Here is a 72,089-nt window from a genome sequence, read left to right as displayed (position 1 = left end):
GTTCGAGTTCCAGGACTTCAGCGAGTCAGTCGGACTTGCAGCCAAGCAGCTAGCCAGCAGTACAGACAATATTAGTAGTATAATTAATTAATTATACAAATAAATATTTTATTTTTTAAAAATGTTCTTTTTTCTTTTTCACAGCTGGGGGGGGTGGGGCTGCAGTCCTGCAGTCTGATGGCATGAGCCACCCCTGTTCCTGAGCCATTAAAACAATAAAAACAACTGTGCCTGCAGGGTGTGCATTTCCACATCAGGGAATGTATCCCTCACACCCCTGTAAACTTAGTACATAATAACTATGAGAATACAAAACAGTGCAGGGAGGGATAAATCCCCCTTACATGAATAAACATGAGACATGACTGTTGCCAGCAGCAACAGTAACCTAGATGATAATGTGGGACAATAACTGAGCTGTAACCAAGACATCCATATCTGTATTGTTATTAATTACTTATTCATCCCAGCAACAGCTGACTGACTGACTTGTAACTTATTACAAACAAATCCCCAGTTTCCTTCCTTTAGGTATGCTCTTTTTATAGAAGTGTTGATGTGGGCCACTAAGCATTTCAGTCACGTGCATCTAAGTAGACTCTTAGACAACAATTTTGGAATTTTTTTTCTGATGAGTGGACTGTAAGTCTCTTGAAGTTTTTTTCCCTGTTTATACAATGTGGTTAACAAATGCGGCTTTGATTTTATTGTCTTGCTTTATTTGTGTGCTATCTTTCCTCCATACTTCTCAACCTCTTAGAGCAAGAAATCTGGATAAAGCCTGACATAATGGGGGGGGGGGGGGCAAAGGCCAGAATTGAGGACACAAATTGCTGTTATAAACTTTGAAGATTGTTAGAACAACAGTATTTGTGTTAGCATGCATTTTCTGAAAGATATGAAGTCTGAAACTCAAATGCATGTCATTACTTAGTAATTTTAATCCTTAAATCATCCCAATTATCCGTCAAAAAACAAAATTTTTAATAGGAATAGACCAAAAGTATAAGGCAAAAATCTGGACATTCTGTGAAAATCTGTACAGCTGAGAGGTATGTTTTGCTCACCCACATTAATGTGCGAGGTCCTTGTGTGCATGGTCAGCCTCTGTGATAACTGAGACGTCTAAATCCACATAAAAGGCACATAGTGCAGACTCCATGCATGAGACTGCATACTATGTGGGCCTTAAGTTAGTTTATAATGATAAGCTCATTCCTTCTAGTCATTACCATGGCTATTATGTTACTTTACATACTTGAAGGAGTCGCAGGAATCACTGTGTTACTAATGTGATCACAGCACAAGGTTTTAGAAACTCTCCTTTACTCAAAACAAATTAAAATAGATACACATCAAAAATTAAGTCAGCTAGCTGTTTAAATAAAGCAATAGAGCAGTAATGTATAATGCAAAAATGTTGATGGTAAAACTATGCAGCCAGAAGGATTACCTCAAAACAGAGTTTTTCATTATTTTTGCATGTGTTCTAGGCTAGAACATGGTATGCATTTCTAGATGATTTTCTTCATTAATCATTTTACTAAGTCTGAAATAAATGAACAATAAAGGTTCAAGTAAGTATTACTTAAGTTGAGTATGAAAATAGCCCAGATTGATAAGTGCTCTACCCTGCTGAACAAATACATAAATAGAGTAGATAAATAAAAATAAATGTTTTAGCAATAAAAGATAAAAAGCTTAAGAAGAAGTGAAACACTTTTGGAAAAGAGTCAGAAGCTTTAGAGCAACATGTCGATATTTGTTTTGTGACTTAAACTACGGTATTCCTATCAGATTCCCTCCTGGCATACGGATTTTAAACAGAATGGTTGCTTTATGATTCTGTCTGCAAAATCCCTTAATTCAAATTGACCACAGATTACGCAAATGGAGTCATAGGTATGTGGCTTACAACATACTGATATCACTGAACTTACTGAAATTTACACAAAGTCATTAGGTAACTGTATTCATGTGTGTGTGTGTGTGTGTGTGTGTGTGTATGTGTGTGTGTGTGTGTGTGTGTGTGTGTGTGTGTGTGTGTGTGTGTGTGTGTGTGTGTGTGTCTGTACACACTCACACTGAGTTTCATGTTTGGTTATCTAAAAGCAAAGGCTCTGAACTACCAGTAACATTTCCTTAGCATATCTTAGCATATCTGGCACCCTGCACACCAATAAGTCCCCTTGTAGTTTCATTTGAGATCCATTAAATAAATCTTTATTTTCCTAAGTGCTAACTATGCTATAATGTAATCATTACATATAATAAACAGTTAGAATAATGTAGCTTGCAGTGCAGAAGGCTTATTTTAAATGGCTCAGTTGCACAGAATATGTATATAAAACTAAAAGCCTCTATTTTGTGCTTTATTTAGTTAACCTTATGTGTTACCAATTATTTATTTTTTCTATGTAATGATCTTCTTATGCATTTTCAACCTGACTCTGTACCTAATTATGTTTACTTTCCGTTACTTCTTTGCAAAAGTCAAACACTGGAGCTTGTATAAGTTTTCTTTTAGCTTGCTTGTCATATGCTGTGCACCAACATATTTAATTTCCACCTGCTGACTGACATGTCCCATTTCAACTGCTTTGCATTTACCCTGGATGCTCTGTATAGCTGAAAAGTTCTGCTTGTTTCTGTGAGGCATGTCTCCCTGTTGTGCAATTCTTTGCCCCAGCATTGTACAAGGTGAAAAAAAAAAATAAGCAGTCATGCAAACTAAGTCCAAACTGAGGCATTGTATTTTATGAAGGTAAACAGAAATTCTACCTGTGGACTGTTGTACAAATCTGGAATAACATAACTACACTGCATACGTTTCCTAAGTCTGTCAAACCAAGTGCAATATTATCACTGGCTGTATCTTTACTCTATCAGCTCAAGGAATAATCAGTCATCAATTCTGTAATAAAATGTAAGGAACAAGTGTAAGGAAACACTGACATAAAATAAAAATAATTGTTAGTGATTAAATTCATTAAATATCCCTGTGACAAACTTTAACTTATTGTGTTAACCATATATGTGTGTATATAATGCACAAACTTGCAGTCATATATTTATTTATTTATATATATATATATATATATATATATATATATATATATATATATATATATATATATATATATCTATATGTGTATATATATATATATATATATATATATATATATATATATATATATATATATATATATATATATATATATATATATATATATATATATATATATATATATATATATATATATATATCTATATATATATGGGATTCATACTGTTGCTCAAAATCATGTTTATCCGCAAGGTAAACGTCTGAGCACACTTTTGTGAAAGTGCATTTCTACTGAAAATGCACTTTCACAAAAGAGAAGTAAAAAAAAACGTAAAAAAAACTGGCAACTGAGCAATGGGGGTTGTTGCTTAGATCGCGGTACAGTGGGGATAAGGGAATATTCCCCTTTCCCCACTGTTGTGCGATCTCGGAGTGAAAATGTAAAAGTAGGGGAGTGTGGGGGGCACAGCCAGGGGGGCTTGCCCCCCTGCATAAATGTGGTGACTGTTATTTTTTTTTTTGTTTCTCTTTCGTGAAAGTGCATTTTTGGGTAGAAATGCACTTTTGCAAAAGTGTTCTCGGCCATTTACATTTCGAGTGAATGTGATTTTGAGCAATAGTCCTAGATCCATATATTTATATATATATATATATATATATATATATATGGGTTCACTACATATGACCGAAAGTTCATATGACCAAAGCCCATTTGACTGAGACCAAATGACAGAAAGTTAATTTGACCAAAAACCCATATGACCGAAAACTCATCTGACCGAAAAACAGCACTGGCAGGTATATGTCCTGTTCCCCACTGTAGTGTGACTCTGGAGTTAGAATACATTGTTAGGGGGGTGTGGGGGGCACTAAACAATATCAAATCAAACCACAAAATATCTGATCAAACTGTGCCCCCCCCCAACAATATATTCTAACCTTCGGTCATATGTAGTGAACCCATATATAAATATATATATATATATATATATATATATATATACACACACACACACACACACACACACACACACACACACACACACACACACACACACACACACGCATGCATAGATAAATAGATAGATAGATAGATAGATAGATAGATAGATAGATAGATAGATAGATAGATATACAGATAGATAGATAGATAGATAGATAGATAGATAGATAGATAGATAGATAGATAGATAGATAGATAGATAGATATGGCTTGCTATCACTTGATCGAAATGCAGTTGATTGAAAGTCAAATGGCTACAATGTACGTATGGGGGGTATACAGTGCGTATCTATGCATATATCTGTTTGTTAGTCTGCCTGTGTGCCTTTTTTGGATTTGTACTGTAAGAAAGTAGCATTTATCCATGAAAGTTTCCTCCTAAAATTACCATTTATCATTCAGTAAGTACATGTAGATAAGAGATGAACAGACAGACAAACAGAGAAGCAGATATTAAAGCAATCAAAAGTCTTCATTACAAAACAGGAATTAATATGAACATTATATTTGTAGTACTTAGTTCAAATTTTTCAAATTGCATCACTGCCTGCCAACCAAATGTAAGGCTATATGACTGGAGGGGACACTTATCAATGCATGCCAACTATTAGCCATATGACATGGGTGTCACTTAATGCATGCCAAATAAATGTTTGCATGACATGGGTGGCGCCTTTTTGTAATCTGATATAGCCTAATGCCTTATTGCTTGAGGAACTGATTTCATTTATAGTATTTGTTAGAGACTATGTGCCTTGGTTATACAGTATAAAGCATCCCAAAATAGGACTGCAGTATGAAAATGTTCAAAAGTTATTTTTCATAATGTTTTGTGCACATATAGTGTCTCTATGTCAGTTTAAGGACTTTGAAAGTTGAGGCCACTTCGACATAACGTGGATGGGAAATGCTTTCACAAATGAATGCCCATGGGCAGTGCTTTACAGCACTGCACTGGGTCTGTGAATCAGCTGATTCATTCAGAAAAAAACAGTTCCTTATCTAAATAATTTAATCACTGTGAAGTAGTTACAGTTATTTAATCTTTTTTATCAGTTGTGAAGCCAGTCAGAGGTGTCTCTGACTACAGAGAAGATGGAGCAATTCACCAGGACTTTATATCTTAAGACTGATGCATCAAGACAGGCTTGCAGGCTGCCAGGTAACAAGGTTTTGAATGAGATAACTGATCAGTTAATAATCAAAAGAGTTAGAAGAGTTAGGTATGTTACATCTTTTTTAGTTATTACCAGTTTTGTATGAGTCCTGTTCGATCCTCAGCTAGAGCGTCGTCTGTGTGGAGACATGCGTGAATGGGCGTACCTTCGTTGAAGGTTGTGCATCAGGGCCGGCAACTCGGCACATAAAAGTCTACTGCCAATCATTAGCGGACCAGAGTTCTGCTGTGGCGACTCCTAACCGGGAAAAGCCGAAAGACACAACAACAACAACCAGTTTTGTATGAAGGGCTATGATGCCAGAAAGGATGCGTATTATATTCGGGGTCATTTTACTGAAATGTAAAGGGCACAAGCAGGACACCGCTGGTATTTTAAGATGGCGGAATGTGAATTTGAGTATTTCAAAAGAATTGTAAAGGGCTTTAAAGAGATTCCATTTTTGTCAGTAATACTGGATGGGAAGCAGTGTTTTAGAACTGGACACACTGACATGATGGGGTTCCATAGATGTTGGTGATTTCTTTAGAAGTAATTGGTTTTCTTGTTCATGGATAGTTCAGTGGAAGCACTCAGACATTATAAATGGCATTATATTTGTAGAGTTTATGAAAATTTGGGCAGCCACACTGGGTAGGGATTACAGGTAGCTAATAAACGGAATCCATTTTATTCTGATAATTAAACAGTAACCTATGCCATGAATAAATGGGCATCAGAATCTGATACAGTTCAATACTTACTTAAGTAAATAAGTTTAATGTGGCATTTCATGCAGCATATTTTCAGTGCACAATGAGTGATATAGCTGGCCAATTGCCTCAATTACAGGTATGCATGCTTCAGATACTGATATCAATGGTAGAGCTTCAGAAGACCACACACAGTTCTAGAAGAGCTCAGTGTGATTGGAAAGTAAAAACAGGTTGGCTAGTCAGAGATTCATGCAAACATGCATATAAAAAGCTTGCAATGAGACTTGTGTGCCATTTAGTGTTTTGTGGCAGCTGTTGGCAGCCATCACAGACATCATTCAAAAGAGTTGCTACTGAGTTATTTAGCATATAGATGGCAAGGAGGGGATGTATTCATGAGTGGCAGGGTACACAAAGCCAGGCAAGAGGGCCAGAGACAGGATTCACTACACTTATTCATGCATGGCATTCAATGCATTTGTGGTTGTGGGGATTACAAATCATATGCAGCACATTAAACATTTGTAGATTATCTGTATTATGGATCCTTTCTGATCAATGACTTTTAGACAGGCATGTGAGAGGCTTGTCACCCATTTTGTTGGATGATGCAGCAGTTTCTGAGCAGTAGATATAGCTCACAGGCTATCGGACTGTAAAACATATCAGTTTTGTATGAATCAGTAAGTTATTTGAGAAAACAATAAAATGTAGCTCATCCGTCTGGTGAAGAGGTTGAGCACATTACAGATACTACACAGGGATTCAGGGTTAACCAAACCACTGTCTGTATTCTTCAGGGCAGGTAATACAGGTAGACTATGATTAGACATTTCTTAAGAAGCAAGAAGCTATTACAATCTGCAGGCATTAATCCTTTACATCAAGGTGGGCTACTGACCTTGCAAGGAGCGAAGCATCTTCTCCACTAACTGTCTTGCTGCAAACATCATGTCAGTTGTGCTTCATCCTGATCTGAATATGGACTTCTCATCTCATCTTAATTTCTACTCCTCTGCTTATTTGTTTATCATTCACCTGTCTGGCACATTCATTCAGGACTTGGACACCTCTGCACTGCCTCACTTGTGAATGTTCCTTTGTTCTTGTACACAGGAACTAAAATGCTTATTCTACAGTCATCTGGGATATGCCTTTCTCTTCATACTGCTAGAAGTACCCCCAGGAGTGATTTCTCCCCTAAAACACCCAACGTATAGATCATATCTGCTGTGACTTTATCTAAGCCTGCTGTTTTCCCTGACTTCATTTTCCTTAGTGTTGTTCTTATATCAGGTTGTTTCTTCATTCAAAAGCTGTTGGAAGTATTCCCTCCAGCTACCTTTCATGTCCTGTGGATTGATGAGCAGGTTGTTGCTGTCATCCCTTATGAAGAATGCCTGACTATCTCCTTTATCTTTCTGTCATTTCCTTCCAACCTGATACAGTTTCTTTGTGCCATCTGCTGAGTTACATTCCAGAACCTGGCAGAGCTTCTCTGATGCCTTGCTGTTTGCTATTGTGATTGCCCTCTTTGCCTCTTTGCTAGCCAACCAGTACTCCTTTTTAGCCTTGGGTGTCTTTTCTATCCCCTGCTTTTTCCTGCATACCTTCCTTCTTTTGATACATTTCTGGACTTTAGAATTCCACCGCCAGCTTTCCTTATGTACTTTATTTCCATTACTGGCGTAGCCACATATCTGTGCTATAGTCCTCATACATCCTGTTTTTATATGCTGCCACTCTTTTTATTCTTGAGATGCTAGAGCCTTTAGTATTTCCTTGAACAACTGTGATTTCATTCCATTCAATTTTCATGTCTTCAACCTAGTTTCTGTTGACTTTCGAACCTTCTCTAACCACTCTCTGCAGCTATATTTTTTTCTCTCTCTTGGTGAACAATGTGTTGTCCATCATCAAGCCATTTGGAAGACACTGCTGTCTACATTGTTAGTCCTGTTGCCCCATCCCTGTGGACCCTGGCAATCCTTATACGCCATTCTGTCTCTCCCAATATGACTTTTGATAGAGACAATTTTAAAGTCCTTACTTCTGGATGGTCACTTATTGTTTGAGCTAAAGGCCTTGGTTGAGAGTTTCCTTGCCTCTTTTTTTAATTTCTTCAAATCTCTGAGAGTTTCCTTGCCTCCTGTAAAACCCTGAGCATGTCCTCAGAAAACAGGTGCCAGAAAGGGATCAAAACCCTATCACCCACAGTGTTGGTTAAATAGTGAACAAGTGAGGATAGATGAGAGACCCCTTGTCCTGTGTGAGGAGATCCAACTGGTGATGTAACTTGTGGTGATTGCCCCTGGCATTAAGAGGCAGAACCACTGCTGTCTTGGCCAAAGGGGAGTCACTAGCAAGATTTTTGGGGAGTCCAGCTAAATATTCCAAAGGACTCTTGGTCATAGTTGAAGAGGGGGGAACACATAAAGAAACATCCTCTTCCAATAAAAAGAAAGGGCATCTGTCTTCCATGCCAGATGGCATGGCACTCTGGAACAAAAGAGAGGAAGCTGCCTGTTCTGAGAGGAGGCAGAAAGATCTACCTGAGGAATACCAACTGATGAACAATGTCCAGAAACACATCTCTGTGAAGCGTCCATTTGTGAGCCTGTGTTTTGGACCTGCACAGACAGTCTGCCACTAGGTTGTGCTCTGAAGGAATGCATACTGCCTGAAGAGTTAATTGATAGATGACAGCCACATCCCAAGCCCGAAGAGCTGTCCTACAGTGGAGGTAGGATTTCATGCCTCCCTGCTTGTTGACATATCACAGCACTGTAGTTTTGTCTCTGTACACCTTCAAGGGACCTAGAGAGAACATGAGGTGTAAAGTTTGAGGACTATATCTCTCATCTCTTTGATGTTGATATGATCTGATTTCTGATGGGGATGCTAAAGACCCTGAACTTTCAGGTGACCGAAAGAAGTCCACCACCACATATCTGAGGCATTGATGAACAGTTCTTGAGAAGGGACTGGAGTATGAAAGAGCTGACCTGGGTTGAGTGCAAACTGTTGAATCCTCCACTCATATTCCTTGTTTAGACAGGCAAGGAGAGGCATACTAAAATCCACAAGGTGACAATGCTGCAACCAAACTGACTTGAGGTACCACTGAAGCTTCTGCATATGCAGTCTGGCAAGAGAAAGCAATGGAATAGAAGAGGCCATGAATCCCATGGCCTGAAAAAACTCTCTGGATTGCATAGCAGTCAGAAGAAGAAGAAGAGACTGCATGAATGCTGTCAATGACAATACTTTTGAAGGTAGACCAGCATTGGCACTGTCTGCATCCTGCATCCCAGATACACATGACCCTGAGAGGCAGTCAGGACAAACTTTTGGAAGTTGATAACAAACCCCAGATTTTGAAGAAGAGAGATGATGAACTCCAGATCCTGTAACAGGCTACTGGGAGAAGGTGCTTGAAACAACAAATCATCTAGATAAAGAACAATATGAATGCCTTGGAGCCTGCAGAAAGCGATCACAGGAGCTAGGCATGTTGTGAATATCCATGCGATAGTAGAGAGGCCCAAGGGCAAAGCAGAGAACTGAAAATGAAAGGAAGACACAGATAAAAAGAAAACATCCTAAATAGAAGGTGGATAAGAATATGAAGATAAGCATATTTCAGATCCAAAAACACCAGAAAAGTATGGTGCAATAAAAAAGGAAATGGGGTTTGAAGAATAAGTATCCAAAAAGAAGGGACACTGAGAAAAGTGTTGAGCCAAGAGAGATCCAGAATAGGTCTCCAAGTGCCTTTCTTTTGAGGTACCAGGAACTTGGGAAGGGGGGACAGGTTAAATGGTTCCTTGATTCAACAGGGACCTTAGCACCTCCAAGAAATGAGGAAGTTGCACTAGGGGATGCTAAGGAATCCCTGAAAAAGGAGGGAGAGACTTCCACACCATGAAGTAACCCTGATAGATGATAGAAAAAACCCAAGAGTCTGAAGTGATGAGATGCCAATTTGGAAGATAAACGGAAAGGTGAAGGGACAAAGGAACATGATCTAAAAGAAGGGGGGGATTGTCAACGAGAACCAAGCTTATCAGATAAAGGAAGCTTCTGGGCCACAGAAATCTGAGAAACCTTAGCAAGGGGGACTGGCTACCACCCTTCCTACCCTTGGAGGCCTGGTGGGGTTGTCTATAAACAAAAGCAAATCTAGAATGATAATTCCTCTGGAACTTAGGGATAGGAGAGACAAAAATATGTTTAAGGTCCTGTAAGGCCTTGCATTTCTCTTAAAGGGACTTAAAATTGTTAGCAGCAGCAGTTCCAAAAATATGTTTATTATCCAAAGAAACGTCCAACCAATTTGCCTTAATATTCTCAGGCAGAGACTGGAAACACAGCCAATAATAATGTCTCATGACAAACCCAAAAGCCATAGCCCTAGAAGAGGAAACAGCGACATCATAGCTACACCTAATAAAGTGGTCAGCCACTTGAGAAGCAGAACCTAAAACAGATAAGGAAGAGGATTTCCCTTTAGAATCCGGGAGGTCAGAAATAACCATACAAGCCTGAGCAATCAAGGCCAGAGCAGAAGCAGTGTAAACTTTGTTACCAATACTCTCCATTGCCCTACTAGCCTTATCAGAAGGCAAAAGCTTAGAAGATTTGTCAGAATAGACTGACACCACAGCAGGATCAGCAGAAGGATAGAAGAACATTTAAATAAAAATTGACAATCCTCAGGAAACTTATAGAACCAATCAGGTTTCTTAGGAGAAGGAGGATGAGAATCAGGAGACTTGGAAGCAGCAATGAAAGTATCTACAAGGCAGCCGACATAGGAAGAGCTGCCAATGGTTTAGGAATATCCACCTGAAGCAACACATAATATCTCCTCTGAATACCAGACACTTGAGAAGAATCTGACTTAAAGTATTCCATCATCCTAGTAATTGTGTCCCCAAGGACAGTTTCACAAAAGGAGACTCAAGGCTAACAGACTCTTTATCATCAGAACCATAAGCAAAAGTTGAAGGCATCTGTGAAGAATAGGACAAAACTCCTCATCAGACACTGAATCCTCATCAGAGGAATCTGGTTCCCTAAGCCATTTAGAAGGAGTAGAGGTTCAAGGAGAAGCAGGCACCAAAACCCCTTGAGGAAGCTTTAGGGCAATCAAGGCAGAAAACAAGTCCTGAATAAACTCTTGTCATTATCTTTGAGGATCCTTAGGATGGACCAAAACATGCTTCAGTTTTTGACTTTTCTTGGAAGGGACATCAGCTGTAACAAATACAGAGATTCTGACCCTTGGTGAAATTTGATAAGAGAATCCGAAACCTCCTTCCTGATCAATATCTGCAGAATCCCTCTAGGACCTTCCAAGATATTCAACTGATATTCACCCTTGATGTTTGGAGCAGATGCCTGCAAAGTCACACATGATGTGTGAAAAATGGATCCATGCTTGCCTCCGACAGGGTTGCAGCAGAAGAATCCAATGTAGACACCAAACAACCTTCAGAGCTATTAACCACTACTAGAGGGACATCCAGTGGAGGCTGGACAGCTAAAGAATCTGGCTGAGATTTCTTAACCTTCTTCTTACCTAGCAGGAGTGTCTCAAGACTAAAGGATTCTGCCATGACACCCTGGGCTAACTGTTTAAGCCACTGGTTTTCAAGATAAATGGCCAGGGAAGACAACAGCTTCTGAGTGTCTTAGACACAAATGCCTTACAGATATTATAAGAGGTATGCTCATGGAAGCACCCAAACAAGAAAAAACACTGTTTGTGACAATCCTTATGGGAAATCTGCATTCCACACTGACATCTTCCCTTCTTGAATGACATGAACTCTAGGTATTAAAAACAAAACAAAACACAAGACCAAGAAAAGTGAAAAAAAAAACCCTCAATAAGACACTTATCTGGTGGCTAATTATTCAGTACAGCAACAAGGCATTCAGATTACTAGCAATAATGGCATTCAAACTGGCACCAAAGAAGTTCTGGGTAGCTGCATTCATACATCCCATTTATTCCCTACATTCTGTGCGAGGAGCATAAGTGTGACATATGAAAAATACAAGATCATTAAGCTTTTGTTTACAGCTGAGAGTTGGGCTGTCCTGGGCAGGAAATCCCTTCTGTTTTGGATACTGCAAGAGAGATATAGAAGGGCATCTACCCATTTGATTTAAGCTGCCTGTTTTGTAAATGCTACATTGCTAATTTACAAAGAGCATTCTGGCCTGCATTTTGTCTAAAATTAAATAACAATATTGCTCTACTGCATTAAGATATTCTTATGAAATTTACAGGACTTTTTACTTCTGAGTACTTGGTGCACACTCATTTTGAACATCAGTTTTACCCTGCTTTTTCTTCAGTGGTCAAATAGTCCCCAGGTGGAAACCAAGAATAGTGACAGACTGTTAAAACAAAAATCCTCAGCCTTATGTGCAGAGGTCATATTGCCCCACGTGGAAAATGAACATTGTAACAAACTGACAAGTGCCCCTCTGAAATGCTGGACTTACAAACTGTATATTAAAGAAGCTATATGTTAGTTTCCGAAAGAAGTTCATAAAAATAGTAGAGGCTATGAATAGGATGTTTGGCTACAAAAACACACACCTACAATCCCAGTGGAATGTGTTCTTTCTGAATGAGTTCACTACCTCTGACTTTGAAGGAATCACATAAATAAAATGGCCACTTTCTCTTCAATAGATAGCATCACCTCAACAAACCATATCAATTCATCAGAAGTGATCCTGTAACTGTTGTTTGCTGTCATATGTCACCTACCCACATTATGTATACTTCTAAAATCTTACGGAGAAGAAAGTAAAAAGCATAACAGCCACAGCAATATATTTTAACTTGCTTTTGTAAGATGTACACAGCTCCCCACAACCAGCAGTGTAATTTATAACTGACAGTGTTCATTTAACAGCCCTTTTTTTTCATGTGCAGCATATCTTCTTACTTCTTACCACAAAAAGACATCTATGTTCTGTGGACACCTTTGATAGCTGATTGCAAAGAAAGTAAAAGGAACAATTACCACAGCTGCATTTGGAGTCATGCATATACCCACCCTGCAAATTAACAATGTCGATGAATGTTTTGCATGAATCATGACTATCTTTTCATAGATTGCAACCCCAACAGACAGCCACTTCTGGCAGTCACCTCTCATGTGTGATTGCTAAAAACGAATGAACAACCATAGGTAATATATTGCCACATGTTATAGGGTGCAACACTCCTCGACTGCTGTCAGAAAAATTAAGAAAAAATAAATACAACTGCATTGTACTGTGGGCAGTGTGTACTATTAACTTTGTTTCTACTGGTTATTTGCAGCAATGCAGAAAAAACTCTTTTGAAAACTTTGCCTATGAGAATGGACAGATTAGTTATGCCTGGTCATGGGAATTATTGCAAAAGCAGCACAAGTTTGTATGTGTTCCCTGTTATGTTCCCCTACAAAACATAACCTAACAGTTAAGTTCCTGTAACCCTAGAACTCAAACCCTAACTCTGAAATTGACCTAAGCACTAACCGTAAAACACTAACACTTAACCAAAAACCCAAACACTAAGCTAACCGTAATCATGACTGTAATTCTGAAACATAAAGTCACCTTTAATGTCTGTTTCCATGTCCAAATAGCACTGCAGTCAGAACAATTCAAACAACATAACCAGTAATTTCCCTGCTTACATAGAGTGTCCTATTGCTCACTACAAGTAAACACTGACCTACTACCCTCCTATCTATCTGGTATCAAACCATAAAAAGCTGGAAAGGCCGCAGAAATACCTCACTAAAAGAATCACAGGCCTAAAGCAGATGCCCTATGCTGACCGTCTAAAAAAACTCCAGCTATACTCTGTGGCATATCGTCTACTCAGAGATGATCTCTGCTTAACATACAAGGCCATGTCAAACCCTGAGCTGTTGGACATGCTCCACTTAAAGAAATCCCAATCCCTCAGAGCCACATACTCCAGGGATCTAAACCTTGTCATCACAATGAACAAAACATGCTAGAGCAATAGGTTTCTGACCCAGAGACTCCCCATACTCTGGAATAGACTGCCCATACACATCAAGCAGAGCGCCTCCTTGGCCCTCTTCAAGAGGAATCTTGACGATTGGATGGGAGATAGGAAATTCACCCCAGGGATCACGTCAGTCGCCCTGCTAGACAGGGGTCCAGGGAAATAAATATTGTGGGAAGAAATATCCGGGGAATTGTTTGGCTAGGCTTGTATAGGCCCTATGGCCAATAGTCTAGTACCAACCTATGAACCTATGAAACAACAAACAATTACAGAAATGTAACTGAATCTGGAGCTTTCAGACATTATGCGCTGTTCCATTACCCACAAAGCCATAACAACAATCAATTTATTATGACCACTTTGACTGCCCTTTGCTTTCATCCACCAATTACCTTTCCCAAACAGATAGCCACTTCTAGTGACCAAAACAGCCACAGTAATATATTTTAAGTTGCTTCTGCTTCAAGGCATCCCCAATGTTGATTTCAATAAACATGAATAAAAGTGAAAAAGGTGTATTATGTTGTGGGCAGTGTCTGCTATTACCTCTGTCCTCCCCATACAACTCTCAGTCTTTTGGTTTAAGAATCAGAAACAAAGCCAAAAAATAATGAGGAACAAAGGCCCAAAATCAGCGACACATTTTAAATATTGCTGTTTTATACTATGAGTTGTTAGAATAACAAGTCTAAAATTCAAATGCCTGCCATTTTTATATATCTTTTGAGGTTCAAACAAAAAAAAATTGCAAAAATCTGGGCATTCTGTGAAATTCTGATCATTTGAAAGGTATACCCCCATCCATCCTGCAATTAGAATCATTTCAGTGTAGACTTTACGCATCTGACTACAATAGAAATAACAACCTTATAATGAATTTCATCTTTGTTCCACAGAAATATTAGTCACTCAAAAGTATTCAAGTTGTATCACAAATCACATTAATCGTACAAAGTCAGAATAATGAGAAACAACAGTCATTTTCCTCTAAAGACAACACAGCAATTATAGCTAATTTGTGTAACCTGAGATGTCAGACTGTTACAAAATAAAACAAATAAAAAATAAGGCCCACACAGTAACACTGCTTTAAGGTATCTGATGAAGAATAGTAGATTATAGATTATTATACATTTTCCAAAAGATATGAAGTTTAAAACTCAAATATATTTCATTATTTAGTGACTACAACCTTCCGTATATACCAGAGAACCACAACACCTACAAAGAAACGACCAAAAGTATGAGCAGAAATCATCTATGACAGCTGAGAGGTATGAATATCCAGCAAACCTCTCATCAGCTCAAAAATTTTGACATTCTGTGAAAAAAAGTAATCCATTATCCACCACAAAGGCTCTCCAATGAAAGTATTGCCATCTTTCTTTTAAAACAAAAATTTTCCTGGCTGCTCACTTCCTGCAGCTCTCTGGTATGGCCCCTAATGCAGGTTTCTGCCAAATAGCTGATGTGACTGGACCTAACAGATAGCACTTACAGTCTGCACATCCTGTCTGTTCAGATACATAAAAAAAAAAAAAAAAAAAAAAAAAAAAAAAAAAAACAACTGCAGATCAACTCATTCATCCCTTGTTCATTTATTGAAACCACACCAAGCCAAACCAAGCATATACATAAAGATCGTTTTTGCAGCTGAGCTGTGAGATAAGGGCACAGTTGATGATCCTATGGTACTGGCATCCTTGTCAAAACATACCAGACTACAAGACTGGACGTTAATCGATAAAAGCATAGAAAAACGAAAACTGTATGTGCTGAACATTACCATCCATTAATTCCATATCAATATCTGATTCATCCACATCAGGGTCTTAGCAAGCCACAGCTTATTCCAGTAAGCAATAAGCATAATGTAAGACACAAGTCTGGATGGGACACTGATCCATCATATGAAAAAATGACACACACACACACTGCACACACACACACACACACACACACACACACACACACACACACACACACACACACACGCACACACACGCACACACACGCACACACACACGCACACTGCACACACTGCATACACACACACACACACACACACACACACACACACTGCACACACTGCACACACGCACACGCACACTGCACACACACACACACACACACACACACACACACACACACACACACTGCACACACTGCACATGCACACTGCACACACACGCACGCACACACACTACACACACTGCACACACACACACACACACACACACACACACACTGCTCACACTGCACACACTGCACACACACGCACACGTGCACACACACACACACACACACACACACACACACACCTAAAGCATTTCACCCATCCACATGTCTTATTGGTGTGGGAGGAACCCAAGTCCTCCAGTGGAAAACCAGGGCCATGAGATCTCCAGACAGACGGCACACCAACTTGAAGCACCAGCTTGAGGCAGAGCTGAAGAACTAAAGATTGTGAGGCAGTTAGATAGCTGCTAAACCATTCTGCTGCCCCAAAATGATGTGAAGCCCATAAAATGCTGAAACATAAGAAAACATAAAAAAAAACACAAGCACAAGCAATATAGTGTCAAATATTGCTGGTGGCAACCATCATATGATCACTCTCCACTACTTATATATTCTAACTCTAAGGGGTAGCTACCATGGAGAAAAGTGTATACTGTTTTCTTGCAAAAAAAATATTTCCCATTTTCTGTGCAAACTCTAAAGTAAAATAAGTATTGCACAGTATTTTAGTAGAGCTGGATGACACTCTGTCCCAGCCGGAGGAAATATGCATTTAATATGTGCAGACTGTGGTACTGCACACATACCAAACAATTTTATACGTTTTGGCATTTTCCTGTTCATACTTTCCATTTATGGGCAAGTCACTCATTATTTCTAAATCTTCTAAAATGGCTAACATGCAGCATGGTTTCATAAAGTTCCTTAAACAACCTTGGCCTAGTTGATGCTTGCAAGTAATTCCAAGCTGGCTCTGGGCTCCTAACTAATATAATTTGCATTGCTTTAAAAAATCAAAGCAGCATTCAGTCCTGTTTATCATAAGGATCTATACTGCAATCTAACCTCACTAAGCATATCGGGAGATGCTCTTTTCTGTTTCAGTAGTTTTTATTAAATTGTACACAAGCGAAGTGCACATTGACCTTATTTCTTCCTTGTAATCTTACTGCTGGCATCCAAAAAGGCCTCCTTCGTGACCTACTTCCTTTTTCCATATCTATAAAGATATAATTAGCAATCATTTCCTAGTACAATGAGAAACTTTATGTTGATGATGCTGTCTTTTATTGTCATCAAGAAAATTCAAAATCCTATAATTTCTTAATAAGGACTCTGCACCCCTCTGTGTCTCCTTACTACATCATTTATGTACTTAGCAGTTACATTTACCAAACCATATTTTAATTGAACACATTGTAAACGTCCATGAATCAGTTCACCTCAAGCTGGACTGCAGATATAAATTATCCCTGTCCCTTATAACAAAGGCATGACTGGTAGTGGAAGAGGTACTTTTCTCCCATTCCTTACCTAAAATTTCACTTTATGTGTTAATATATACCTTTTCACCTTTGAAATGAAACACCAGTTAAGCATCTGTCACTCTACATTCATACCACACAGATTTACCCTTTAGAGTAAAATTATATTCTACACTATGCAGACCACAATTGGATGGCCTTAGCCTTTTCACACTACTGTCATTCATTCAGTGACAACTCAAAATAGAATTATGCATTCATTGCAAACCCAAAATATCTTTCAGCTCACCTCCAACATATCACCCCATATAGTAACCTCAGGGCACTACGCTCATTGGACAAACTTTTAGTGCAAACATTCAAAACTAATAATGTAGCTGGTGACACTCTGTTTGCCAACTCTGTGGACAAAACATAGAATTCACTACCTAGTGATCTTACTTTAAAACTCTCACTAACCCAGTTCAAAAAAAGTCTGTCACAATACTTTAAAACACATTGGCTATGTCCTTGTGCCCATCCTGACTAACTCAATCCTACAACCATGTGCTAATAGAGGACTTCTTGCTCCACTTTGACTTCATCCATCTGTTTGCCAATAACCTACCAGCTTGTACTAATTTATGACAATAACCTTCCGGCTTGTATTAATATGTGACACTCTTTGTGACGAATGTCTACTTAGTGAATGAAATACTGTACTGAATTCATATAATGTAATTAGTATAAATATATAAAATAATTTTTGTATGTCATGACTGGAGCTTTTCACCCCGGGCCTCCACTAAAAATGGACATGTATCCAGTCGGACTATCCCGGTCAACAAATGTAAAATAAAAAATAAATAAATACCAAAATCATTTACATGTCTCATCACATTGCCCCAGATACAAATGGGGGCTCCAGGGTAGCTAGCTTTTGTACCTGTACTCTGGAATTATCCAGTCACGTCACTGTAATCAAACTTCCTCTACCACAGTTTATAAAGACTCCTAAAGCATCTAATGGATTTATGTCTGTGACTCACCATTCCAGTCTCTGATTCCTCTTCAGTCTTGATCTTTCTGACTTCACCTGACAGTCGTATCGACTATATGCAGGCTGTGCCTAAAGCTAAAATGCACTTCACTGGTGAGCAAAATGCATTTTATTGCACTATACATTTCTCCTCAGGCTGATGTGAGACAAATGTTCAAAGACTGAGATTGTTATGCATTGATCAAGCTCATAACATGTTAACTCTTATACTGGTGATTAGTTCGGTTAGTTCATTTTTATTTCTGTACTTAATATGACTATTAATACTGATTTTATGTAACAATAACACACTGTAAAATTGAACAAGGACAAATGGCAGCAATTTTCTGATGTGATCTTTTTCATACAAAAGGTTGTCTCCTTGGTTCTAATTTCATGATCACTACAGTTTATATGGTCTAATTTTAACTTTCTGATCTGTGTAACATCTACGGTAAAACTGTATTCGCCTAATACTGGTTCGATAAGTTTCACACTTGCAAATGGTATGTGCCGTGGCTGTTGTAAGGGAGTATTAAATTAACTAATCTATTTAGTTGTAGTGATGTGGTACATCTTATTTTGTATTCTGTGGGTTCTGCTTGCAAATGAGCAGATCTTCATTAGTGACATCTTATTACTAAATGAAATCAGCAATGCTACTTGGACTGAATATATATTGTCAATGAAAAATATTTTAAGCAAGGGATAGTCATTTATTCTTATTCTTAGATGAAGATAAAAATCTGAAGTAAAATAATAGTTATCTGATTTTTTTACTCAAACAATTACTTTACAAAATCTGATATTATGAGGTTATAAATAAACCTGCCAGAGACTAGCTTGAATCACAGAAAGTGGCAATCGTATTTCAATTAAATATACTGTTTGTCTACCACTGTGATAGTGGAGAATGTTCCACAGAAACATTTAAAGCTGACCCGATAATCAACACAATTGAATTTTTCTTTCAAAAAAATACAATACAAATCGGTAGATCTTCCAACAGTTAATAATCAAACAGGAAGACCTACAGTGCCAGCTGTAGGGAATGGCAGTTTGCTGCAGCTTTTCATAATAGTTGCAGTACCAAAAGTCAACTGATTGCCAACTGCTGACAAACTCATTGTGGGAAAGGGAGCTTGTTGTAAGACAACAGACTGGCAAACCAGTGAATTAAAAATGAGATAAGAAACCATTGAATCAACAGTATTTCCTGTGTGCAATTCTCAGCACTGTTTTTGTACTGTTGACTTCCTATTTTGATATGTAGCCCAGCAAAGTCACAACTTGTAATTCTCCTCTGTCCCGCCGTATGGCTTTGTTTACTCATGTTCCTAACAGGAAACAATTCAAAAAGGCCTGTACTAGTAGATCTCCCCCTTTTTGTAGTGTAGCCATGGTGCCATGATGAATTAGGTTCACATTATATGCAGTCTTGAACACATATAGTAAGGTACAAAACAAAAATAACACAGTTTTGCTTTTGGCTTCAAATACATTATTCCAACTAAATAAACAAAATATAATTGATTATGTTTATACCTGCAGTTGATATAACTGCTTTACCAGCTAACTCTGATTCTTTAATTACTTAAGAATATCATTACTTTGATTAAAAAATAATATGCTAAAATTAGCTATGAGGTGCACTTTGATTTCAGCAACTTTCCAGGGTATAAAAATTATTAATCATTATTAATTAGGTGAGACTCACTAAATATGTTGTTGCAAGCCTGCTCATTGGCTACCCTCATAAATGTTATGCTTTTGACAAAAATGGACCTATACGTGACCCTACAAGTCAAAATCTCATATCTTGGCTTGTTACCCATGTAATTAACAAGTTTCCTTGTACTGCCTATGTCGGGAACATGTATACTCTGTTACTGGTATGTACTAATTCCAAGACTATACTATCATAGGAAAGGGAAACAGTCCAGTCTCTGTATGGACAACTGCTCCAGCTACTGTCTGTTAATCCTCCAGTTACTGCCTGTTAATGCTTGATTAAATTCAGTCTAGTATTTAATTGATCAGTGGAGCACTAAGAGACAGCAGTCAAATAACTTACCTCTCATTGAATTACCCTTTGAAGAGGTAACTAGAAAGATAGATAGATAGATAGATAGATAGATAGATAGATAGATAGATAGAGAGCTAGAGAGATAAATAGAAACAAACATATATATGGCTCTATGGAATAATATTGAAGTAACATTTAACACACAAATGTTTGAATGCCAAAATATTAATCCCAAAATATTGAACATCAAAACATTGAAAACACAAAATAAACCTTAAACCCTCTTTTATGCAGGAGGACAAGCCCCCTGCATTCCCATACCCCCTGCTACTTATACTAACTCTGAGATCACACTAGAGCAGGGAAAAGGCAACTGCGCAATCCTGCTGAGACCACCCAAATGTAGATGACGCCACATACCTCTCAACTGTACAGAGTTTAGCAGAATACCTGGGCCTCCGCTGAAAAAGGACCTGTGTCCAGCTTCATAAAACTGCATGGCACAGTCAGTAATCACTAGAAAGAATGGGCAGCCATTACTGAGTTTCAGTAATAGTTCTACAGTATCCATGGCTATCTGCGTGAATGGGTTTCAGTAAAAGGCATCGGCATAATCAGACTGCTTCACCCTGGAGGTGGTACCATCTTATGATACTCTGAGCAAGGAGGTTCTAAAGTTTTTTTTAATCCATCAAACCAATGAAATCAAGATAAAATTCTAGCCATGGTTTTATCTCTCCCAAATATTCTCACAAAATAATGGCTATGTGTCAGTTTCATTACAAGTGTTCAAAGAGGATTTTTAAGTGCCACTTTGGTGCAGTATTTATGCTTTGTCTTTGTTTATAATATATATACCAATTTTTTCTTCACCTCAAAAGATTAGTGTCAGTGGGTCCAAGCTACTTATATCCTTCTACTTTTATTTTGACATTATTTTCTCTGAGCCTGCTTAATGTATAATTCTCCCACAGCATTTTCTTAAAATTTTCTTTGCTTATCGTCAAATTTGTCAAGTCAACAACACTTCCGCCTGTATACTGGCAGGAAGCAGTAGGTATAGCTACCTCATCTATGAATTCAGGTATAGGTATTTTTCTTAGTTATCTTCTGTTCTCTACAGAAGGCAGTCTATGCCACAGACTTAAAAGTAAGGTTAAAAGTATTAACATCTTTGCATGGGAATTTAGCCATATATAAGAACTATTTATATGTGCACCCAGAACAGGCACCAACCTGGCTAACAACAGGCAAAACAGTGCTCTTACTTAAGAGTGAACCTGCAAGATACCCTAAAAATTATAGACCAATAACTTGCCTTCTGACGACATATAAACTATACACAGGAATTGTTGCTGACAGGGTTTATAGTCATTTACAAGAAAACTCAATTATGGCAGTAGAACAAACGGGCAATAAAAGAAAGTCATATCGAGCAAAGGATCATTTGTTGTTAAATAAAGTCATACTGGAGAACTGTAAAAAGGGAAGAATTTGATAGTATCACACATTCATGAATAAAAGAGTGCTTAAAATGTATAAGATACACCCTACACTGAATGATTACATTACAGTGACCATGAAACAGTGACAGACCACTTTGCAATTAAGCTATGATAAAGGACAGATTATTATCCCAGGGATAAAAATTCAAAGGGGGATATTCCAGAGTTACTCTTGTTGGTATTCTGCCTTGCCATTAACCCATTAAGCTGTTTACAGCTTAGGCCATGGATACAATTTGGCTCCTAAAAAAACAACAAAGTGTAAAGACTTCTCATCTTCTCTTTGTCAATGATTTAAAACTGTGTAACTCATCAGATGAGAAACTGAAAGCACAGCTGCAGGTTGTCAAAACTTTTTCAGATGTTATAAGAATGTAATTTGGTCTTGATAAGTGTGCAAAAGCAACCTTTAAAGCAAGAAAACTGCAGCACCAGGAAAACATCAGTTTGGAACAAGAATGTGATATAAAAGAACTTGAGCAAGAGGAAGTGTATAAATATTTGGGAATTGATGATGGATTGACAACAAAACATGAACAAATGCAAATAAAACTTTGTAAGGAATACTTTAGAAGATTTAAATTAAATCTGAAAACAGCATTGACATTTAGGAACAGAATCCAAGCTATAAACCAATTTGCTCTTCCTGTCCTAACTCACAGTTTTGGAGTGACTAACTGTTCCCAAAACATGTTGGATAGATTAGATAGGAAAACAAGAAGGATGCTTCATGCTCACCAAATGATTTATAAAAATCAGTGTATACCAAGATTATATATTCCCCGTTCCGAAGGAGGGATGGTCCTCCTTGAAACTGATTACATGTATAGAGCTGCAATTGTGGGATTCCACACATATCTGCTGAACTCACAAGACCAAAATGTAGTGAAAGTTTTGAAACATGAGGAGAATAAATCTAAGATGACTTCTCTGCTTAATTTAGAAGAAGCATATCTGCGTCAAACAGGAATGGAAATCAAACCAGAAGTAGATAAAAATCAGGCAGCAACTGAATGTGCCAAAAAACAAAATAAAGAATATTAGGTGAAGGACCAGATGAGAAGGCAAGAAATGTGGAAAAAAGCATAAATATAGTTGCAAGTATAGAAAACTTCTGGAAGAACCTCATGTTGATCAGGAATGAATGAAGGAATGGTTAAGGAGAGGCAAATTCAAACCAAGAGATGAAAGGTTAATATTGGTGGCCCAAGATAGTGGGCTGTGCACACATTGGTTTACAAAGCCCATTGAACATGTGGGAGAAACAGACAAATGCAAGTTCTGTAAAACTGAATTGGAAACAGTCGCACACCTTGTTGCTGGTTGTGACATACTAATGGCAGAAGAACTGTTTGCTGAAAGGCATAATAATGTAGCAAGACTGTTGCATTGGGGATTGTGCAGACATTATGTTATTGAAGTGGCTGAAAAACACTAGAAACATGAGCCACAAAGCATCACAGAAAATGAAGAAGTCTACATCACATGGGATCACCCATTACCAACAGTTCAAAAGATAGATGCTAGAAAACCAGATATAGTGGTCCAAGAAAAGAAGACAAGAGTAGCATTGATCATTGAAATTGCTACACCCAGTGACTACAGTGACTTGCATACAGAGAGACACAAAGTCATAAAATATCAGGATCTGCAGGCAGGAATGAGAGCAATGTGGAAGAAAGATACCCAGACAGTTCCAATAGTAGTAGGAGCAACAGGTCTTATAAAAATAATTTGCAATCATATTTAGATATGTTATCGATCCATGTAACTCCATACGAATTGCAAAAGGTGTCATTACTGGGCACTGTGCAGGTGCTGCGAAGAGCATTTTTGGCTGACATCAAAGATTGAAACAATACTAATTTCATGAACTTTAATTGTACTTTGACTTAGGAATGAGGTCCATTCCCGTCATGGTATTAGAAACCCAAAAGACTTGGAGAAATTAAAAAAAAACAGACTTCTGCTTTTCGTTTTGGCAATTCCTTTACATTCACATCAGTAACTACTGTCTCTTTAAGTATCTATTGCAATCCTGTTCCTGACTATCCCTCTGTCTCAGCATTTCAGAGGGAAACCTATAACTCAGCTCAGATTCTTTTTTTTCTGCTAGTGAGCTTATCAGCAAGGGCCTCTCCCACGCTGTCTCCACACAGGTATCTTTCATTACATTGATAAATGAAATCTTTGGAAAGGTTCAATATCATGCACTGTGGGCTCTTTAGTTTCTGCACTGACTTCTATCACTTACTTTACAACCACGGTTTTATGGTAAGTCTCAAGTAACAGATTTTAATAACACACTGTTTTTTCTAGCCCTTCCAATCAAATGCAGATTTTGAGTTCCTTTTGAAATTTCTGTACCTATCATTTTCTGTTCAGCAGGACTGTTTATGTTCATCAGTGTGCCAGGCTGTTGTTGGACCAACTCCATTTTACTAAAGGAGCATTCAGGACTGCTTATTTTCAATAGTGCATTAGGCTGCTGATATTGCTCCTCTCCCCACATTTTTAGTAGCAGCATATTCAGGCTGCAGAAAACCTAGCTGTGCTTCCTCCCCCTTCAGTAATTTCCACACCACCTTGAAGTGAGGGGAAATCTTGACCAACTACAGCATCCTGTGTTAAACTAGGTATCAAAACTACAGGTTGTAGTACCTTTCACAAGAGTTATCTTTCTACATATGTTATAGGATATTCCTTCCTGTCTCTCTCAACATATTTTTAATTCTACCTTCCTCTTCTCATTTGTTTTACGTCTGCAGACATAAAACTCATTAATAAGAGTGACCATGCTTACTAGCCCCTTCAATTCTTTCCCATTCACCGATGGCATAGATTTGACTAATTCAGTAGTGGCACAGATACAATATCCTCTTTCTGTTATTCAAACAGTTATTTAACGCATTCCATTGGTACAATTTCATTATCAGCATGGTGGTTGGAAATCACGTTTTGATAGGAGCAGCATTTATATTTCCATTACCATCATGTTAGTTAACATTACATTTTCATTATATATAACCTTCATGTTATTAGTTAAACAGTGTTTAGCAATGTGTCCCCTCCTCCCACATTAAAATATACTATTTCAGCTGCTGACAGTTTTTGTGTTTTTACTGACTTCTGCACATTCTTAGTTACACGCTTAGGTTTCTCATTTTTAAGCAGCGCTTCATTATATATTAACCTTTCAATTAGTCCAACCAATCATTAGTACTGTTTGGGCTGCCCTGAAAAACCACTATACTCTGACAAGCACTTGTGTTAGTCTGCACCAGTGCTTCTAGGAGTTTCTCCATTTTGATTGGCAAAGTGTAACAGTTCACTCACTATAAACAGAGAGTTTCCTTTCTCTGTCTTGCTCTCTTTCTGGGAGGGGAACAGACAGAGAAACAAAACTACTTTCTCTTATCTAGTGGGGTAATTAACTCTATATGCTTAGTGTTTCAAGGCAGTAATGCAGAAACAAGACAGACAGTCTAATTTGGTATATATTGACTAAACTGTACCTGTGAAAACCACCATTACATCAAGTGTAATACTCTGGAGACAGTTTTGCTAGTTGAGCTTCAGTTTATTTGCAGTGAAAAATGTTTGCTCACAGTTCAGTTCTGTTCTGCGTTTGTTAGTTCACGTCTTTTAAAAAGCAAATGATTCCTTAAAATGTGCAGGCTTTGTATTGCAGCTCTGGTCAAGATGACTTGCAATCCTCAAATACAGCCACGGTTTTACTTCTAGTACCCCTTGAGTGAATCTATAGTTAGGCTTCAGGTATTCCTTGAGTAGATCTATAGGTTTTTCCAGTGATTTCCAAGGTCTTTTTCAAAAACTTTTTTATCAGAGTCCACCAAAAGTCATAGGATCATAGAAGATGCCAGGCAATTTAGTCACAAGACTATTTATGCCTTGCCTCTACCAACCCTTATGATGTATTCCTCTTTGCTCAAGTAGGATGGGTCTCCACTCTTGGCCTTGAAAGTTCTCTCAGTATGAAATAATTATCTTTGATCCTGTGGACTTACCTCCCTTCTTTTAACAGCATTTTCTCAGATAAATGAAATTAAATAACGTTAGTATGCTATTTTTTACTACCATAATATGTTACCTGCACAAGTCAGTATCAGTTTCCACCATTGTGGTGCATATGCAGCATATCAGAACAGCATTTCTGAGATATCAGCTAGCTACTACACACACACACACACACACACACACACACACACACACACACACACACACACACACACACACACACACATTATTCATCTCTGTCTCTCTGTTATATACATGTGAGCACACATCCACACACCCCCACACGCAGACACATACACACATACTTACACTAGTGGATCTAGTTTGAAATAGCAACCACACAAAACATTGAAACCAATATCATCAAGACAGCATTATTGAACGCCAAAATATCAACTGAAGGAAATGCATGACAGTCTTGTGATTTGAGATTCTGGTACAGTGAGGATAGAGAACTTAATCCTTTACCTACTGTAGTGTGATCTTAGAGACAGAATATATAAATAGCAGTGAGTATGAAGGGAGCAGGGAGCTTGCCCCCCCCCCACAAAACAATATGTTTTTGTTGTTGTTTTGACATTGATATTCCATCGCTTAATAATGCCATCTGAATGAAGTGAGATTCTATGTTTTGTGCTTTTGATATTCTAATCTAGACTCACACATGCATACTGTCTCACATTGAGGAATCCAGTTCCTGGATACAAAGGATCTCAGGAAATAAGGTTTGTTATTTAGTGAGTATATCCCCTAATATCGAAGTGCAGAAACATTGATGCACTTTACATTAATTACTGCATGTCTACACTAATTTAAAAATGAAAGAAATATCCCAAACTATTTCAAATGCAAAGGGAAAACACTTGCCTTTTGCAATTGTTCCACTTAAAAAATAACTTAATAACAGTGCTTTCAGGAATACTCTGTCTGAATCGTGATATTGTTACGGAAAGTTCTTTTTCTGTAAAGAAATGTATAGAGTTGGGGTTAAGAGTGAGGGCAAGGATAAAGTTAGGATTAGCACACACTTATGTAAGGAGAAACAGGGGGCTTTGCTAGACACAGTGAACAGGTAGCATGGGAGTGTCCTTTCACTACAGTGAGAAGGATAAATGATTCGAACTACATGGTAGAGTTGCAAGTCAGGAATCAGAAGCACAAACTGTCATACTCTATTATGTTAACATGACAAAGCCCTACCATGATAGAGAGACACTCATACTCACTATCTACGGTGGGTTAAAGGAGGAATTAGAAGTGGATCATGTGGTAGACTTTCTCAATGAGGCTCAGTCTGTTACCTCAGTGAATGAGGCAGCCCTTTCACAGTAGCTGCCTCCTACCCAGGTTCAAGGGATTTGGGAAGCATTACAGGAATATGAGGATATGTGTTCTGATAAGCTAGGGTCTGCATACCTGATAGAGCAGCATATGTACCCAAGACCACAGTAGCCCATCAAATAGGCCCTTTACGCCATACCAGAAATGGGTAAGTATGGATGTCAGTCGTAGGTAATCTAGGAGTCCAACTATTACTGAGCCTCACTGGTTATGGTGGTGCCAAGGAAAGGTTTCAGCGTCAGGTTCTGTATAGGATATAGGATTTTTAGCATTCACACAGCATCATATGTTTTCCTCATATCCAGAAAAGATGAAACCTCACAATAGGTGGGTATAGCCAAATATCTAATTACTAACAGCCTAGCTAAAGTTTATTGACAGGTTCCATTAACAATTGCAGTGAGGGAGAGAGCAGTGTTTGTGTCTTCCTTTGGATTACATGAGTTCACCAAGATGCCCTTTGGTATTAAAAATGCTCTAGCAACCTTTCAGAGGTTAACAAATCACTGAAGACTATTTATTTGCTTACCTGGATAACATTGTAATCTTCAGCCAATTCTGGCAAGACCATGTCCAACATGTTAAGGAGATGTCAGGCAGCTTAAAAAGGGCAAAAATAACTATTCAGGCCAACAAGTGAGAGGTAGAAATAGCAGAAGTGTCTTACCTGGATTATAGGTAGAGTGGTGATAAGATTCATCCAGAGCCTGGCAAGGTTTATTTATTCAGCGCCCAACTAGCGTCTTACCTAGTGCCATGGATACAAACTCAGTTTGCCTTTTAAGACAAGGAATTTGGTAGTGCATCTTAGTGTATTCTCATCTCAGGTGTTTTTTTTTTTTTTATCATGGTGTCTCAAGAACATTTGTTTGAGGTAGAGATGGGTGGTGATGTCTAAAAGCAAATATGCCATGGTTTTCTGAGTCTGAATGTAACAGACCTGAACTTCATTTACAATTTGCAAAGCCTGTGGCAAATAAAATAATGATATGTAATTTAATCCACAAATTCTGCACTTCTCAGGGTGAGAAAAATATGTGAGAACTTGCGACTTACATCTCTGCAATGTATATCTGTAATGTATGTTTTCTTTGTCATGAAAATATGGGTGAACTTGTGATATACTTGCTATGAAATGAAAAATGTATAAAGTTTGTAAATGAAATTGGAATTCTTTCTGCTGAGAACTACAGCAGGGGTCTATATTAGAACACCGAACATTTAAAATGTTGAGTGTTCTAATATCGACCCGTTTTCAGCTGAAAATATCGGCGAAACAGAAAACCAATTTTTTTCCTAGGGAAAGAATTTGGTTGTCCATTTCTGTTACTTTGGTATTTTCAGCGCTCTGGTGGAAAGTTACGGGTCGGATTCAGGTAAGTGTGTGATTGTGTGGACGTGAAGGTTAGGGCGGGTTAGGTGAGTTAGGGTTAGGGCGCGGGTGAGGTAACTGTGCGATAGTGATGGACCTTAGGGTTAGGGTTTGGTTAAGGTAATTGGATAGTTAGTGGTGTACGTATAGTTTAGTGTAGGGTTAGGTGTAAGAGTTTAGGTGTATGTGAGTGGATTGCTGTTTGTTTAGTGCGCTTGTGTTGTGTGTATGTGTTTCGGAACAGCAAATTTTTTCTCTAGGAAAAAATTTGCTGTTTTGAATGTTTGATGTTTTGAATTTTCGATTGCTAGGGTTCGATATTAGAACACTCGACATTTTGAATGTTCAGTGTTCTAATATAGACCCCTACAGCAGTTATACATATGATATGAAAATGCAATTATTCTGCCCTGTGTGTATAAGATCTGTTACTCAGCCAAGATGTTAGTGGTCACAAAAAAGCAATTAGAAGATTATTCAAAGAAGCAACTAACCAAGGCCATTAGCATGCAATTGTAAATACTGTAGTCATTTACATCTGTGGTCCACATGAAAATGTACAATTGAAGTAACAGTGAGACAGGAAAGAAAAAGACCTGCTACCCTGTAGTCTGTGACTCATGAGAGTCTCTATAGCTATTTATCTAACTGATGTATTCTGAAAAGTCAGATAGTTTAAATTAGGGCATTAATTTGATTAGTTCTGAAATTAGCTAGTAAAAATGTACTTGATGGGTGTTTCCTTTCTTGTATTCTATTTGTTAAAATAATTATGTTTCCTTCTACAGTAATATATATTTTTGTATATTTAAATGTTAACTATACTGCTTAACTCATTAGCTTATCGCATTTCTTCTTAAGTAAATTATTTTTTATTTGCTAACTTTTAAACACTTTATGGATGGTCATTGTTTGCATACAGTATTTATTAGTAATAAAAGGATACATGCTAAATAATGACAAACTGCTGGCAGTCTGCAGAGTGACTCATTACCATTTGTGTTTATTGCTATTTATGCACAGTAACTAGGAGGTTCCCAGCTAGGGCAAAAAGTTTTAGTGTTGACCTTATATGACCAGTCTTCCTTGGGAATTAATGTGTATATTTGCGTATGTGTGTGTGTCTGTGTGCCTGTGCAAACATGGAGAGGGAGTTGCGGGTGTGTGCACATCATGTCACTAGTTAGAACTTAAGTCTGAATGGCTATGGGCTGAGGTTTTCTTTTTGTTTACTGGTTTCATTCTGTACCAAGTCTTCCTGTTCTTTCCATTATGTCCTTTTCATGCGTGTTCATGAAACGGTGAGAAGTATGTATTAGCTTAGTTTGACAGAGGAGGAACTGACTGGTTATAGTTAATGGAAAAAAGAAGAAAGCATGGGAAAGCTAACAGAGACATGCGGCAAGGATTGTAGAAGCTGCAAGTTTCAGCAACCCAAGTGAGTAGAATGCCCTTTCCATTAATACAGCATTGTGGATATGGCTCCAATAGGGTGACTAAAGGCAAGACTGTTATACTAAAGATATGATGCCATATCTAGTTGTTTTTCTTTTTACATTTATGCCAAGAGGTATGAGTATGTACTGTTAGATATACTGTTAAATCTTTTTCTCTTCTATGTATATTTTTGACTTGCTGTACTCTGCTATAATCACAGTCAGTTTCTGCTGTTAGGGGAGAGGACTGCTGAAATGAATATATGGTATATAAATAGTCCATAGTTTGGCTCTAATTAAGACTAGGCGCTATGTATAAAGGAGATGTACATGATTATTCTAACATATCAATATTGCCATTATGTTATCTTCCATTGCCTTTGTAACATTACAAGGCATATTTGCCATCACTACAAGGGTATAACAGTGGGCTGTCTTTTGTGTTTTTGCTTGCTCAGTTCATTCAGGGGATGGCAAGCATGATGGGGAAAGGTGATGTTTGGTGTGACTTTCATAAATGTGAGTATTTGCCTCAATTTATAGTTTGATATGAGGGGAACATTTGCTAGTATTTTTTTTTTTCAAATGCTTTATGCTTTTATTTATATATTTTGAGCTAAAATGATGAATGTAATAAAAGACACTGTGCTATGCAGTTTAATGTTGTTCATAGGTTGCTACTAGGCTATCGGCCCTAGGGCCTATGCAAGCCTAGCCATAACAATTCCCTGGATATTTCTTCCCACAATATTTACTTCTCCAGGCCCCTGTCTAGCAGGGCGACTGACATGATCCCCGGGGTGAATTTCCTATCTCCCATCCAATCATCAAGGTTTCTTTTGAAGAGGGCCAATGAGGCGCTCTGCTTGATATGTATGGGCAGTCTATTCCAGAGTATGGGGAGTCTCTGGGTCAGGAACCTATCCCTCCAGCATGTTTTGTTCATTGTGATGACAAAGTTTAGATCCCTGGAGTGTGTGGCTCTGAGGGATTGGAATTTCTTTAAGTGGAGCATGTCCAACAGCTCAGGGTTCGACATGGCCTTGTATGTTAAGCAGAGATCACCTCTGAGTAGACAATATGCCACAGAGTATAGCTGGAGTTTTTTTAGACGGTCAATATATGGCATCTGCTTTAGGCCTGTGATTCATGTGGTGGCGAACAACCATTTTGAAAGGAGATTGTATGAGAAAATAACTCATTTCAGGTACTATGAAGGACTGGAAACTACAAACTTGGTTTATGGGGTGTAAATTTAGCATTATATACTTTAATAAGTGAATATGGGTCTTGCTGGATAAGGTATACATGGGTGGTGCTTTGATAAGTGAAATGGTCAGCTTTCACATATAGCTGATCTGCTGACACTTTAAAGAACTCTGTTTTGTAGTACAGGATTAGATAAGTAGTTTAAAAGGGGGATTGGGTATAACATTACGGCAGGATGTATACAGGGGAAATGATGATAATAAGGCCAAGTGGGGGAACTGGAGAAACAACATTGAAGAAGAATAACTCAGAAAGTGGATCTTTAAAAATATACAAACCCAGTTTAAATGGCAAATCAAGTTTAGTGAGATGGCTAGATCTTAGCAAAGTTATTGTATGGTAGGGGCAGAGGGACATGAACAAAGGAGAAAGGCTGGATGTGGTAAATGACATAAGAAGGTCCATAACTGGTGAAGAGTTTCTGGTAGTGTATGGCAGGATTGTCAAAAATGTAGGGTGGCCTACAACAGCTGAGAGCTCACACTGTTGGGAGGATCATAGATGGACCCATATGATGTCAGCCGGTGGCCAATGGGGTTTAGCTGTAGTGGAATGAAAAGGATGCCAATAGAGGAGAGGGAGTGTAATAGTGAGATTAATAAACCAATTAAGAGACAGAAAGGGCTATCGCAAATGTGGTTCTGGAAAATGTGGATATGGCATTTCTCCATGAGCTTAGACTGAAGATGAGGGAGGTGAGTACATTAAAATTAGGGGATAACAGTGGATGGAAGTGACATGTGTGTAGGGGATATAATGGGGTGAGGATTCTAATAAGCAAAACATCTGGTCATGGGCTGGTGGTGTTAGGGAGACAGTGCTGGGATATTCTAATGAACTGAATGTGGACAAGGAGGACATTGTAGGGGGATACCTGACAACATTAAGGAATTTCATGCATGATGGTGGTAGGGTTATATCACAGAAAATCGCAATTTGATGTTAGATTCAGTGACTGATTGTTGTATTAGCCTAGTATGAACCTATGAACCTATGAACGTGACAGTAGAATTCCATAGAAAAAGTGAGTGAGAAGACGCTGAGGAGGAGTATTTGGTAACCTGGATTAGCAGATATTTTTAAGAGAAAATGGGGAAGGGCACAACAATCTACTTTTACTTTCCTGAGAAATTTGTACAGACAAGCAAGCCATTAGAGAGATACTAGGGATATGCATTTGGTAGGAGAAAGAAACACAGGTATACTTTAAATGACAGGTTAAGTTTATGAGCTTATGAAAGATGAGTGCAGACGCACAAGTAGAATAGAAAATATATTGGTGTAGATGCAATTGGTCGGAGAGTAGGTAGTGTATACGTGCAGTGCAGTGAGTAGAAGTGCATCTAATCTTGCCATGGTGATTACGTTGTGTCAGATGAATGACTTCAGATGCAAAAGTTGAAGGTAGAATCCTCAGGAATGGAAGGAGGTGGTAAGCTTTATTGGTTGAAAGGAATGGTGAAACATGTCGAGGGTGAAAACAGAGATGGGGATGGGAGAGAAAGTACTGAACTTGGTGAGGATATTAAAAGAACAGAGACAGAGGATACAGTGGAAATGATTGGTAGGAACAGACAACAGAAAGGCAAGGTTATAGAAGGGGATCAGCAATTGCACAAACGACAGAGAAGTTTGGGGTAGTAAGGGAAGAGAAAAACACAGAAAAAGCAGGAATTAAATGATTATGCTAGCTATGTAGAAGACTCCTATATAGAAGCATAATTGGGAAGTGGAGGTGGGGGGTTGGGGAAAAGATGGTAGGCTAGAGAGAACTGGAAACTAAACTTCTGAAATAGATGCTCAAGGAGGCAGTGATAGATACCTGTGATAAAGCATGAGTGAGGAAGAAGGTTGGTCCTGAGTAAAGATATATGAAAGGTGTTTAGGAAATTCTGGAAATCTATATGCATGCAAGTTGGGGGGGTAGTGGAATGTTTTGATGACTGGGTGGGCGGCCTTATACACTTGAAGGCAGGGTCATTGTGGTCATATCATTTGTTTAACCAGTGTTTAAATAATGGTTGGTTTGATTTTACATTATTTTATCCTGAAGAAGTCCTGTATACTGTCAATGAAAATGCTCATTTCTTATTAAATTTATTTTGCTGGAAATGGTTGTGTTGTTTTCCTTATTTAGCTGAAGGAAGATAGGAAGAAGCTACACAAGATGCCTGGGATGAAAGCGGTAAGTCTGGCAATGGACCATATGAAATGAAAGTCTGATAGGAATGATAGTTTTTAGTATACAAGGGTGTGCAGACCTCCCATATGTCCCTGTTTTGGAGCAACATTTCTATTTTCAGGCCTGATTTACCACTGCACTTGATGTCCATGTTTTTGAGGTGTGTTGCTATTTTCAAGCTTGTTTTACCCCTTCACACAAGTTCTGAACCCCCTTCATCACACTTGATTTTGGAAACTGTCTAGCACACAGAAAATACCCTACATTCCCAACACACTAATGGCACCAATAATTTAAAGAAACTATTCCACTGCCTCTTTGGTAATCTGATTAGATGTTTTCATCATATTTGTCATATCTGTTTTTTAACAAGTTTCTAAGTAGTTTCCTGCATTCCTGCTGAAAGTGGGAAGAGTTATGTGCTGTTCAGTGTTCAAATTTTATACTAATAAGATGCCCAGATTTTTAGCTGGCTGTTACTACTTTTCAAAGGCCATTATTCCTCTTTTCATTGTCTGCAGGTTCAGAGGTAGGGTGTGGGTGTAGACTTAGTGAGATCCAAGTTGGAGTCATTTAATGGTATCACAAAAAGAAAGTGATTACAAACTGTATAAGGAAGTAACAATGGTGGTCTTACCAAAGGGAAAGGGGATTCAGAAGGCCCAGGCTATTTCAGATCAGATTCATTATGCAATGCCCATATGACGTTGCTTTCTAGGAACTTAGGCTGGAGGAGGTAATACCTAAGGTAGTAGGTAATGCTCATGCAGGATTTGTAAATGGGAAGTCTTCCATTGATCCATGGAGATTTCTGATGAAATGCATGGCCTGGGCAGTGGAGAGCTGGAGTAGTATAATTGCATGTTCAAACAAGCTTGATGAATCAGAATTCGGCATTACTAGTTATATCTTTTAAGGAGAAGAAGTGAAGTGAGGTAGCATGATACAAGGATCTCTGAGTATGTATTATGATAAATAGTCAAATGTCAGGGCAAGTGAGAATGGGAAGAGGGGCAAAGCAGAGTTGTCTGTTATCTCCAATTTTCACTTCAATGGTTATAGAAAAGTTGACTGAAAGAGTTGTAAAGCCCATGAAGGACTAGAAGAAGGTGGATAGGAGCATTAGCATCTCTATTTCTGATGACGTTGATTGATAAAGAAGGCAGAAGTGGGGTAGAGCTGGGCTAGTTTTATTGAAAAGGTAGACATATATACTTAAGGATTATTATATATCTGACAGTGAGTGAGATAAAAAATAGACTGAGTTAAAAGACAGGGCAGAAGCTTTGCTGGATAAAAGGTTAGCAAAAGTTAGTACTTTATGAAAATTAACTGAGGTTGACAAGGTATTAATTACACAACCAATGCTCTACCTTTTGAAGTATGCTGGAGTTATCCTATAGGATGTGGTAATAACAGAGGTACTAAAAGGTTGACAAATTTGTCTGGAGGTTTATAAGATGGTGTATTGACAATATTAGGTTAAGGATGGGGAAGAAATTAGGGTTTTGTGGATGACTGATTTTGGAGATATGCAACACTGGGAAATATGATACACAGATTGTATGATATGGTCTAGATCAGCATGATATGGGCAGCGTGGGAGTAAAGTAGAGAGGGATGAGTTTTGGAAATAAGGAGGAAGGAAGGGACCAACAAGAAGGAAATTAGAAAACAGTTACAAGCTAGTGTGACATTTGGGATCATGTAGAAGAATAAAGAGTGGGGGTTATAGTAACAGCTTTTGGATAAAGACTGTAGCAGTTGTCACAAGGGGTTGAGGTATGTAGAAAACCTAACACAGCTGAGTGAACATGGATGTCTACCAGATATCCAGGTAGCAAGAGGGAACTATGGCTTGAGAAGAGGGGAGTAGATTATCTGTAATGCAATAGTGACTCTTTGTTCGCAGTTAGCAACAAAAGAGGCAAAAGTGTCTGCAAGGACTGTGTAAGAGGAATGTAGCAATAGGAATAGAGAATGCTAGCTATAAATAAGGAAATGTAGACCAATGCTTATCTACAGAGATGAAGGCAAAAATTAGGTGGAAATGGACTTGTAAAAAGAGGGATGGACTAAAGAAAGTGAAGAGTGCAGTAAAAATGTGTGCCTTGGAAAGCACTGAAAGGTTGGTATATGGGAATGATCATTGATTTACATTTCAGGTGATAGGTGATAAAGAATACCCACAAAGATCAAAAAGGGATTGTTAGAAGAAAGTGGCTTGAGTACATTAACAAAACTAAAACTAAAATTCACCAAACTTTATTTTGGGTGTGAAAGATTTCACACTTTTTTGTCTCCGACAGGAAGATAATCCATTAGAAGAGGTATTATAATGGTTCAGCTTGAAAATACTCTACCTTTTTTTTTGCATCTAAGAAAAAGCCTAACTTACTTCAAGCTGTAAGTAATAAAACGTGTCATTTTGTCTTCCTTCAACCTAGATCAGAGCATCATTGCTTACTTGTTAGAAAAGCTAATTGGCTGCAGATACATTGAAGAGCTCAACATCTTCTTGAGATTCCACTATTAAAACTGTTCATTCTTAATCCCTTCACTTATCTGTCAGGAAAAGTTACGGTTAGAGAAGAGCATGTAAACTGAGATCTCAATCAAGTCAAGCTCCTTCTCTGCATATGACCCTCTCATTGAAAAATACAGTCTCCATAGCTTTTTAGTTTTAGGTCCAAAATATGGCAATCAATTCCACCTAAAATTAAAGGCTGCACTTCTCTTATTGAATTCAGTAAAATTATAAAGATGCTGGGCTGAATTCAGAAAGATACAGTGACATGTACAAGGAGGTGTACATTCAGCAACCAGCCTTACATGGCACTGCATGGTCTTCCAACATGAAGATGTGCACCACTATGAAGAGCTGGCCCTACAGCCATACTGAATGCTAATGAAGCATTCTGGGGCAAGAGGTATATGCTAATTAGCCATATGTGCTCTCCATCCAACTGCATTCAGGAAGATATCTGCACCATTGAGCAATTCAAGAAATTGCTCAGCTGTGTAGACCAGGACAGACATTCCCACTATGTCATGGTAGTTGGCTGTGCTCAGCCGCCCAACATGAACATGTTAAGGGAACTTCTATATACCAAGGATTAATCTTTAAAGTGTCATAATGGCAACAATGTTATTATGGGTATTGGGGGTTAGGAGATACACTAGACACCAGGGAGTGATCTTACAGGTCCCATAATGGTATCAATGGTACTAGGGACACTGAGGGTGGGAGATGCACTAGTCACCAGGGAGTAGTTTTTTAAAGTACCATAATGGCATGAATGGCACTATGGAAATTGAGGGTGGAGGATGCACTAGTCACAAAAAGTGACAGGAAGTAGTCTTTAAAGTACCACAATGACACCAACATTACTATGAGGATGGGGGTATGGGGAACCACTGGACACCAAGGATAAAGTGAAGTGCTATAATTGCATAGACATCATAAGTGGGATCAGGTGTGGGGGAATCACCTGATACCAGGGATAACTTTTTAAAGTGTCCTACTAGCACAGACATCATAACATGGATCAGAGTGCGGGGGAATATACTAAACATCAAATATGGAGATCAGGGGAATTGCGGGGACCACCAGACAGCAGGGCTTACTTTCTAAAGTGCTGTCATATCATCAATAGTAATACAGGGTTCAGAGGATTGGGGATATACTAGACCACCAGAGATGACAGCACCAACATTGTATGTGGAATCAGAGGTGGAGAAGACACTAGGCCACCAGTACCTAATATATATGTACTGCCATGGCATTAAAGTATTATGTGAGTGAGGGGAACAGGTAGGTAAGGTAGGGACAGGTACAGGAACTGTGGTGTCTGTGTTCGTGTTTGAGTACTTGTGCATGTGAGAGAGTGATTGGAGGAGGGAATGCCATTGCCTACATGATCAGCAGGTTACTAACACATTGTGCAGATAATCTGCAAGTCACAGTAGTAACTGTTATTCAAGAATCATGCAAATTAGTTGATAATGAGGTCTTATCTCACTGCAGCTAACCTGTTTCTGAATCACAACTGGGCATGACTCATATTAGGAACTTTACTGAATTCACAGGAATCTCTTTCAGGAAGCTATCATTGTTTCTCTAATATTACTTAACTTGGTCATTTAATTTGTGTTAATCTTTAACTTTTTATGCAGTCATTATCTAAAGTATTTTTCTTAATTTGCTGATAGTGCCAATATACATGTATTCTTACTTTTTTGTCGCTTTCTTCCTGATTTTTTCCAACCTTTAATAATTGTAATTCATTTTGCTGGTAACATTTTGTTTTATGGTAATTTATTTTACTGTAATTCATTGGGGCGGCCACGGTGGTGCAGTGGTTAGCATTGCCGCCTCACAGCAAGAGGTTCTCCGGTTCGATCCTCGGCTGGGGTGCCTTCTGTGCGGAGTCTGCATGTCCTCCCTGTGGTCGCGTGGGTTTCCTCCGGGTGCTCCGGTTTCCTCCCACATCCCAAAGACATGCTGCAGGTGGATTGGTCACTCTAAATTGGCCCTAGGTGTGCGTGTGAGTGTGCCTTCTGTGGAAGGTTGGGCGCCGGGCTGGCAACTCGACACTGTAAAACTCCACTGCCATTCAATGTGCGGACAAGGTGATCCGCTGTGGCGACCCCTAACCGGGAAAAGCCGAAAGAAGAAGAAGATTTTACTGTAATTCATTCTCTGTTTTGTTCGAAATTGTCTTTGGTATTGTACAACAATTTTACAGTTTTTAAAATTGTATATACATTTTATGTTTCAGTTTATTGCTTTGTATACTGTTAAACTTTTTATTTGATATCATTTTTGTTACTTTTGTTTTATCTGGGCAGAAACTGACTATTTTGTATGTGTTCTACCCCAGTTACCAAATCAGAACAAGCCCCTGGATTCAATAGACTCCATGCAGGAATAGTGCTATTCATGCATGGAGTGGTTTGTGTCCATTTAGCATTAGCATTAACAGCAGCACACCTTGCATATTCATGAAGACACACTGCTGTTAAGGCTAAATGGACACAAATAGTGAAAAAGTGCAGGGAGTATGTTTAAGTAGTGCACAGACATTGAACACACCCCCTGCACTCAAGGTACGGCACTTTCAAACAGTAGTTCAGTGTCCGCGGACACTGAAATGAAATTAAAGTAAGCATTTCAGTGTCTGTGGACACTGAAATAGCTAGAGGAGCAAGAAACAATGCAGGGGATGCGTGACAGGTTCTGTCACACACACACACACCCTGCATTGTAAAAGTGCCGTACAACCATAGCCATAAACTGTACAGGTTTCTACAGAATGCCCAGATGCCTGCCTTGCATACATGTCACCATCCCAAAACAATAAAGCAGTACAAAGCCATAAATAATGGGGAACAAAGCCACAAAAATAGAGACATATGTTAAATATTGCACTGACAAACCCGAAAGTTGATAGAATAAAAGAATAACATTAGCATGGACCTCCTGAAGGGTATGAAGACTGAAACACAAATGTCTGCCATCTGAGAGTGCTGTCAGCCATACCCTCAACTGTACAGGTGTCTGCAGAATGCCCAGATGCCTGCCTCACATACCTCCTAGAGTAACAAAGCTGTACAAGGCTGTAAATGACTAAAAATATTTTTTCCCTACTAAGGAATGTTTAAGCATAGCTGAGCAGGTGTGCACATTATGAGCCTCTGCCCAGCATTGCTTAAACACCCCAGAGGAGATAAATAAAAATATATAGTTAAATTCCTAATGCTTGGGTAATGTAGTGGTTAGAGTCCTTGCTTTGTATGTGGGCGTTCATTATTCGAGTATCAAGCCATGCACTTTATTTTTACATAGGAAAGCAGTGTTAATTTTTTTTTTTTTATTGTGTAAATGATGTAGTAAGGATATTTGTCAACCAGGGTAGTGTAGCTGCTCTAAAATGGAAGTGTGAGTGCATATAACATGTGAAACTACCCATGTATACACAAGTGTCCCATACAGTATAGGCTTACCTCTTGGTAATGTAAAGAAAACTCATAGAGGGACGTCATGTACAGTAAATCATATACACTTACTAAATGAAGTCATTATCCTAATATATCTAAAATTTAAAAGTGAACAATGCTTAGACATGAATGCTAAGCAACAGTAAGCTCAGCTAAACAGATTTTCACACTGTTAAGCACTGCTCAACAATTTCCCTTTTAAGCATTGCTAAAATTGGCTTAGAGGGTTTGCACACCACTAAGCTATGCTCAACATTTTCAAAATCGACAATTGACTGCAAAGGGTGGGAATATGGCCTTATTTAAACAGCAGAGGCAGGAACATAGCCAGTGTTTGTTATAGTTCAACCTGTACAGGAATCATGGCTCGCGTAGGTGAGGGTTTGTGCTTTAGGGCACAGTGCTGGGGCATCGTGGTCCAGGGTCATGGCTGAACTCCTCATAAGTAGCCATGATGAGAGACTGCTGCAGGGCCAGTAGCAGGGCTCACAATATAAAGCAGAGGCCTGGGACCATCTTGCCCAAGATCTCACCAGTGCTACTGGCATCCCCCGAACTGGTGAGCAGGTCCAGCACCACTATGCCGACCTAAAGTGGAGGAAGGCATGCTCTTGAACCAGTGGATCCAAGATGCCAGGGACAACCGTGCTCCAGCAGTTTGTAAGTACCACAGAAATAGGTGTACCAAATTTTGGCCTGAGGATGTGATAGACAGGTATGCATAATGTTTGTTTTTCTCCCTTACAGCTGCAGCAGAAAGGGCTAGTAGCATTGAAACCCATGCCGACAAACTGCTGAGGCTATGCCAACAGGCTGGTGAGTAAAATCTATTATGCAGTATATTGTGCAAATAACTAAGAATGAGTACATTGTGTAGTGCTAGTAGGTATACTGTTACTGTGTTAAATGAATAAATAAAGTATGTCTGACTAATATTGATCTGAAATAGACATCTACAACACATACTGTTGTCTTTAGTCTGGTATATCATTGTAGACTTACAATGCAGCTGTAAAACGAGATATAAATGCCCCATGTTAACCTTTACTTTCCTGATTGTAGTATTTCAAAGTTTAATGCACAGTACACTAACTATCTGTCGTGCATGCATCACAGGATTACAAATTCAGACTGTCTAACCAAGAGACTAATAGGCAGAAACCAGTGAAACAAATAGTAGCAGTTCCCCAGTAGCTCCGTGTGATGAGAAATAGCTTAGTTGCTATTTTGCACACCCAGACACGGTTTGAATCCAGAGAGTGGTACTAAGATGTGTGCATATCTACAGACAAGGAATCAGGAATATATGTAAAAACAGTCAGGTAGTGTTAACAGCTATTTTCTCCACAGGCTTTACAGATAAGGAAATGTTGGTAGTAGCTGTATAAAGGGTATACTAATAAACTGTGTATAAATGTTCAACTGTCCCACCGCATGCCTGCAAATGACAGCAGGATAGGTACATACAACATGCACACTTCCTGATACATGTCTCTCAAGTGTCACTCTGTCATGGCTAGTGATCACTACTGACAATAACCTTTGACACAGATTGGAAACCAGTTGAAGTATGCCAGTAATACACTCACATAGCAGTTCGGGGTACCCCACCTGTGCCATATATGTAACCCTGACATGTACGAGTCCCCTCTAGTCATGTACCCAGAGTTGTCACAGTTTGCCCCATAACATTCAAGGCTGACAGTTTAATAGGTATGTTTGTGCTACAGAAGCTATATAAATGTAAAGTGAGGGCAGACCCACAGAGTATTGAGCAGTACTGTTGTGGAAAATAGAAGCATAAACAGTTGTTAATGGACTTTTTGTCTCTCCACTCACCCCTCATCTGCATCAATAATTATTATTCATATACTATGGGTATGTTGTTCTCCAAACCTAATGTTGATACTTGCGTTCTATTATTGCTCATATATTTGATTGGTTACATGATAACATACTTTGTTCAAATACCATTGTTGGTGGCCTGTTGCTGTCAATGTTACTGGCATGCTGTTATGATGCATACTGTTGTTCCATTTATGAATGTATTCTGTTTGCTATGCAACTGTTTCAAATCTGTTTTATGGGGTTAATTGAACTACCTACGCATACTGTTATAACTAATCTTGAAATGAGTTGTGCATGACCAACCAACATTAAAACCTCAACACCATAGCATGTTTGGGAAGGCAGATCCCAGCAGATCCACTTGTCCCACCTCATCTGGCCATGACACTGGGCCCCAGCACATCTGGGACCCAACACAAGACTTCTTTGTCCATTGGTCCTGCACCACCTTTGGGTGGAACCATCTCAGGGGATGGGGCCCATCCCCACTGGGAGCGGGTGTAGACAGGACTCTGTCACCCCAGTCAGTTCTGGGGTTTGGTGCGCAGCACCATCTGAGCAGAGTTGGATGGACAGCTGTGCCAGATTGAGGGACACCTGGTGCACCTCAAGGGGCAGGCCGCCCCTTCTGCTCAGCTCCCAGCACAGCCACCTTCGGGGCTGTGAAGGTGCAGTGGTGACTGCCCGTGGGTGGGGACCTCAGTCCCACTGTATCCATTTGAGGGCTCATGGGCTTCAGATTCCCAGCCACCCTCCCCATCAAAGGTGTTTACCCCCTCATGTGTCATATACTGCCCTGTCTGCTGTCTTGTCTGTCTGCAAATGCAACCTATCCTACCTAACCTACTTACCCAAACATACCTACATCCCTTCCCCAGCATCCCACTCTCACCTTAAAAAAAAGGGGGCATCTGTCCTGCAAAAAATAAACATTGCCCCATATATAGCTCTACATTTTGCCCCCATGTACAGTGGGACTAATCATTCAACCCATAGATTATTCTTCAAATGTCTGTCACCAACACCCCTTCCTGCGGGATGTGAGGCTGTAAATTCCAAATTCAACACATTATTTACAGCTGTTTCTGCAGAAGAAATGTAGAGCTATGGTCCTTTCCTACACCCATACTGCACATCCCTAGCTGCTTTTCCTAATGTTTTCCCCCCTGCTAACCCCCAATTCACCACTTTCTTATCACCCTTTTTTCTTTTCTTTAATGAAAATTAGCATGGGTGTAAGTGGGAGTAAGAAGTGCTAAGCGAAGCTCACAGGGCTTAACCATCTGTTAGCATTGCTTAACTCCACGCAAAACCACACAAACCCACTTACAACTGTGTCTCCATCAGCCATTGTTCTGCCTGGCAACAAAATAATCAGGTCTGCCAAGTCTCAAACTAGGGATGATGTGTATTACAATCACAGCAACATACCACTACACCATCTGACCTGTAGGAGTTTGTAATGTTTTTACAAACATATCATGCACAACAGTCATTTAACATAAGGGGAAATAATATATCCGTAGTACTCTTATATATATATATATATATATATATATATATATATATATATATATGGGTGCATGTCAGTACATCGACAAGTTAGAAGATCAACATTCACTTCACCGACACATGAAATAATCGACACCGCAAATCACGGACATTTAACAGGTAAGAAGTTTAAATTTCGCTAATCATGCCTACCACACATGCATAACACTGCCACACTTACTAAAACACGGTAGGCATGATTAGCAAAATTTAAACTTCTTACCTGTTAAATGTCCGTGATTTGCGGTGTCGATTATTTCATGTGACGGTGAAGTGAATGTCGATCTTCTAACTTGTCGATGTACTGACATGTACCCATATATATATATATATATATATATATATATATAGAGAGAGAGAGAGAGAGAGAGATATATATATATATATATATATATATATATATATATATATATATCAATATCTATCTATATATATATATATATCAATATCTATCTATATATATATATATATATATATATATATATATATATATATATATATAAAACCAACCTCTAACTGCAAGACAACTGCAAAAATACCGACAAAGTGGGGAGATAAAGAGCAAACAATAGTGACATATTTGAAATATGGCTGTCATACATGCAGACGTCTACTAGAGCGGCATGATTTGCTTTAACATACAATTCCAGATAAATTCCAGGTTTGAAACACAAATGAATGTCATTATTTACTAATGTCAATGCTCACATCATCTCAGTGATTTCTCAGAAACCCACAACTGTAATGGGCAACAGACCGAACATATGAGCCATGCATCTGGACAGTGTATAGACATCTGTACAGTGGAGAGGTATGACCACAGACATGTAACAGAATGGAAAAACCCATGATAACTGCCAACCATACCACCCAGCACGTTCTGAACCATAGTAAGACCAACACAACATTATCCCAAATCAGCTATGGGCAATTGCCCATGTATATCCAAATATATCATGCACTATATGGATGGAACTGTAGGGAAAAGCAGATAGTGGTGCAAAAATGTTCACCCACAACCATTTTCACCACAGTCACAGCAACATACCAGTACCCCAAATGAACTCTAGAGTAGAATGACTGTTTGAACAAACATATCCTGATTGCCAGTCACACGCTACACCAACATATCCTGGCCCAACTCACAGTGTAGTGGGAATCCTGAGGTGCTGCAGGACATTTCTCAGTCTGCCCCTACAAACATACACACCTGATAGGCCACCAGCAGCTGTAGCAGCATGCACAGTCAGATAGAAAAAGGATCTATGACACTCACATCTGCTACTCTCCCTACTCAGCCCGACAAACATCCACACACAACACTGCTACACATTCTTGGCAGTCTGTTCACAATGACCAGACATATGTAACTCTCATATGTACAGATTTCCACAGAATGTCCAGGGTGTGAGACCCTATTCATGGCCACTTTTGCATACCACTTCCAGGAGTCTGCTAAGTCAATGGGGTGATACCTGAAGTGCAGTCACTAAATAATGATATACCATACCTCTGAACCTCTTACTGCAAGACATCTGGACAAAGCATGACATACATGGGGGCCAGGGGGGCCGGAAAGAGGGACATATCCACACATAATGGTGTGACAAACTGAAACAGTTGTTGGTGTTACAGGCTTTGTTGTAACATAACATCCCTGAAGGATATGATGTCTGAAACACCAACATATGTCAACAGTTACTGAATACAATCCTCATAGTATCCTACTGATTCTACAAAAACAGACATTGTCTGAGGAACAGACCAAACATAACAGGCAAACCTCTGGGCAGTCTGTGGACATCAGGACAGTTGAGAGGTATGTCAGAGACATATCACTGTCAGATGTCAAGTCACGCAGAAAATGCATGTCCAGACAAAATATGTTAATCTAGCAACCCTCTTTGTGTATAACAGCAATACTGACTTACAATCTGTACCCAATTCTGGTGCTTTGTCCCCCATGTTGTTGGGCTGTCTCCACATGTCCTGTCGTGAGAGGTATTCCCACCTACTGTCTGTGAAGCTGTAGCCCCCACACCTCCATAATGTCCTTCACACAGGCAAGAAAAAGGGGCAAGGCCCACATGAAGGACATAATTATAGCACTGTGTTGCTATGACATTGGCAAATTGAAAGACAACACAGCTGCTCTAGATGCAAGTAGCAAGTGGGAGACATCATTTGGTGTACAGGCCATCAACTGCTCATGAGCAGTACCTACAAAAGGCAAGTTGCTGCCTATGCAACACAGGTCTCAACCCATCTACACAAAGATAGACTGCAACTACACAATCCTAATCATTCACATTGTTGTGAGGAAACTGCAGCACTATAACAGGTATATTAATCATGTAAGCTCATAATGAAATGCAGGAGAGGGAATGCAATGATGCCAAATGGGACATTAAACGCTAGGCCACAACAAGACCTACTGGTCTCACATGGTGCTGTCTGGCACCTATGGCCATTCCCACTTGCCCTGTCTACATTTACATGGAGCACATCTCTAGCCCCTGAGTCACCCCATCAAAGGTCAGCTCATGTATGACTACTACTGGAGTGTCTGTTGTCCAATACTGAGTGTGTCACTGCTAGGCCAGCTACCTGTGATTTGTAATTATTCATATGTCACCTGTGAGTGCTACTCTGATACATATGCTTGTCTTACAAATGTAAGAGACATATATAGCGTATATGCATACTACACAACAGGTGCAGATGTGTGTATTGAGCTGCATGTGATATACTGAGCCCATACCTGACAACTGTCCAGAGTTTTGCAGAATGACCACATGTCGGCCTCATATTTGTAGTCAATGCCTCAGATAGTTGTGTATTGTCTGACACATCACTGGCAACCCATTAAAGACTGAAGCCATAACATATTAGCATACATTTGATTGTCAGATGTCATATCATGCAGAGTAGACCTGTGAATGTGACACTGTCTTTGTTGACAACTAAGTGTGTTTCAGCTAGAATCATAAAGTGATACTATTTACTGGCCTTTGCCCACCACTGATGTGTGCCTTTGTGCAGGTGTCTTGCTCTAACAGGAGCTTGGTGTCTTACCATGAAACCCATGTCAATGCAAGCCTGTAGGATGCTGACATTTGTGCAGTCACCAACACCTGCTTTGTAGCTGTGGAGAGCACACCAACCTTGCCAGATCACTCATCCCATCATACGCTTAGACCCCAAATGGGGCCTGCAAAGCCACAGAAGGCAGAGTGGTGAACATTAGCATACACATACACACCTTCAGGTTAGCCAAACAGCATGACACATGGGTGACATCCTGAGTGCAGTTAACAGTTGACAAAACACCTACTCAAATCATAGCGAGCTAAAGGCCTCCAATCCTTGGAACCTGCTGGAATCTGTCAGTTTTCAATTGTCTACCCTGCTCCAGGGTGACTTCAAATACCCAACCATAGCATGTATGACCTATTCCACCTTAACATGAATGCACATAGATTCCTCAGCTTTGTCAATGGCAATGCAGTGGATGAGCCAGTCAACACTCCTACTACAGGTGGAAATATCCTGCACTTGGTCCTAACCAACATGAGTAGCTACTGTAGTACTCCTACAGTGCCAACCTCCTTTGTAATTTCTGACCAATGTTCAGGTCACCATCTCCCCTGCCCCCCCCCCTTTACAGTGTCAAATAGAATGAACTGTACACAAATTACTATAAATCCCCTCAGAGCAGGTAGAAGTAGCTGTATAGCCAATATCTCATTTGTTGGAACTAGCACCAGTGTCTAGGCCCACACCACAATACTATGTGGGCACCTACATAGCTGTATGGACTCAGCAATACCTGACAGAACAACATCATCTCCCTCAAGGTAGGGTAAACACCTGTGGTGGACAGCAGCCATATACAAATACCATAATAGGTGGAAACAATTGCTGGATGGGCCAAGAAGGAACAGATGCCTCACTGGAAGCAATGTCACCTTGGTCTGCACAAGCAAATAAGGTCACAGGTGATGTACTCTAAGGCTGTCTTTGAGTGCAAATTGGGCACATCCACCAAGGCCAATGACTAGGCCTTCCACACATGTGTCTGCCATTCCAGAGGCAACACACAAATCTCCTCTGTAGTGGTGGTCAATAACACCACATGCACATATGGCACAGATATAGGCAACCGGTTGCAGACAGGTGAAGTGTAAACATCACCCCCCTGTCTTCCCATTGGTACACATATGCATGTACAGCACTTGCCCCCTCTCCTCATAATCAGGAAGCAGGTCTGTAATGCCCTCTCAAAAGCAACACACAGAGATCTCCATAGGCCTGATACCATCCCTGGCTGCATCCTGCATGAACACAGGCACGGGCTCTCAGATCCATTCTGCACTGTAGTCAACCACAACCTGAGCACCAGTGTCATCCTATCTGCACAGAGGACAGCCACTGTCATCCCTATACACAAAGGCAGAGCAATCCACTGACCCAGCCAATATTGTGCACATCAGCCTAACTAGCCTGTTCTGGAAGGGCATGGAAGGCAATATCAAGGATGGTATGAACAGGGACATTGGCAACATTGAAATGCCTGAGCCCACACACCATGGTATTGTCAAAGGGAGATCAGACCTGTTTATTCTGGTTGACCTTTCTGAAGTGGTCAAAAAACACAAGGACAAGGGGAAGATGCTGAACAGTACCTACCTTCACCTAGGCCAGTCCTCTCACACTAATCCCTAGGCAACCAGGATACATATGCCTACACAGCTAGTCACCAACCTGTAAGTTACCAGATGGGTAGCTAACTGGCCCAATGATAGTACCCACTCAAAGTAGTGGAACCCATCTCTAGTAGTAGATTCTTCCACAACTGTATACCCCAAGTATCGATCTGTGGGCCTCTACTGTTTGAGATATATGTATCTGAGGTACAGGACAAAAGCAGTGGTCTGTGGCTGACCAGGTGTACAGATGTTTGCAAGCTAGCCACTGTCTTACAATCCCCTACTGATGTAAGCATCCCCCAAGAGGCACTCGCCCAATTACTGACTGGTGCAAGAAGCATTACCGCAAACTGAATGCCAGGAGAGGCATCATTCCTCCTGCTGTGGCAGATGTCATCCACATTATGTATGACAGTATTAATGTACTGAGTATGCAATCAGGTGTGAGGTGACTTGTGCACTGAGGTTGGTAGCAACCTGACAGTTTCCCACCATGTGGGCACCATTGTACGGAAGGCCATCGACATAGCCCACCTCACAAATATGGGTATGTCATCCAGGTACCAGGAGGCCACATTATCCCTGTACTCCACACTTACCAGATGCACTACTATCAAATACAATAGCTCCTTTGGCATGTACCTTGCCAAGCAAATGCAGCAGTTGCAGAGACTGCAGAAGTTCCTGACCAGACAATTCCAGGGTCTGCAACACCTACCCTATACAGGTAGGCTGAAAGCCCTGTGCCTGTACTTAGTCTCATACAGACTGATCATAGGTGACCTGCGTCTGGCATATAAGGCCATGTCCCAACCAGCCTTGATGGTGTTTCTGCATATCTGTAAGACATATTGCACTCACTCATCATGCACGCAAGGGCCTCACCTGGTCTGTGACATGTATAGTACTTGTTGCCGGGATAGTGTGGTGTCCCACACAATATACTCTCTGTGAAATACACTACCTCCCCATGTCTAGGAGAGTACATGTATAGTCCTCTGGAAGAGGAAGCTGGATGACTGCATGGGAAACAGATGAGACACCCCTTGGATCCTGCATGTGTCCCAGATGGACAGGGGCAACAGGTGCTGGCTTGGAAGGGGCATGGGTGAAAGTCTGGGCCAGGCTTATGAGGGCATCAGGGCAATAGCCTGGTATCACCTTATGAGGCTATGCACCTAGTACTTTACATGTGTCCTGCATGTATTGCAGACTGTCCTGCAATGCTGTGTGAAATGAATCCCCGTGAGTCTGAACTGTGTATGGACTGCAGTCATAGTGTATAGTCCTTTCCCCTCATTAGCTATCATCACATATCGTTACACCTTGTCAGTGTATGTGGTCTGTATAGCAGTAAGTCAGCTCTTATAGTATTTGCATATGCACTTGGTGACACTGTATAGCTCACTCCAATAACATTGGTCTTGCCCACAATTATCATTCTGCTACTAGGCCCATCATACAGTAGGATTTGTCACCCTTTGTTGTGGGCTGGACAGTAGCAGTGATAGAGATGCATTACAGCAGGCAAAACTACCATAAGGTCTACCCTGAAGGGCCCATAGGTGTCACAGCTGTGCCAGACTGTACCAGGAGTGTGCGTACATGCATGTGTGCATGTGTGTGTGTGTGTGTGTGTGTGTGTGTGTGTGTGTGTGTGTGTGTGTGTGTGTGTGTGTGTGTGCATGTGTATGTGTGTGTGTGTGTGTGTGTGTGTGTGTGTGTGTGTGTGTGTGTGTGTGTGTGTGTCTGCATGTGTGCATGTGTGTGTGTACCAGCCAACCTTATAGTATGGGTATTAATTTACATATGTTGTCTTCCCCTCACAGGTGGTAATAAGGGTCATGGACCCTCCCACATGGAACCTAATGTCAGTGTCTCTGCAGACTCTGACAATGATGATAATCATAATGAGGCACAGGTGTTGTTGTCAGGGGCTGAATCTGTGCCATCGGTTGGCATCCCGCTGTTGTCCACAATATACTCACACACAGTCATGATGCCACACATACCTAGTTCCCCAGTGGCCACAGATAATGGATAGTTGGTGGGTGGTGGCATGGAACAAGCTAGTGTGGTGACTATGGCAAGTGTGAGTGTAGACACCTGCCGTACCCGGAGTGCAGGCGAGGTCCCACACAGTACCACCAGCACTACTGAAGGGGGGAGGTGCTGTCCCCACCACACCACAGCAGGCCATGGGCACGTGGTCCTGGCCGTTCTAATCAGGGAGTAGTACTGCATCTGCCCTTGGGCCTGATGGTGCCAATGAGACCTCTGGTAGGACCAGTTCACATGTCCATGGCCGGAGACAATGAAATGTACACCCTGCCATGTACAGGCCACAGCTGTCTAACATACCCCTGTATAGGGCAGCCACATGGTGTAACTGTGTGCATACAAGCACACACACATCACCACCACAGACAGGTCACTTCCAAACACACACACACATACCACCTCTGCACGGCTCATTCATAGAACACCCATCCAAACACCCATTGCCATATATTACAAGAGCTGGTGATGTTATTCCCTTTACAGGTACCTTGGGACAATCTTCACCCTACAAGCCCTGTGGTGTGTGCGTGGTACATGCATAACACTATAGTACCAATAACTAGATAGGCAGGGGTGCTCAATGATGTCAACCATATGGCCCAGACTAGGCCTCTGGCAATGTCACACAACACCCTGTGCATATGATGATACCTGTGCCACATCCCTGTCATCCATAGCATTGATGCAGAGACATGCTACTATGGTTCTAATGAACAGAGTGAATTAAGTACAGTTTAGCTATGTAATGCTGTGTAAGGTGCTGTCAGCTGGCCTGGCATTTTTAATGGGTACACTTCATAGTTTGTGTACCTTTTCAGCCATTATTGGTGTTAATAATACTGACTAATTGTAGTCTCACATGCTACCATCTATCTGTGTTCTAGGTGTCTGTGTGTCAGCAGGATGTGGCTCTGCAGACATTGCCAATGAGGGGTTTGGCTGAGTGGTAACACATTGACTGTGTCATAGCCAAGGTACAGCTGTATATGTACACATTTACCAAGTCTGTGTAACAGTTATTGCATGTGCCACAGAGCTTATAGGGCTGAGGGATGTATACAGATAAGTCTATGTTGGTTGACATCAGCAGCTCTTGTAAAGTGGACAATGGTAAGTGTAGTGGGTGGAACACACCTCAGATTGGTAAGACCTACACTCCCAGAGGATATTGTGTTGACCAAACACACACAGAATACTGTTTACACACACACAGTCACAGGCACACAGACATGCACACACACACACACACACACACACACACACACACACACACACACACACACACACACACACACACACACACACACACACACACACACATTTCCCAGTACTACCTATCTAGTTATTGCTACTACAGTGTTACACATTTATTACATGTGCCACAGAGCTTATAAGGTGCAGAGCATCCCATGGGTCTTCGAAGGTAAACAACATCAACAGCCCTTGTAAAGTATGGCAATGGGAAGTGTACTGTGAGAGTGAGGCCTCTAAATCCTGTATCCTACAAATATACACACTTACAAATGCTTACACTCACACACACACACACACACACACACACACACACACACACACGCACACACGCACACACGCACACACATTGATGATTGGCCTAATGAGGGAAGTGTAGAGGGAGACAGTGACCTCTTTCTTCCTGGATGCAGCACTCTTAGTAATGAGATGTGCCATATTGAAGGACCTTCTGACCACAGTGGCACTGTGGTGGTCAACGGAGAGGTCGCTGTCAACCATGTGTTCCCAGTTCTCTTATAAGGACTTCTGTCTTCAGTGGACTACCATCAATGTGGTGATTCATGGGAACCAAGTTGTTCCCAAAGGGGATGGCAAGACATTTTCTGGTATTGAGCTTAAGTCCAGGGTTCTGACAACAGTCATAGGTCTCAGTGAGGTATTTCTGCAGGATGCCAACATCACTTGGGGAGGTAATAATGGCACCCACCTTGCAGTCATCTGCAAACATTGTCAGCCAGAGTCCCTTCATGTTGGGCTGGACTTCAGAGGCGTAGATTCCGAACACAAGGAGACCCAGGACCAGACCCTGTGGTACTCTACTCATGACTGGTCAGCAGTCTGACATGGAGTACACTGCTTTCACACTGTGGGTTCTATTTGTGAGCCTGTTTGCATCCCACCTTATGATATCGGGGTTGATGCCTAGCTGAGTGTGTTTGTCTATGATTCCTGAGTGGAGAATGGTATCAAAGGATTAGAAGTCCTGCCTGTCTTGTTATTTATTCTATACTGTTGCATAGTTATTTCACATGGCACAGAGCTTATAGGGCTGCAAAGTGTCTACAGCTACTTCTACAGTGGATGACAACAGTAGGCCTTGTAAAGTGGACATTGGGATGTGTATTGGATTGACCACAACAGAAAATTGCAAAACCCATGCCCCAATGGATATGGTTCCCAACCACACATACAAACACACACACACACACACACACACACACACACACACACACACACACACACACACACACACACACACACACACACACACACACACACACTTTTACATTTGCCAAGACTGAGTTTAGAACCCCTACCTAACTAGTTATTTGTACTATAGTGGTACGCAATTATCGCACATGCCACAGAGTTTATAGGGGTGAGTGCTGCCCAAGGGTACTTCTAAGGTGACTGACATCAGCAGGACTGCTAAAATAGGGTAATGGGAAGTGTAATAGGTGGGAAAGGATTAAAACACTTCCCCCTGCACACCCCTCAACTTACATATGCCGGGATCATGATTAGAACCCCTACCTATCTTGTTATTTGTATTATAGTGTTACATAGTTATTACACATGCTACAGAACTTACAGGACTGAAACCAGTCCAAAGGTACTTCTAAGGTGAATGACATCAGCAGATATAGGTTCATAGGTTCATAGGTTTATACTAGGCTATCTGCCCTAAGGCATTTATAAGCCTAGCCCAAAGTTTTGTGGCTTACGCCACCCCTTATGTTAAAAAATACTGTGCCCATTAGTTTGTTGTGCCTCTGTCCAGCAGTGACACAGAGATGATTCCTGGGGTAAACCTACGATCTCCCATCCACCGGTCAAGATTTCTCTTGAACAGAGCCAGCGAGGTGCTCTGCCTCACATGGACCGGGATTTTATTCCACAGCATAGGGAGTCTCTGAGTGACAAATCTATCCCTCCAGCATGTTTTATTTATATCCGTGCTAAGGTTTAAGTCGCTTGCTCTAGTGGATCTGGTAGATTTGGATTTTTTGAGGTGGAGCATGTCCATTAATTCCGGGTTGGACATGGCCTTGTATGTCAGGCACAGGTCACCTCTGAGCAGACGGTATGCGACTGAATAGAGCTGGAGTTTCTTCAGTCTGGCAGCATATGACAGATTTTGGAATCCCTTTATCCTTTTGGTGAGGAACTTTTGGGGTCTCTCCAATTGCTGCAGGTGTCGGGTGAGATACATCCCAAATGGGGCATTGTACTCGATCATTGGTCTGATAAGTGAAGAGTACAGGGGAACAATGACCTCACTTGATCTGGATGTGAATCCCTTCATGATCAGGTGGGCAATGTAGAAGGTCTTTCTAACCACTTTAGCAATGTGAGTGTCAAAAGAAAGGCCACTGTCAACCTGGGTCCCCAGGTCCCTGATAACCTCTTCTGTGCTTAGTGGATTGCCACCTATATGGTAGCTTGGGGTTACCTTGTTTTTCCCGAAGGGTATGACTATACATTTTTGGCATTTAACTTCAGGCCATGGCTCTGGCACCAGCTATCAGTTTCCGTGAGACCCTCTGAAGGATATCTGTGTCCGATGTACTTTCCACTATGGCGCCCAGTTTGCAGTCATCTGCAAACTTTGTCAGCCATAGTCCTCCTATGTTTGCCTGTACTTCTGAGAAGTAGATGCCGAACAACAGGGGGCCAAGGACTGAGCCCTGTGGGACACCACTTGTGACCGGCTTGGAGTCTGACATGGTGCCAGCAACTCTAACCCTGTGGGTTCTGTCCTTAAGCCAGTTTGCAACCCATCTTGTGACATATGGGTTTACATTTAAGCTGGTAAGTTTCTCTATAATACCTGAGTGGGGTATTGTGTCGAAAGCTTTTGCAAGGTCAAGGTAGGCTGTATGGACTGCCTTTCCTCATCAATGGCCTTGGTGACTGTTTCGAAGAAGTCAACCAAGTTCAAAAGGCATGATCTGCCCTTGACAAAGCCAAACTGGGTCGGGTCCAATGTCTGCAAGTCCCCTATGTCTTTGTTTATGAGTTCAATTATGATCCTCTCCATAGCTTTGCAGACCAGGCTTGTTAAGCTTATGGGGTGGTAATTACCAGGGTCCAGAGGCACCGCCTTTGTGGAGTGGGACCACAGTTGCCGTCACGCCACTCCTTGGGCATGTATCCTGTGGTAAGGCTAAGATTAAACAGCTGCCTTATGTGTGGGTTTAGTTCCTCATTGAGTTCGTGTAGCACACAGCCGGGACACCATCCGGTCCCATTGATGCTGTGTTTTTAGCTTTAGAGAGAGCAGCTTTTACCTGCGCATTTGAGATGTCTGGGAGGCTACACTCCGCTGGGATAGTTATCTCTCCTTTTGGGGGGAGAGGGTGTGAAGTTTGCACTGAACCTGTCTGCCAGTATGTTGGCAATGTTTGTGGGTTCAGTGATTTTTGTATCATTTTGGACTAATTCTGAGCATATCTGGGAGATTCCACCCAGGTTTCTAACATAGCTGAAGAAGGCCTTATGATTGTCTTTTGAATCTATGGCAATTTTTCTCTCAAAGTTGGCCTTGGATGATTTTATGAGTGCTCGTATTTTTTTACTAATAATGATCAAGGGTGTCTTCTCTTTTATGGATTTTGCTCTATCATGTAGCAGCTTTCTCCTCTTATTGTAAAGTTTGTTTATGGCTAGGGTCCACCAGACTGGACGTTTGCCCTTGGTGGAAAGAGTCTTGGTTTTATTAGGGATTGCCTGATCCATGCAGTCCTGGAGGTGTTCGTAAAAGGCATTTGTAAGGGCTTCCGCAGCTTGGGTTGTGGTTTCCACTGGCTCGGGGGCCTTGAAGGATACCACACCAGTCTTGAGTAGTGTGAAGTTTGCTTTAGAGAAGTTCTTCACTGTGGTCTTTTTTGCTTGGGGCGGGGGCGGGATGTTGATTTCCAGTGAGATTAGTTTATGATCTGATCTCACCAATGAGGGATATACTTCCAGTGTGGAGCATTTTGTCCCCATGTTTGTGATGATGAGATCTAGTATATTTTCTCCTCTTGTGGGAACGGTGACTAGTTATTCCATGGCATTTGAATTTATGAACTCCAGGAACCTTTGGGCTAAAAAGTTGGGGCTTGAGTAATGTTCCCAGTCTATATTCAGGTAGTTGAAGTCACCCAATATAATGGTGTTTGGAGATACATTTATATCCTTCAGTGTCTTCAGGAAGGCAGTGTGGGTTTCCTGAGTTTGAGAGGGTGGCCTGTAGCATGCTACAAATTGTAGAGCAGTTTTGCCTATGGTTAATTGCACCTGGATGGTTTCCGATGCTTCGTGCGTTGCCACCAACCTGGAGGTGTGGGTATCCTTGATGAATATGGATACACCCCCTCCTTTTGTGGTGTGGTCCGGGTTTTGGGGCCGGAACACATGATATGAGGTAAAACCTGATAGTGCCGGGGTGCTCTCAGGAGCCTTGAACCAGGTTTCAGTTACAGCACAGACATCGATGTTCTCCATACTGAGAAGGGCCTCGAATGCATGCATTTTGAGATTTAGACTTCTGGCATTGAGCAGCATTACCCTTAGTTTCTTCCCATTTTTGTTTTCTAGGGTGGTAGGTTTAGAATTTGAGCCTTGCCTAAAAAAGGCACTATGGGGGTGGCAAGAGCCTTAGCCAATATCCGGAATCCCAGGGGTGACAGGTGCAAGCCGTCCCTTGCGAAGCAGCGTGGCTTGTCAAGCATGTCATCCCAGGCAGACAGACCACTGGATCCCCTTTGAATGACACCAGAAGTTAAGCCAATTGTTAAAGCTGATCATCTTGTCTCTATGTTGTTGCATCATTCTTGGTGAAGGAAGGATACTGCTCAGGGTCAGGGTCATACCTGCCTGGGCTACATAATCAGAGAGCTCCTCTATGTCTCTTTTCATGTAGTCCAGGGAGGTACGTCTCAGGTCGTTCACACCAGCATGGACAATGACTGTGTCATATTTGTACTTGCTGTGGAGTGACCCGAGTGCTTGTGTTATGTGGCGGATTCTAGCGCCCGATAGGCAGCTTACTGTGCCCTCTCCTTATTCAGCCTGGTGAGTGGGACGTCAGTGTGTCTGACTATGGAGTCACCTATGACAAGTATGTTTGGGATATTGTAAAGTAGTACAATGGGAAGAGTACTGGGTGGGTAAAGCCATCACAACACTACAGACACACACACACACACACACACACACACAAAAAGGTAAGTGATGTAATATTACAGCCCCCACCTCAGTACCATCAGACAATGATTCTCATCTTCATGCTGACACATGCCAGTGGTTACAACTGGTATGCAACTATCTGCAGCAGGACATCACGCTCTGCCATTCAGGGTATCCCTGTGTATGACTCCCTCTGTGTGTGTGTCTCCCTGTGTGTCTCATTCTATCACTGTCTGTCTCTTTGTGCCCCATGACTATGTGTGTGTATGCTTGACATATGTTAATATGTTATCCATATATATGTGTGTGTGTATCACATGCAACAAATGCAGACATACCACATATGGGCCACCCAGAGCTGGCTTTGGGTAATCCTGTCTGATGGGTGTGTGTGGAAACAGCTAGGTGTACATATCTGTGTGTATGCAAAGGCATCTGCACAGTACAGATGTATATATAGTCCATTGTGGTTTCAGTCATGGGCTTTATTTCTCTAAGTGTAGGAGCATGCCCAGTATGACCTTCTATAATAAGTGTGGGAATCCATTACAGGAATAGTTGTAACTCCAGTCCAGAGTGTTGTGTGCTACAGCCATACCTTGCATTCTGTCACTCATATGTTCTCAGGCTGCCATGCAGTGGCTCTCCCTGGGGTGACAATGGTAAGTGAGTCAGGTGTTACTGACAATCACTTTCTGTTCATATTGATCCATCACTCTGGGTGACAGCAGGATGCTGCTTACAGCTAGGGATATAGCTGCATGGGACACATATTCAGCATGCTGCATCATGTCTGTCTTTCTATAGTTTGTGAGATACTTCTGACATCATTCACACAGCCATGTACCAGGCTAGTGTGATATCTGTACCTGCTGTGGGGTGACATGACTACATGCATGATATGGCAGATTATGGCACCTGCCAAACAAGTAATTATGACTGTCTCCTTATCCTGCCTGGTTTGTGGCACATCTGTGTGCCTCACAGTGGAGTTTTCTATGAGTAATATACTGTCTGTATGGTAAGGTTAGTGTTTGCAGGACCCTGGTGTGTGGAGTATGTGTGGTCTATGGTGTGTAGGTTTTGGAAGTTCTCATGTGTTTTTGCTTCTGAGGTGTCCTTTACTTGGGGTTTGATTTGTTGTGGACCGCCACTTATGTGGGTATGTGTTGTGTATTTGCAGGTGATGGTTACTGACTCCATACACTGCAGGGCACCTATGTTACTGCAAAATGTGCTCTGGTGTGCACATTCTCCATTTGTCTGGCCAGTGGTTTCCCTCCCCCTTCTGTGTGTTTATTTATCCTTCTGTAGTCCGGTCACATGCTTTGCCTGCAGTGGCTACTGTTATGTATTTGTAATTCTGATGTGAGCATAGTAAATGCCGTAACATCACACACAAGGTTGTGGACTACACACCTCTGAGCATACCTATTTGGCAGGTTATCCATCATTGCACCTCTACATCTGCTGAGGTCCTCAGACAGTTTGTGTTACTATGTTATTATGTGGCTACATGTTGGCCTGGCTGTCAAACTGTCACTGACTCTGACATCTGGACAGGCCCACGTATGACAGTCAGATGGAGGCCCACACATGGGGACAGGATGTTGATACTGGTCTGCCATACAGAGACAGTTGGGGGACCATTTTGTTACTTGTTTGCTTTCTGTTATGGGTGGGACATCTGCTTCACCACTGTCTGCCATTGATGTTTTGACATGACCTTTTGCAAATGCTTTGCATGTGAAGGCAATGTTAGGATAAGCAGAACAAGGCATACTTGTGCTCCTTCTGTGACAACCTGCCATATCAGGGGTATGGCTGTTGGCCAGTGACATGTTGTCAGTGCTGACACAGTAAGGTGGCAGCCTTTTATGATCTGCCAGTACACTAACCTTCAGGTACCTGCTGTGTTACTAGACACCACATCTGTCTACGTATGAGAGCCAGACATATGGACAAAGCCATAAGTGATTAGGTGACAAAGACCTAAATATAGGAATGATTTTAACTATTGGCCTTACAAACCTAGATGATGAGGTGATAGGTGATAGGTGATACAATAACAGATTTTGCATTAGCATGCATTTTCTATAGGATATGAAGTCTGAGACACAACAATCCGTCATTATTTTCTGACTTTATACTTTCGTGGTTTGCCATTGATTTGCCACACAACCACTATTTCATGATAAAGACACCACAAATATGATGCAAACCTCTGTACATTCTGCAAAATGTATGTACAGTTGGGAGATATGGTAGGCACTGTGTAGGTTACTCTGACCTGTGCACTGTTCATATGTGTGGCCCCCTGTCCATGACCTGTCCACCTTACCGGCAGTAATGGATATTGACATCTGGACATTGTGTACAACTCCCATTGTAGGTGTAGCTGACATGCAAAGTAGTTGACACTGTGATTCTTGGAACATGGCTCTGTCTACCACAGTACTGTACCTAAGCCAGTAAGACACAACAGCCGGGAGTAAGTGCTGGCCACATCCTGACAGTATTTCCCAAGCATATACATAGATCATTGACCCCTGCATATTGAGGACATGCAACAAGTTATCCTGTTGATTGGGACAGCCCTGGCAATGTGTGCTCTGCTGCTATTACCCTACAAACTTACATGTTACTGCATTTCTATGGGAATATGGGTGCAGGGGGGCACACCTGTCAACGGTACACATTTGCACATACTGTGGTGATATTGGCTTTATGTTTTGGTTCCATTTAGCATGGTATTTTTCCCTGTCTTGGAGAATAGAGGCACATCACTAGAGACTACAGGTTAGATTGTAATGGCATACAACTGAGTTTCAGATGTCTTACCCTTCAGAGCCTTACTGCAACTGCAAGGCCTGCTGTGATATCACTGTGTAAGTCTGTAGGGGGGGTATTCCATCATTGACGTCATTTGTGGGCATTTGCCAGATATTTCTTTATGGTTTTCTACAGTTGACTTGCTGGGTAAGTCTGAGGGGTGAGTAGGGGATCTCCACATTGATACCCATGCATTTGACCTATGACCCCCCTAGTTGGCCCCCTGCATATACTGCAGTGGGATTTGTCACCTTGGATAATACTGCATAGTGTGGGGAAGCCCGTATTAACTTTAACTGGGGATAAATTAATTGGATCCTTCCCCTGTGGACACTGTTCCCTTTGTAGATACATGCTAAAATCTAAACAATTCTCAAGTAAGAACACTAGCAAGGTTTATGATGTAAAATGTTTTGCCAGTTGTGGGATGGATTGGTTAATTTACTTGGTTAAATGCTCTTGTGCCTCTTTTTGTATGTTGTGATGAAATGAAATGTTTTATATAAACATGTTCTTACTCACAGTACAGCCAGCTTTCATTTTATGATTATTGATAAGATTCAGGCGGGCAGGACACATAAATTGGGGTGGCATGCTTTGTTGAACAAGAAAGAAAAAAGTTGGATCATCAGACTGGTGGGATTATTTTCTCCAGGTCTTAATGACTCCTTATAATTCTGTTTTGGGAGTTACAGCCCTTTGGGTGATGTTGCTTTAAATGATAATTAGTCAAGGTATAAATAATAGCACTTAATTATTTTTGTGTGTGTCACTGAGGAAGGCAGGGTTGCCAAAACTGGTCTGATTCCTTGTACTATGTTGCTGATGTTGCCACAATAAATAGTGTGTTTTCTTACTATTATGGTACTGGCCTCGTTTTGAATTTGATTGCAGTGTTTTTGGCCTTGTGCACCTGTCATACCTGCGAGGGTGGCTCTTGGATCGAATGCATGCAGCAATGCCATAGATATGCTAATGGAACATACTACTCCATGCATTTCTTGTTTAGAAAACTGACTTACCTTGTGCCTGCATCAGTTGTGGGGACAATTGGTGAGGGCTGACTCTGTCAGATGCATGCAATACACTGTCTCCGAGCCCCTCTGTGCCTGTGGGGACCTTGGCAATGGTGGGGAGCTTTGTGGCCCTTCCCTGTTTTGTTCCTGCTGCAGCTATTTCCACAGGATCATATTGTGTAGCATGGCACATACTATGAACATTTGTGCACATGTAGTTGGAGAGTACTGCAAGGCTCCACCAGATATGTCAAGGCAGCGGAACTGTGACTTGAGAATCCCAAACACACACTCTATAATAATCCTGGTTTGTGTGTGTGCCTCATTATAGCATTCTTGATTGGGTGCGTGTGCATTTCTGATGGGTGTCATCATCCATGGCTCCAGTGCATAGCCAGCATCCCCCATACAGGATGTCCCCACTGGCAAATGCCTGGTACAGCTGCGATGAATGCCATATGTGGGAGTAGTGATAGCTTCCAGGGCTGCCAGCACACACATTAATGATAATGCCCTGGGTGTTACAAATGACCTGGCATTTGATGGAGGGGAAACCCTTGCAGTTTATGTAGACCCTACCCTGTTCACTGGGTGGTGCTTTGATGTGGATGTGCGTGCAGTCTATCGCACCCAGTACCTCTGGGTACTCTGCTACATGGTGGAACAGACGCATATTGCTGGTCCTCTCCTCACGGGTGTTGGGGAAGTAAATGTACTCACCAGCATGTGGTAGCATAGCATCCAGGAACTGGTGGAATACCCTGGATGCAGATGCCTGTGAGACTCCCATCATGCCCCAGTAGGTTTTTGGAAAGTACCTGTAGCTAGTATTCTTAAGGCTACACATACCTTTGTATTCACCGGGATGAGTTGTCCTCTGTTGGCTCTGGGTTTGAGCTGAGGCTGGCACAGCTCAATGATTTCCTGAAGTATGTCTCTGTCCATGCTGTAGCGCTCTACTATCTCCAGATCATGTAGCTCCTGGTAGGTTACCCTGGGTATGAACACTCTTCTCCTCCTCCTCGGTCTCAGCACCCCCAGCCTCTAACACATGCTGATAGATCAAACCAAAAGCAGCCCCTAACATTTTTTTTGGTTAAAATTCCCCTGCATGTGTACACCAATGGTGCAAGGTTTTTGGGGAAACCAGACTGAAAGATGTTTGCACAGTTTATGCTGTTGTGCTGCAGATGCTGTCAGTATGATTGGCTGGCTATGATACATTCCACCTGCTTGCTATTTTATTTGCACTTGATTACTTTTATTCTGCTATTTGCCTTTTTTTCTTTTCTTCCTTCCCATTTCTGCCCCTTCTAAGCCCTGAGGCATACCGCACAAACCCAGTGCCCAAATGTAAACAGTCCTGCTATTTCCGTTTTTTTGGTTTGTTTTGTTTTAGATGCAGTGCGCACTGTGCAAACCCATTTAGTTAAAGTAAACAATGAGAAATGGCCCTCCCCTGGACATGAACATGCTCTTCATTTCATGGAATAAGTCAATGCAGCCTCAGACACACATCCTTGCTTAGCTGTGCTTAGCTAAGCTCAAATGTGAGCCGTGGAGCTTCAATGTGCTTACACCAAGCATGACACACACCCTATTCATGTCTCCGGCTTCTCCTGCTTACACCACTGCCTTATAGCTCCTACATGATTAGGTGCAGACAGAGAATGGTCTCCCTTTTAGTGATTCAGTAAAATTTGCTCATTTTCATACCCCAATGCCTTAGTCCCTGGTTACACCACTACACCACAGCCTTCCTCCTTATCAACCAGTGTTGCCTTTTCTTTGTTTTGATTCTGCATGCCATAGACTACAATGGCAAAAAGCAGATTTCACTTAAAATTGCCTTTTCACATTTTTTTTTAATTTTCAACATGATCCCGTTTGCGCACTGCTGCCCTATGTTTAAACATCAAAGATCGGCCAAAAAAATAAACTTTGATTTTTTATAATTTTGAAACACTTTTCCATGCCAATGCCATATATTTGGTCATTGGCATGTCTAAGGAGTATAATACATGCTTTACTTTGATCTGTCATGCCTCTGTTTTGATTTTTGCAGAAATTTATTCAGTTAGTAGCTGAATACATTTCTGCACCTCCCACTATTCCCGCACGGATGCCTGCCTGCTTACTGAATGACTAATTCACCTCATCTGCATGTTTTTCACCAGCAAATGAGGTAATTAACATTATTCAGTGGTGTCCATGTAGGAATAGTGCTGCCAGGCCTATGCACGTCCCCAAGGCTTGTTTACTGGATCGCTCGGTGGCCATATTCCGTGCAGGAGCAGCTGCACTATACTTACACTTTGTGTAAGCTTTATTGAATCCCAGGAAAACACAAAAACAAACAGACAAGCAAACAAATAAAAAACACATAGTAAATGCTGATCCACCCTGCTTAGCTTGTTACCACCATGATCCTCGGTAGAACAAGACAGTCAGAAAATGGATGGATGGAAGAAGTGCACACTGTAGATCAATGTAAATAATCTACATTCAATGGAAACAGTGGTTAACAGAGGTTAGGAAAGAAAATGTATATTGAATATTATGGTTCATAGTTCATAGATTCATAGATTAGTACTAGGCTAACTGCCCTTATAGGTCATTTTAAGCCTAGCCAATTACCCATGTGAGAATCAAACCCTGTACGTTGTGTCTGTAAGGTAAATGCATTAACCACTATGGCAACCTCCCACCCTTAAAAGACAAACTATAGTTTAAGATTCCAATCTGAACAACCTAATACAGCTGATTTTATTAGGAATATATGAAAGCTATTGTTAACTGTGCCTGATGTTAGAACATTACTGGAGAATGGACCATGACACAGTTTTAGTACAAATAGAATGGTCAAACACCATCTTGAGGGATATGATTGTGATGATGTGAGGTAGTGCCAGCTATGCCTGGAGAGTAGGGCAGTGGATTTGTAACATATGCCAGCAAAGCTAGCTGGGGTTTTGTAAAGAATTTTGATTCATTTGTATATCAAATTGATTTGTACAAGTGCTTGTGTTGAAACGTATTTGTAAAGCTGCTTGTGTTAAAAATGTACCAACAGTGGGTCTCGCTGGACAGAAAAGAAATACACCTGTATGTCAGACTGTATTGTAACTGTTGAAATGTAAATATTGTAACAGAGGTACTGGAAGAGAATACGTTAATCTCAGTCCAGCTAACTTTAGGTCATAAAGATTGTATCTTACAGTTCTGACTGCAGCTAGAGAAAAATGACTCTGAAAACCAGGACTTGGAATCCCTCTGTATTGTCCTTAGGCATGAACTAATTGCTAGCCTGGAAGAGTGGAATTTTTTTGAAATGGTCGTATAGCTTCCAGATGCTAAAACACATCTTAGCAAAGCTCTATGTGTGTGACACATATGTGCTAGATTCTGATTCATTTTCTAGTAAAGGGGGTAGTGTGGGAACCAGAAAGCAGATGGCCAGATGTACATGATGTCATTATGTAATCCAGCACTAAAATGATGTTTTAATACTAGATGAGACATAAGGATGGTTTGTTGTGAAACCTGACAAAAGGAAGACCATTCACCCACGTTATCTTCCCTTGTTCCAGCAAGTGAACTAGGAAACGGTAATTCTTTAGATTAGTCAGGAAAATATAGTGAGATTAGTTAAGTATTCTTTTTCTGCATCTGTGTGAACCTTTCCATCTGTGTTATTTTTAATATTTCCTGTGACTGAAGCTCTAGTGTTTATTGTAAATAGGTATAGACTATTTTCATGTTCTTTGTTTTACGTATTATTAAATATATTTAAACTTTTCATTGCAGCTGGTCTTTTAGGGAATATTTTAACATTTGAGAGAACTTATATTTATTTGGTGACACTGTTGAAAGCCTTGCATTTGGTCAAAATACTACCATTTATATAAGTGTTAATTGTACTAAGTATAATTAGATACCCTGATAACAGCCTTAGAGTAGCTGGTTTTGGAGTGTTCTGGTGGTATTATCTACCTTATAGTATAGGTAGAGAGGGCATATCTGGTAAATCTGTGCAAGCCTTTCCCAGGTGTGTGTGTGTGTGTGTGTGTGTGTGTGTGTGTGTGTGTGTGTGTGTGTGTGTGTGTGTGTGTGTGTGTGTGTGTGAAAATTAAATCTCAAAGAGTGTGTGTGTGTGTGTGTCAGCTACGTGGAGCACGGACATAGTGTACTGGTTTCACAGAGAGGGTGGTGGAGGACTTGATTTTAAACACTTGGCTGAGGACTCAGCTCTGCAGCTGTGTCAATGGAGAGTCTTTTTTGGGGCCTGGAGAAAGAGATAGAGAAACCCAGCTCCAGTACTGAGTATATTCCCTGTGTGTTCTTAAGGGAAATTGTGCTTGGTGCAGAGATTTGCATCTGAAAATACTGCATATATCTATCTTTGTTCATAGGTTCATAGGTAGGTACTAAGCTATCTACCCAAAGGTATTTATAAGCCTAGCCGGAATGTGTTGGCTTTCGCCACCCCCTTAGATTAGTTCCCTGTGCCTCTGTCCAGCAGAGCCACTGAAGTGATCCCTGGGGTAAACTTTATGTTTCCCATCCACTTGTCAAGGTTTCTCTTGAAAAGTGTTAGTGAGGATGGTGGAGGACTTGTTCCAAGTGAACGGGCAGGATTCACGAAGGCTTGCACGGAGTCTAAGAGTAGTGTAAGACTCCATGCAGCCTTCGCGATGCAGGAACAGCCCTAAAGTCTGTGTAAGAGACCAGCTAAAACGTCTCTTACATGGAGTGGGCGTGGATATGCTAATCACCTCACTTGCAGCCGAATATCATGCAAATGAGGTAGATTAGTGATCCAGGAAGCCCAAAGCAGCCCGTGTAAGAGCCGTTTTAGCTGCAGAAATGTACTCAGTTGACAACTGAGTATGTTTCTGCAAAAACCACAATGGAGCCATGTCAGCTCCAAATAAAGGATGCATATGTGTCAGGCAGCATGCCAATGGCCAAATATGTGGCCATTGGCAAGGTACCCCAATGCAAATATGAAAAATAAGTACTTTTTTTTTCGGCGATCGCCGGTGTTTAAACACAGCACAGCCCCGCGCAAACGCGCTGCGCTATATAAAACATAAAAACGAAGGTTATAAACCCACAAATGTGGGTTTTATGCAATACATGGATTTACAATGCAGGGACCAGCAGACCAAAAACAACATGGCCACCGTGTAGTGGTTGCTAAGGGGAGAAGCTGAGTCTAAGACATGTAACTAAGCATTAATAGGCAATCTGATGCAAATGAGTGTTAGGATACTGAATTCCACTGTCACACAGCAAATGAGCACATTCTGAGTAGTGTAAGAGATACATAAGGGGGAGGAACAGAGTAGGAGATAGGTGACATCACGGGGGGGGTGGCAGAAAGAAATGCAGTTCATTGGAGGTCAGAGTTACATGACAGATGTCAGACACATATCATGGAAAGAGGAGTGCCATGACATAAGCATGAGAAAGTCAAGAAATGGAAGGTGTACACTGTTGCCTACACCAAAGTTTCTTGCTGGGCGTGCATACGCACGTGTGCACACCATGAAGCGCGAGTAGGACAGTGTGCGCTCATGTAAGGCAGTCTGAGCATGTGGGAGCATGTTGGGAGATGTTTAACACTGTTTGCGTGGGTGTGTGCACGTTTTAACCCGAATAAGAAGATTCTGAACTGTGTAAGCATGTGTGCGCACGTGTAGGCCACTGTGAGCGTGTTTCTGCTGGTATGCACGCTGCTCCCCCCTGAGGAAACAGAAAGGAAAAAGGAAGCAATAGAATTAGTAGGAAGCTAGCAGGGAATACTGCTGGAGCTAGCAGGTGAAAACAATTAGAAGCAGGCAATTAGACAGGCAGAATAGTAGCTCAGCCCAACACTTAAAACTCTGCAAACAGCAGTGCAAGATGTTTCTCTCAAGAGACACTGCAAGACAGGAGTAAGCTATTAGAAGTGAAAACTGAAAAAGCTGAACTCAGAGCAGAAATGTTAGGGGCTGCCATAGCTGTCATAATGAGACATAGGCAACTTGTTGAGGGTGGTGACAATGCAGATGGTGCCAGACAACCCACAGTGAGGAGACGGAGAACAGTGTACAGGCCCAGGGTTACCTACCACGGATTACATGAGCTGGAGATAGTAGAGTGCTATAGAGTGGACAGAGACCTCCTGCAGCAAATAGTGGAGCTGTGCAGGCCACGCCTCACACACAGAACCAACAGAGGGGAACCCATCCCAGTGGAAACCAAGGTGTGTGTTGGCCTAAGAATACTAGCAACAGGTACCTTCCAGAGACCAACTGTTGATATGATGTGGCTATCACAGGCATCAGCCTCCAGGGTACTGCACCAGTTCCTGGATGCCATGTCAGCACATGTCGGTGATCATGTATATTTCCCCAATGCCCGTGAGGTATTGGCCAGCAATATGCGTCTCTTCCAGCAAATAGCGGAATACCCTGAGGTAGTGGGTGCAATAGACTGCATGCACATATGCATCAAAGCATCAGCCAGTGAGCGGGGTAGGGCCTACATTAACCTCAAGGGCTTCCCCTCCATCAACTGCCAGGTCGTGTGTGATGCCCAGGGCATAATAATGAATGTGTGTGCTGGCTGCCCTGGGAGCTACCATGATTCCCACATCTGGCATTTGACGCAGCTGTACCAGACATTTGCCAATGGGGACATCCCACACGGACACCTAGTGGGGGATGCAGGTTATGCACTTGAGCCGTGGCTGATGACACCCATCAGAAATGCACACACACCTGAACAGGAACGCCATAATGAGGCACACACACAAACACGTAATGTAATAGACCGTGTGTTTGGGCTGCTCAAGTCACGGTTCCGGTGTCTGGACACATCTGGTGGAGCCTTGCAGTACATACCAACTACATGTACCCAAATTGTCATGGTATGTGCTATGCTACATAATATGATCTTGCGAAAACAGCTGCAGCAGGATCAGCATAGGGCTGGGCCAAACAGCCCCCCACCATTGCCAAGGCCATCGCAGGCAGAGCATGACTCGGAGGAGGAACAACCTGAGCCTGCCCCAGTAGGCAGAAGGAGGCATGCCCAGTATGCCCTGGCCTTGGCAAAGAGGCAACGCATAGCACATACACTGGCTCAGTAGGAACCCTGGGAATGATACCCCCTCTGACTCACTCAAATAATAACAGGGATGCCTAAAATGACATGACCTGCTCACAAACATGTACAGGGAGTGTAATATGTGCATCCGACAGAGGCAGCCCTGCAGCACCACCTGAGGCACATGAATGCCATGTGTTAAGTAATGTAACACCATGTACTATATGCACACCTGAGGACCGTGACTAACATCCTACCCTCACCAAGCATCATGCCACAATATGACAATGAGATGATCAATTGCAATAAATGGCTGAAGTATTGCAGTTAGTCAAAGGGGATCCAATGTGTGCCAGCCTGGGATGACATGGTGAGCATGACATGATGCTCCACCTGCTAGGACTGGCGTGCACCTATCAGTGCAGGCCGCATGGATACTGGCAAAGGCTGTTGTTACCCACAGTGTGCCCTGAATAGGTAAGGCTCAAAACACAAACCAACCTCCATAGGTATCAGAAGGGATAAGAACCTAGATGTAATGCTACCCAATGCCAGAAGTCTAAACAGTAAGATGCATGCAGTCTAAACTCACCCAGTATGGAGAATGTTGATATCTGTGCTGTAACAGAAAACTGAGTCAAGGCTCACAATAGCACCCTAACACTGCCAGGTTACACCTCATACTGTGCTGTACAGCCTCAAAACATGGAACAAGCTACAAAAGGAGGGTGACTAGCAATAATTGTCGAGGATAACCAAACCCCCATGTTGGTACCACAACAAGAAGCAGCATGGACTAGCCATGATCAAGTAACAGTGGCTAAAACTGCACCCCAGTTTATAGCCTGCTACAGACTACTGTCCCAACACCAGGAACTGCACCTGGCCTATGTTGGAATACATGAATATATCAAGTCCTCCAAACCACATTATATTGGGTGACTGAAAATACCCAGACATAGACTGGGAGCATTATACTAGCTCCAACACTGTAGGACAAAAGTTCATAGAATCCATAAACCAAAATGCCCAGGAACAACATACCACTCCCACAAGAGGGGTAAGCATACTGGATGTGATAATCAGCAACATGGGTACTGGATGGTAAGATGAGAAGTGTATTGCTCACTGGTAAGACCAGACCATAGAGTAATCACACTGGATATACACATCCTGACCACAGTCCCTGGCCAGAAAACCACAGTGAAAAACATGTGTAAAGCAAAAGTTGCACTCCTCCAAACTGATGTGGAATCCATTAAAGGCCCTGTGCAGGTGCAAAATATGGGCCACACCTCAGAACCTGTTATACAGGCATTCCATGAACACTGCCAGTAATGCTTGGATTATGCAATCCTAAATTAAAACAAGACACAATGCCATACACACAGGCATCTGGCATGGTGGACACCAGCCATAACCAAACCATGCAAGAGAATGAGGAAGCTACTATATGATAGAGCAAACATAAAAAAGAAGTAATCACTGATCAGTAGTATGGCAATAAAATATGTCCACACATACAATCCACTAAGGCCAGCTACAACAAGTTGAATCTGTGAATCTTGAGGCAATGTTACACCTGCCCCAAGTACACAGACAACCCTCAACTCCCCCCAAGAAATACAAATATATGTGAGAGATGCAACCATCTATCCAAACTGGAGGCTGAGCTCCCTCAACTCAGTACTCCCAAAACTAGTCAGTAGGAGAAGGTAACCACACACACCACAAACCCAGTCCCACATAGACCTATCACAACTGCAAACCAAAGACATAAACACAGAAAAACATTCCCAGAGGCCTGAATTACAAACACACCACACCAACAGAGGCCTCCAAAGCAGACACCCAATCAAACAACCTCCAAACATAGCACATGCAACACATAGTACACAAAGCTGGTGTGCCAAACAGTCACAGGCCAGAAGGAGAAACAACATGCCTGATACAGTTGTAATAGGTGACTCCATAGTGAGACATGCTGCTGTCCCACACACCAGACTGAACAAGGGAAAGTGTACAGTAAGCTGCCTGTAGGCTGCTACAATACGCCACATAACACAAGTATGCAGGTCACCCCAAAGCAAGTAGAAATATGATGCAGTCATAGTCCATGCTGGTGTGAATGACCTGAGATGTACCTCCCTGGACTACATGAAAAGAGACATAGATGAGCTCTCCGATTATGTAGTCCAGGCCAGTATGACACTGACCATTTGCAGCATCCTACCCTCACCAAGAATGACGCCACAGTACAAACACGGAATGATCAGTTATAACAAGTGGCACAATTTCTGGTGTCATTCCAAGGGGATCCAATGTCTGTCTGCATGGGATGTCATGCTTGACAAGCCATGCAGCTGCTTCAGGGATGGCTTGCACCTGTTACCCCTGGGTGTCTGGATATTGGATAAGGCTTTTGCCACCTCCATAGAGCCTTTTGTAGGCAAGGCTGAAAATACTAATCCACCACCCTACAAAACATAAATGGAAAGAAACATAAGGGCAATGCTGACCAATGCCAGATGTGTAAACCTCAATATGCATGCTCCTGAGGCCCTCCCCAGTATGGAGAACATTGATGTCTGTGCAGTGACAGAAACCTGCTGCAAGCCTCTTGACAGCACACCAGCACTACCAGGTTATACCACATATCATGCGTTATGGCCCCAAAACCTGGAAAAAAACATAAAAGGAGGATGAGTATCCATATTCAGCACAGACACCCATACATCCAGGTAACTGACAATGCACAAGGTATTGGAGTCCACCCACGTGCAACTAACTGTAGGCAAGACTGCTGTACAGTCTGTAGCATGCTACAGACCACACTCTCACACACAGGAACCCCACCCAGCCGTCCTGAAGACACTGGACAGTATGAATGTCCCACCAAATACCAAACAAGGTACTCACAAATTACCACATAGGTGGTAAACCATTATGTATGGAAGGAGTAATCAGGAACCTAGGGACACAAGTGGACAGTAACCTGTTATGTGACACTCACATTGCCAATGTGGCTAGGAAGACTGTCTATACTGGACACCGTATCAGGAAAGGATTCTCATCTACGTCAACAGAGGTCATTGTGCCCCTATACTGTTCTCTTATCAGACCCATAATCTAGTACAATGCCTCATTTGGGATGTACCTTACCTGACACCTGCAGCAGTTAGAAAGACTTCAAAGGTACCTCACCAAGAGGATAAAGGGTCTCAAATATATGTCATATGCTACCTGGCTGTAGACACCCCAGCTGAATGCAGTCACATACTGCCTACACAGAGGCATTGTATGTCTGTTGTACAAGGCCATGTCCAACACAGGAGTAATGGACATGCTCCACCCCAGAAAACTCAAAGCCATCGGAGCTGTGAGAGTGAGAGATGTCAACCTCAACACATAATGAAATAGGATGTGCTGGAGGGACAGATACATAACCCAGAGGCTCCCCACACCCTGGAACAGAATCCCACTCCATGTTAGGCAAAGCCCCTCACTGACACCCATCAACAGGAATATTGCCAAGTGGATGGATGATCGTAGATTTACACTGGGGGTCTTCACTGTGTCACGTCCAGACAGAGGCACAGCAAAGCAAATCATAAATGGCCATAATATTCACATAGCAATGGGTGGCGAAAGCCGCACACACTCTGGCTAGGCTTACAAATGCCCTAGGGTGGATAGCCTAGTATGAACCTATGAACCTATGAAGATACAAATTGTACAGGACACTAAGGATAATCCCAAGGCTTCCACAACTGATGGTAGGAACCATGTTGGGAATTCACAGATATGCTCTGAATCACACAAATATTACAAACAACATAGCAAATACACACACACATTGCCAACATACATCCTGACAGGTGCAGTGCAAACCCTCCCCCCACCCAGAATGCAAAATATCTATCCCAGCAGACTGCTGGCCCCCTGACATTGCAGATGCTGAGGTAACAGCCAGCATCTACAAAGCAAAACACACAGCAGCAATGGTATGAGATGGTGTCCTGGGCTGAGTCCAACATGGACTCCAAGAAGAATGGAATGCCAAATCACACTACTGCTCAATGTCAGCCTTACCACAGGATATGTACCCAAAGAGCAGTGTACAACAACAGTGGTCATTCTCAACAAAGGTGTTGCCTGAATGGATACTGAAAACTACCACCCCAGAATCCTGAGAAGCTCGGACTGCACAGCTATGGAAAGGATCAGCATGTACCGCAGAAATAAAGATATTGGGGACCTACTGACAGTGGACCCTACCCAGAGTGGCTTTCTTAAGTGCAGATCCTGCCCCTAAACATGTATGACTCATTTGAAACAGTCATTAAGGTCATTGATGAGTGATCCACACAGCGTAGCTGGACCTTGCAAAGGCTTATATACAATACCCTACGTGTTCATTATAGATATGCTCACCAGCTTAAATATAAATCCCTATGTCAGTAGAGGGGTTGCAAACCAGACCAAGGACAGAACTGACATGGTCAGACATGCTGCAGCCATGTCAGACTACAAACCAGATATAACTGGCATCCCACAAGGCTTGGTCCTGGGACCTCCCTCGTTTGGTATATATGTCCCATAGGTACAGGCCAACATGGAAGGACTGTGTCTGAACATGTTTGCAGAGGACTACAAACTGCCCACCATATCTGACCCTCCAGCTGACACAAGCATCCCACAAAAGGGCCACATAGAAATAGACAACTGGTGCCATAGCCATGTCAGCCAGCTAATTGCAGAAAAGTGTATAGTCAACCCCCATGGATATACAGTAAGTGCCCACCAATTACCACATAGGTGTTAAACCATTATGTACTTAACATGTAATGAGAGACCTG

Source organism: Protopterus annectens, chromosome 5.part0 (assembly GCF_019279795.1).
Source record: "Protopterus annectens isolate FY-2018-M chromosome 5.part0, PAN1.0, whole genome shotgun sequence".
In the NCBI taxonomy this organism is placed as follows: Eukaryota; Metazoa; Chordata; order Ceratodontiformes; family Protopteridae; genus Protopterus; species Protopterus annectens.
The sequence above is the reverse complement of the archived record's forward strand: the minus strand, read 5'-3'. Positions refer to the sequence as shown.